This window comes from Nuphar pumila, chromosome 16 (assembly GCF_984573655.1).
Source record: "Nuphar pumila chromosome 16, dmNupPumi1.hap1.1, whole genome shotgun sequence".
Taxonomy (NCBI): Eukaryota; Viridiplantae; Streptophyta; class Magnoliopsida; order Nymphaeales; family Nymphaeaceae; genus Nuphar; species Nuphar pumila.
This window is the reverse complement of record NC_143264.1, coordinates 63,814,914-63,874,578: the sequence shown is the minus strand read 5'-3', so window position 1 is coordinate 63,874,578 and position 59,665 is coordinate 63,814,914. Positions and strand designations below refer to the sequence as shown.

Genomic DNA, 59,665 nt, shown 5'->3' with positions numbered 1-59,665 from the left:
AGCAGTATTGAGAGTAAATTCAGGGATGCTGGTGGTTGCAAGTGATGTGGTAGTTGAGACAGACAAAGGAAATGAGTTGATGAGAGAGATGATGGTGGTTATTGAAACAGACAAAGGAAATGAGTTTTTTCTTTCTCGGAAAACCGCCCAACGATCAGGACAGTGGTGTTGGCTCTGCCTGATGTAATTATGGTCACTATCCTCACAGCGTAAAATTCAGAGGAGTCGCCATGCTTCAGCTTGCACAAGAAGGGACACTCATGGGATTTGAACCTAGACCCACCCAACAAGCGGCTTAGGACCCATCCCATTGCGCCAAACCTCTTGGGGCTGACAAGGAGAGAGAGAGAGAGAGAGAGATTTGGTTTTTCTGTCTCAAGGGTAAAATTATCAATATGGCATAAATTTAACAATCAGTTGAACAGTTTAGGCCATTGGAGCTTTTTAATTAACCAAGCAAATTGTTAGGTGTTTTTATGGTTATCATCCAAAAGTTAGGTGCGTTTTTGAAAATTTCCTGCATTAAAAGGACGAATGAAAAAAGGCAAAAAGAAAAAACGAGTAATAAAAAAAGCAGCAAACAAAGTAAACGAGTTTAGTTCGGCTTTAATTTCATAAAACAGTAAAAAATGAACATACGTACGCCCTTTTTTTAAAAAAACCAAGTTACTGTATATGAACTATAAGATTAAAATTCATAAATCAGTGTGTGATTACATAATTGAGTCTGTTTCGACAGTATTTTTCATAAGTGTAATTTTTGGTGATCTAATCTCAGAATAACAAGCCTTCAGATGATTTTTTGAAGCGGACGAAGTTTCATTTTTTTTTTAAGTTTGACTGAAAATGACGAGTTTTAAATGGAGTTTTGCCAACTATGGTTTGACCCAAGTTCTAACTAAAAAAACCCTGACCTAGTACTATGGTTTTTCTAACTATAAAAATTAAAGATTTTACGGAGTCTGGTTTCACTGTTTAAACCAGAACCCAAATCTGATGCTTATTCCAGGCCCAGTTGGACCAAGACCCTGACCTAGTACTGGCGTCTCAAAGTGAATGCGGTTCTGGATTTATCCCGATCCATCTCATGCCTGAGCCATTGACAGCACTACTTAGGATCTAAATTTCATTGGAAATGTGCTGCCCAATCGGATGTAGGCAAATAAAATCTTATAGCTAGTCTCACTATCTGATACCACTTATCCACGGGAGGTGGGATCTTCTATCATAAATGATAATGCGATTTCCCAGCTTCAATGTTGTCAGTATCTGTGTGTATCGGCCTGTGCATATCGTATCGGCAGAAAATCGATAAGCATCACCCCAGAATCAGCTATTATTTATTAATGAATGTTAAAAAATACTAAAAATTAATTTTTAATCTTTTTAAATATTATTTTTCCACGTCACGTTTTGATTGACTCGTAATATTTTTTTTTGCTGATACAGAACGATTCACTTGAGTATAGTATCAGCCGAATCGTTGGCCAAACGATTCAGGGGCTATACCGATACTGACAACATTGCCCACCTTTATCCCGTTTACCTGGATAAGTGGGTGCACCCAAACAGCCCCCTTAAAGGAGAGTGGTGCAGAAGCTATAATTAAGAAAATCAACGCATCGGCTGTCCACATAATGGCATTCCAGACACACACATCTCCGTATTTCTGCATGAAATTACAGCCCCTACATATCAATGTTATCAGTTTTCAAATTTGCAGATCCAAACACGGGTGGAAAGGAAGACAAATGAGTGGAGTCATCCAATCACTCTTTAACAGTATATTACAAAGGCCAACTACAGCATAGATGACTGCACAAAGGGTAACTATAGCATAGATGACTAACAGCCTGAGGTCCGGTTCCCCTGTGCGCTATATATACAGCACACAATAGCAACTTTCTTTCTTTCTGTGTCCCTAATCGACTTGGAAGCTGTCACATGGATATTTCATTTTGGCCATCGTATCGTGTCCCCTTATATGCTAGTCATATTGAAAACTTCATAAAGATGGTCGTCTCCCTGTATCCACAACTGCATCCATGCGACATAGCTTGGAAGAAACAATGCCGTCCACAAAAGGAAAACACAGAAGCTTCTTAAATTCAACATGAATCATGCAATTCTGCATATAAAACCGCATGGTTGAGGGCACAGACAGACCTCAAGTATACAGCTTAGCAGAAAAAATTATTATCAGCACACTGATCAGATTGAGATGTGGCAGATACACTCCTCGTCATTGAAATGTCTTGTCTATGAAAGACTTACATATGCAAAAGTGAAGGTATTTCTATAATCACAGAAACTACACACCACACTGCCAGTCAAACACAGTTGGTAGTCAACTATATACCTCACAGTTTTTATCAGAACTCTCAAAGCATCCAAGGAGCAGAATACAGAGCCAACAAGTTTGGTTAATATTACGACAAACTCACATTGTTGAATGACGTAATCACAATGTGCATTGCTGAGAACACTGAGGCGGTAGTTCCCTACATCACTTCTGGTGCCTGCATGTAAAAAAACTGGAAAAAAGAGAAGGCACAATTACAATTTCCCCCAAAAGTTCCAGAAGTATCCAGTTTTCAATTTTAATCTAATAATAGTTTACCTCAAACGGCTTGCCACATCTTTCAAATTCTAGCATGCTGAGTGCAACTTCACAGCTCTGGGAAACAATAGGTTCAGGATCCCTGGTGAATTCCTCAAGAAGTGAAATGCTTTCATGATCTACAATTCAATCAAGAACACACATTAAAATGTTTTCTGCTGGAACCGGATATCCTGTTGACCAGTGAAACTTCTCCAAGGTCTTCAGAGACATGCATTAATGGCTCGCATGGCGCATATGTTCAATCTGGTATTTATACTGATCAGAAAATTCATGATATTTGGGGAAAAAAAAGCACGACACTAATTATTTTAGGAGCAATCCACTTGCAGTCATTAGAAGTCTCACATACCCATTACCTCATAGTTGTTCTACGATCACACAAAGGCACTGATCATGAAAATCTCCAATGGCATGGATATAGCATCATCTGGAGACCCCTGGGATTCGAGTTTATGAGACTCCGACCTAATTAAAGTAACTGAAAAGGCTAAAGTTATTTTCTGTTTTGTTATCTACATCTCCAAAGTGGACATACTGGAGCAGCAACTAGAAGCTCAGCACATAACCTTGACTTTGCTGTAGAGCAGATACTTGTTTTGTAAAAAGTCTTATATGTAATTGTACAAGGGAATTATCCATTTTAATGTCCTATAATTTCTAGAATCAAACACAGCCCACCTAAACTGGCATATGGGAATTTTGTACTTCCAATCTAGTAATGGCTTCTCTAACTTCCCGCACCTCATACTTCTAGTCTCTTTTACATTCGTTAGAAAAAGGTTTCTCAAGGTATCTTTAACACCTTTGATTGATAGATGTTAAAGCATGTAACGTGCATTTTAGTAGTGTGTGTATGTTACCCCCATTAAGGTGTACATATGTTCATTGTAGAGGGGTATTTCTATAACAACCTTAGGTAATATAGTAAATTGTTTTTTTGTCTTCTTGTGTAACCCTAAAGGGATGTCCCCTTTTATGTTGCAGCCCACTGGCGGAGCCAGGGGTGGGCATGCGTGGGCGGTTGCCCACCCCAGAATTAGAAATCGGAAAAAAAAATTTCTTCTGACGATGTTAAAGAAAGAATATGCGTCCATGTGTGTTTTCTTCTGACGATGGTAGTGCTAATCTTTTCCTTTAATTTTTTTTACCTTATTGAACTGTGTAAAAACTGCAGAAGAGACGGGTTATTAGTTCGTGGGAGTTGGAGTTCTCTCTTGTGAATATTCAACTAAGATCTGTGTGTTTTCCCCAGCTTCTTCTTTTGTCATTTGTTCTTTGTGAAACCGTGTAACCTACGGTTATGGGGAACCCGGCTCCACTCATCCCTGTATCATCCTCTGTGGTCATAACTCCCTCTCGGATCTCATTGGTACTAAGTTGTTTTGATCAATCTGGCCCTATCGATGGGTTCAACACAGTTGATTTAATAGAAATCAATCTTTTGATAGTGTTCTTTAATAAAAAAAAACATGATTTTCAATTTATTTTGACAGTGTTCTTTAACAAAAAAAACCATGTTTTTATTAATGGTTATTGATTTTTGAATCAGCAAAAAGTCCTGCACATAAGTCGGATTCTGTCTATTCAAATGCCGATCTTCACTAAACGGATGATGTAGATCACATACACAGGGTCCAATTTGATGAAAACAACTTGCATGGGGGAGGTCCTAATCACAGGAACGGCGATATGGATGACTGGAACCTAAATCTGGTTATGGGTGCCATGCAAAACACTATGCTTGCTTCACTAAATGGAGGAAAAGAGGGATTAAAAGTGTGTTGTAGCCTGACCACAGGCAGGCCGATGCCATGAAGGCCCTCAGAATGATGAAACCAGATGGTACCATCAACTTGATGGCCATCGCCTTCTCCGGCCAGGGAGGCCACTTCTAGAAGAGCATGTCAGATCTATCACGCACAACCAAATTTTCTTCTGACGATGGGTGGTTAAAAAAATTCTGGCTCCGCCACTGGTCCGAATAAATGGATCGTCCTTCAAGACCATAGCATTGTCAAGTCTGCCCACCAAACGAAAACTTCTGGCTCCGCCACTGAATGTAGCCTCTTATTCTTTTGAACAAAATGAAGCTTTTCTATCTTCTTCACATCTCCTAGTTAAAATGTATTGTTTATGTAAAACAATTTTTTTGCATTATACATATGTATATTCAATCAACAAGATTTTTGTAGGTTAATCTCATATATTTTTCAGTTATTTCAGTTATTGTAATAACCGTAATTTTCTTTGTTACTTCTTTGTTACTTAATAGCCTCTTATTCTTTTAAACAAAATGAAGCTTTTCTATCTTCTTTATTGAGCATCTCCTTCTTGCCTCTCTTGTGCATCTTGTTGAACAATGGAATGGTCAAAGTAGCCACCACCATATTCCACAAGTAACAAATCAAGGGACAACATATTAGAAATGCTGGTTGGTCAAAGAATACCTGCAATAGAGCCAAGAGCTTCAGCAGCTTCATGCCTGACCATTGGATGCTCATCAATGTTTTTAAGTACCCTTGATAATGCAACAGAAGCAGCTTTGTCTTGTAGTTGCCCCAGAACGTATGCAACCTGGCAAGTAATTCAAAATTTTAAACCCCATGAAAGCCACAAAATACCACGTTGTGTCAATGAACAGCTGAAACAAAAAGAATTTAAACAATGCTTATTTGATTACAGACTATTAATCTCATGGCATAATAAGTTTGATCAAGCAACATAGCTAATGTGAAATGTACTAGCAAAACCATAGAGAGCAAGGTTGTAAGTAGGGTATAGTTACCCTTATCGATCGAGCCCAAAGTTAGATATGTATCATAGTGTATTGTAAAAAACCCTAAACCTTTAATAAAAAAATTCAAAAATTCCAAAAAAATCAGACAAAATTAGCAAAAATTCTAAAAAAATCATAACACATGAAACAATGATGAATCACACAAAATACAACCATAAAATCACATAGGAAGCATTTATGTCTCTATGAGCTGCATAAGACCAAGGTTGTAAAAAGCGTACCGTAACCCGTATCGGATGGGCCCAAAATAAGATACGTATCGTAACAAATCGTATGTTTTAAATAAAAATTAAAAAAATCCAAAAAATAAGGAAAATCTAAAAAAAAATCATAACACAAAAAACAATGATGAATAACATGAGATAAAACTATAATATCATATATCAAAGCATTTATGTGCAATGAATAGCATGCATAAGACATTGAAGATTCAATAATCAAGATAATATGCTATAAATGGCATGCATATCTCACAAGAAAAATGCAATTGCAAACTATGAAATAATATGCATACTAAATAATGAACCCCAGCAAATAAATCACAACATTCATAATAATGTGTGTTTACATAAACCAAAAAAAATCATAAATTATTTTTTAATACTTAAAAATTTTACAAAGCCAAATTTATTCAAAATTTAAACAAAAATGAAATAGATAACATCGATCATGAGTATCATCATCATCATTGTCTTTTTTTTGCAAAAAATCTTCTTAAATGACTCTTAAGCTCTTTAGGGATGAATATGAACTAGGCCCAAGGGTCTTATATGTTTTTGAAAAAAAAACATTAAAATGAGTGCAGTTAAACTGCATTTATAGCATGTCTTAAGATACGCCCTGTATCCGAGTGTATCATAAAATACAAGGGTATTGTAAGATACACACTCATATTGAGATACAAGTGTGTATCGTATCGAAAAACCCCATAGATACGATATGTATCGTAGCGTATCGTACGATACACTACGATGCATACAATATTGATAGAAAGAACTACTTAACTGCATGATATTTGAAAATTGTTCTTATTTAAAGTGAAACATTGCCAACTCAGAAAACAAACCACGGGAATGATGTTTGCTAATTATATTTGTAACGCCCGTGTAAAATAAAAAACAAAAAAAAACGCGTCCAACTCATGTCAGACATGTGCCCTGCACGTGTCGGGGGTTTGGTTCCCTGTGTCGGGCCTGGATCCGGGTCCGAACCGGACCCAAGCCTGACCCGGACCCGGGTTCTCGAAGCCTCGAGAACCTACGCCTTTTAAAAGACGCAGTCGTCTCGAGCGAGGGATCAAAACCCTCACCCCTTCTCTCTCCTCTTCTCTGTCTCTCTCATGCTGCCGCCAGCGACTGGAGACGCCGGCGAGCAACTCCGTCCGGCCGCCTCCTATCTTAGTCCGGCAAGCCTCCCCGACGACCAGCGATCCTCCCATCTTCGTCCCCTGTGTCGCAGGATGCCGACGATCGGTTCCGACGACGGCCTCTGAGCTCCGACGACCAGCGATTCTCCCCCCTTCAAGCTCCGGTGAGCCCCCAATCTCCTTTTTCTGCTCCCGTCGGCGATCGAAGCCAACAGTAGCCTTCGAGTTTGACCACCTCCTTGCATCTTTGACGATCGGCGACTGTCGTCGTCGATAACCTCGCCACCGACTTTCGAGCTTCGACAACCTCGTTTCCTCGGCGGCCACCTGCGATATCAGTGGCGACCTTATCAGATTCGTTCACAGGAAATAAGGAGAGAGAGAGAGTGAGAAAGAGAGAGAGAAATTCACAATGGCTGGGGCGGCACTGCAATACCCGACCTCCAAAACCCTAAACATTATAAAGTAAAAACATATACATATTATAAGAATGCCATTAATGAGATCCTATTTAACATGTGTTTCATATAATATGCGTATGGATCTGGATCCAGATCCATACGCATATGCAAACTGTATTCTAACACCCTCCCTCAAGTTGTACGCGATTTTGGAGCATGTACAACTTGCTCTTCAATAGCCAAAATTGACGTCCTGTTAATCCCTTGGTAAACAGGTCTGCCACTTGATCTTCTGTTCGAACATGACGTAGTTCTATCTCCTTCATCTCGACTTTCTGCCGTATGAAATGTTGATCAATCTCAATGTGCTTCGTTCTGCTATGCTGGATAGGATTACATGCAATGTTTATTGCGCTTTGATTGTCACATAAAAGAGATAATCGAATAATTGTCTCCCCAAGATCACTCAATAAGTATCTAATCCATGTGGCTTCTACCGTGCCTGCAGTCATCGATCTATATTCAGCCTCTGTACTCTATCGTGCCACTGCCTTTTGTTTTCTGTTGCTCTAGGACACTAAATTGTGCCCAATATAAACACAATATCCAGAGACACATCGTCTATCATCTGGATCCCCTGCCCAATCTACGTCTGTATAAGTGATGAGTGCATGTCCTCTATGCAGATTATCGTTCTTGCGATAAACAAGTCTGTCTCCTATAGTTCCTTTTAAATAGCGTAGAATGCGCTTCACAGCTTCCATATGACCCTCCGTTAGAGCATGCATAAACTGGGATACCTGATTGACAGCATAAACTATATCAGGTCTGGTAAAGGTCAAGTACTATAACATCCCCACGAGACTTCTATACGTTATAGGGTTGACACAAAGATGACCATCTTCAGAGCTCAGCCTTTGATGTAATACATTAGGAGTGCTGACTGGTTTGCAATTCGTCATCTCGGCTCTTTCCAGAAGGTCAAGAGTGTATTTTTGTTGTATGAGTGTCAATGTGTCTTGTTGTCTGTCAACTTCCACACCAAGAAAATACCGCAACTCCCCTAAATCTTTCATCTTGAAAGTTTTCATTAAAAACTGTTTCACGTCTTGCACATGATTATCTGAGCTCCCAGTGATCACAATGTCATCAACATATATAATAAAAAGTATAACAATGTCCGCCTTTTGGTAAATAAAGAGTGAGTGATCCAGAGAGCATCTTCTAAAGCCATAACTCTGAATCTGCATAGAGAAACTTTCAAACCAGGAACGGGACGCCTGTTTCAACCCATACAAAGATTTCCTTAGTTTGCACACCCAGGCAATAGGATCCTTCTCGGCATAACCAGGTGGTTGCTCTATATACACTTCTTTAAAGTTCCATGCAAAAATGCATTTTTAACATCCATCTGGGTAAGGCTCCAACCTTGATCGACTGCTAGGGATATGATGATACGAATAGTACCCATTTTGACTACGGGACTAAAAGTTTCGTCGTAGTCTTCACCATATTGTTGTGTGAATCCTCGAGCAACAAGTCGCGCCTTATATCTGTCAATACTTCCTTCAGGCTTATATTTTATTTTATAAACCCATTTTGAGCCAACTACATTCTTTCCTTCTGGCCGAGGGACTATTTTCCAAGTCTGGCATTCATGAAGAGCTTTCATTTCTTCATTCATAGCTTCAGTCCAATGATGGGATTGAAGAGCTTGATTAAAACAAGTGGGTTCATCCTGTTTTGTGAGCTGAGACATAAACAACTGGAAATCAAGGGAGAAGGTCTCATAACTCACCCATCGTTGAATAGGATGCTTAATGTGTGACGGCCTTTGAGCCAAATCATTGGCGATGCTTTCCTCCACATTCCTCGGCTCTGTATTTTTGTCCCGTCTAGTGTATATTTGTCCAGAGAAACGTTCTACTGGGGGTGGCTCAACTGGAGATAATTCACCATGCATTTGTGAGTCATTCAACTCCCTACTCAAGCCGAAGGAAGGACAATTTGTTTGACATGTTTCTCCTGTATTAGCAAAAAGATCTGCGCTCATCCATGGATCATATACTTCTAATTCTCGAGGTGGCAACACTGCAGAGTCATTGACCTAAAAATTTTGTTCATCAAAAACAACATTTCTGGAGGTCCTAATACGTTTTGTAGTAGGGTCATAGCATCGATAACCTTTGTATTCATCTGCATACCCAACAAATCTGCACTTGACAACCTTGTCCTGAAACTTATTTCACAGGGACGAATCAATATGTACATAACATACACAACCAAAAACATGCACTTCATCGTAAGAGGGATGTTGCCCAAATAAAGTATAATAGGGAGATTTCTGATACAAGAGTGCCATAGGAAGGCGATTTATGATATGAACAGATGTGTGAAAAACTTCTGTCCAGAGACTAACGGGCACATTGCTATCATGTAACATGCCAATCAACACAGACGATGGAATGAAGAAGATAAACAAATGCCAATGAACGAGAATAATAAAAATGGGTAACAGAAAAGAAAAGGCCAGATGAGCACGCTGAAAGGAAAAAGGGACCACCTTTCAGAAGATGAGATTTCAGATTCAGAAGATGAGATTTGAGATAAAGAGAAGATGATCACGCTGAAACAGTCCACGCTGGGTGTTGTTCACGCTGAAGAATCACGATCTCGGGTTGTTGTTCACGCTGAAGAATCACGATTTGGGTTGTTGTTCACGCTGAAGAATCACGATATGGGGTTGTTGTTCACGCTGAAGAATCACGATCTGGGTTGTTGTTCACGCTGAGGTTGCTGTTCACGCTGAAGAATCACGATCTGGGGTTGTTCACGCTGAAGAATCACAAATCTGTTGTCCACGCTGGAACTGTTACTGTCCACGATCTGGGTTGCTGTTCACGCACAGAATTAACCTAAGCTCTGATACCATATCAGATTCGTTCACAGGAAATAAGGAGAGAGAGAGTGAGAAAGAGAGAGAAATTCACAATGGCTGGGGCGGCACTGCAATACCCGACCTCCAAAACCCTAAACATTATAAAGTAAAAACATATACATATTATAAGAATGCCATTAATGAGATCCTATTTAACATGTGTTTCATATAATATGCGTATGGATCTGGATCCAGATCCATACGCATATGCAAACTGTATTCTAACAGACCTCTTGTCTGGCGATCGGCTGCGCCAGAGCCCCCAACGTCGAAGCTTTCAACCCACTGCCGACCTCCCCATCGCTGGCAGTCACAGTCGTCGGCCATCTCCCCTTCGTCGGTGTGAGGCCCTGTCACTCTCTCCTTGTGTCTGCTAGCACCCACCTCGGCAGACACCCCCCCTTCGTTGGAGGTTGATGCTGGTAACCCCGAGGCCAGCCGCTCCTCGGTCCCTTTTTCGCCTTTCGAGCGAGGGTTCGTCGCCATCGGCCACCCTTCTCTTTCCCCTCTTCTCTGCTGCGATCGGTGATCGTGCTGGCGACCTCGAACCCCTCCGACGACCCCGTTGCGGCGATCTTCCGAGGTAAAACCCTCCCCTCCTTTTCTTCTCCTTTGTGAGGAGTTGGTCGACAGGGGGCTGAGCCCCCTGTCGTCACCTCTTGTCGGCAAGGGGTTACCCCCCTTGCCTTTTTGCAGTTGGTCGACAGGGGGGCTGAGCCCCCTATCGTCGCCTCTTATCGGCAGGGGGCTCCACCCCCTATTGCTTTATTGTTTTTCGGCAGGGGTTTCGCCCCCTACCTCTTGGGGTCCTCTGTCAGGGGGCTTTGCCTCCCTACCCTATCCTGTGTTCGGTAGGGGACAAGCCCCAGGGGGGCGAGGCCCCCCCTGTCGTTGCTCTTGTTTTTCGGCAGGGGGCTTCGCCCCCCCTGCCTTATGTTGTTGTCCCGGCAGGGGGCGGAGCCCCCCTGCTCTCCTGTTGTTTCTCGGTAGGGGGTGAGGTCCCCCTGCCTTTGTGTTGCTTCTCAACAGGGGCCTTCGCCCCCCTGGCTTCTTTTGTTTGTCGGCAGGGGGCAAGGCCCCCCTGCCTTCAATGGTTTTCTCTGCAGGGGGCGAAGCCCACCCTGCACCCTTTGTTGCTCCTCGGCAGGGGGTTCTGTCCCCCTGCCTCCTGCGTTTTGCCGGCAGGGGGTGAATCCCCCCTGCTTTCCTGTCTTCGAGCAGGGGCTTGCCCCCTGCATTTCATTTGTTCTCCGGCAAGGGGCTTTGCCCCCTTGCCTTGTTCTTGCTGCCGGCATCCCCTGCCTGGTTCGTTCCCAGCAGGGCGGTGCCCCTGTCCGAGATCCTGTTCTGACAGGGGGCGTTTCCCCCGTCTTGTTGTGGCATGTCTTGTTATGGCAGGTGTGGCACGAAGCCTCTGCTCCCTCCCCTGCCTTTCTCTGTTCTGGCAGACAGGGAGCTCCTGCTCCCTGCCTCTGGCACCCTTGTCTGCAGGATGCAGGGTTCCTACCTCTGCCTCCTGCAGGTAGGAGACCTTGCTGCCTTTGTTGCTTCTCGTTTATACTACGACGGATACTAACGTTCTAAGCTTTCCAGGTTGAACGGTGGATCTAGCTCGCCCTCTGTGGCTCGAGCTCTTGTTTGCTTACGCCGCTGGCGTACAAGGACCTGCAACCCCTCAAGGTAGGGGATTCTTGCGTGAAAGGACAATAAACGGATAAATGCTAAAATAAGGAAAGATAACTAAAAGAGGATGATATATGTATATGTATAATATATACGTATAATATATATACGTATGTCTTTACCTTCAAGGATGCAGTTTCGCGATCCTTGTCCTCTTTACTTTCTCGCACTTTCCTTTTTGTTGTCGTCGCGCTATATGTGCTCAGGTTTTTCATTTTTGCCTTTACATTTCATGTCTTTTAACTCAAGGACGCGGTTTCGCGATCCTTGTCCTCTCTACTTTTCCATACTTTACTTTCCTGCTGCCCCGCGCCTTGCGCCATGGCATTTACTTGTATATGTTTGCCTTTTTACTCTAGGACATCCTGGTCCTCTTTTACGTTCCTGCACTTTGCTTTCTGTATTTACTTGTTGCCCCGCGCTTTATGCGCCATGGCCTTGCTACTTGCTTTACCCTTCGTACTTTACTTTCCTGTGCTGTCATGCTTGCTCTTGCACTTACCTTTCGTATGTGTTCGTCTTTACCTTGTTGCCGCACTTCGTGCATATGCTTTGCTCGTGCATGTATTCTTATCTCTATCGTATGCTCCTTTACTTGCTTACGCTTATCGTTTAATCGAGGTGCAACCCCATGCCTCGTGAGTCGTCTTTTACACTTGTTAGTCAGTATAGGATCTCATATCTCGTGAGTTGCTTACGTAGTTGTCTGCTTGTGTGTTTCGATGGTCGCGGTATGATTCCATACCTCGTGTGTAGCTCTAGAGTTCTACCCTCGCGGTGCAGCTTCGCCCATCGAGTCTTGCCTCTCAATTTATCATTGTATTAGTATGTGCACGGGTTTGCCCCTTGTCAGCTTGCACTCCTTGAGTGCAGTTTCGAGTGTATAGTGTATATCGTTTCACTTGTCTTAAAAGCCACGACACACACTTATGCACTTCGGTTCTCCAAAAATGGTAGTCTTAGGTGCAAACCTATTTTCAAGGATATATAGCTTTGTAAAGGAGAGATAGCGGATGGGTCTCCCAAATCGATGTATTTGGGAGAAGTGTGTTGCAACCTCAGTTCGCCTATTCGATACGACTCAAATAACCTTGTTTAGGAGCCTGTGCACGAGTAGGGCGGGGATCCTAGCGAGGTACTTGCGCCATCGCTAGATCGGCGTTACATCACTTCTGATACGAGACCTAGTTTCTAGGCTTTCTTGTTCAACCAAGATAGTAGTGCCTTCCTTCCTTCGTGAAGGTATTATTGGATTTCTTACAAGGAATCCATGTTCCTCCTCTTGTAGTTGCACTCTTAATCATGTACGATATGTTTGGGCTACGAAGAGCAGGACGAAAGGTCTGTAGTAACCTCTAAGCGTGTATTGACACATTAAGCTAATCCTGTTATGTTGTTTTCGCCTAATAGGCAGAATGTTTGCAATTGTCTAAAGGACCCGAGCACGATAAGTTGGAACTTAAATGAGTTCATTGTGGGCTTTTGTAAAGTAGAAGTGTTGGGATTTCCTGCGAGAGATCCTTACCCTTCATCGTGGTTGTACTTTTGAACAGGTACGTTGCCTACTGCGGTGAGTAGGATGAGAGGTGTATGGTTGCCTCGAATGCGCAATAGCGTGTATAATTCACATAAATGATAATCATGCGCCTTCACAGGCAAGATGCTCGATTGGGTTGAAAGACCAGAGCATGTAGAATGAGACGACGGTTAAGAAACCCCCCGTCGTGCTCATTCGGGACGGTTCATCAAGAGAGAGGATGGATGGTACAAAACTTCGATGGACAGTCATTAATGGCAATCTCGGGCAAAGATCCGACTTCCCCAGTCATCGTAGGTTAGGGAAAATCCTTCAGGCCACTTCTGCAGAAGTTCGGATGCGCATCCATTGGGCCTTTGTTTGCCTTTGGGAATTTACTTTTTTGGTCACTGGCCGTCCCCTTAGGAGCGGACTCAGTCAGTCATTCGGGGTATAATAAAATACATAGCATAATGGACCCCTGAATCGAGCTCGGCTGTTTCTACGTTTTGCCTTGTGCGTACCCACAAAGGCCTGCTCATAATGAGACAAGATATAACTCACACATGATTATGAGATATGCGTGTTGCGACATGCACTGCTTGCTTGCTTGTTAGCTCGGTAGTTCGGTACACTACTCGTTGAGCTATGCATGCTTATCGAGGCGTTACTCTAGTTGGTTAAATTGCTTGTGCAGTTCTCTGTTAGATAATAACTAGCTTCTCATACTAATCAATTACTTATACTATTAACATTATGCTAGTTTTTACCTTTTGTGATATAACTGCTACTGTATGATTGCTTATCATGTGTAGCTTATGAATTGCTTGTGATGCAATAGCTTGTGCCTTACGATTTACGTAGTCACTTGTCGATAGATTGAACCATCTAAGGGTAATTGTATGTATAGCGAGCATTGTCATGAATGCTTATCTTATTCAGTCACTTTGTTTGACTGGTGGATAGAGTTAGTTACTCTTCACCTATAGTATATGTTGGATTGCTATAGTTGCTTGTTTAGTACTATAGTTCTCACTGCCCTTGTATGTAGTTGTTTGCTTTACTAGAGCTTTGCTAACTCCACAGTACTTTTGTTAGATCTGCTAGTCTTGTTTTTCCTGCTTGATCTAGCGATTATCTTGCTTATTGCAGCTTTTGTTTTTTCTTGTCTTTTGCACCCCTACTAGTCTATTGTGAGACTGACCCATTCCATGAGCAGGTGGTGAACATGTTATACAGCCTACGATGGCACGATGACGTGATGCGTTCAAGGCAAGGCCCTTTCCTGACGTTGCGCTCCTGGGGATACTTTTGATAGATGTGGTATAAAGTTTCTTGAAAGCATCTCTTCTGATTAGAACTCTGGATTTCTAAAACTGTATTACCAAAACGTGGTTCTTATTTTCATTTCAATAAAATATATACTTGAGTTGCAAATCAGTTTATAAGGGGTGTTTGTTTTTGTGTTGTAATGCGCCCAAGGTCTAGGGACTTGCTGTTTTGAACCTGATCTTCGGCTGAACTTCTGTTTCAAACTCTGATAAATGATTGATTTCAAAGCTTTCAACCTTTTTCATAAAAGGTTTCAAGTCCACGATTTTGGGGCGTTACAATATCAGTAGGCAGGATGTAAACCAAAACTGATGCTACAATAAAAGGCATTCAAGATACAAGAGACCAATCAATTCAAGTTTGGAAGGATTAGCTTAAATTGGGTAAGCAAAACATGACCGTTCCATGTAAAAAGGAAAAATATGATTAGGGCTGCAAATGGGTTGAATATGGGTCTCGTTGGATTGAGTCCATATCCACATCCACATAAGCTAAGTGGATATGGATCAGAGTTACCAGTCGAGGAAGCGGGAGCGGGAAGCGATACGGGAAGCGAGGCACTTTCAAAAATTTAGGAAGCGGGGAAGCGTGGGACCACTTAGAAGAAAATTCCGAACCGTCTCGGAAACGACCTAGGAAGCGAACCGGAAGCGAGGGGGAAGCAAAAAAAATGAAAAAATGGGGAAGCGAGGGGGAAGCGTGGGGGAAACGTGGGGGAAGCGTGGGGGAAGCGCGCTTCCCATTTATGGGAAGCGCGTTTCCCATAAAAGGGGGACGCGCTTCCCCTCACGCTTCGGAAGCACGACGTTTCGCGCTTCCGAAGCGCGCTTCGGGGAAGCGCGCTTCCCCTTTTGCCTAGGCGCTTCCGGTAACTCTGATATGGATATGATTTGGCAATAGAAAAGTACAACTAGGCTAACCCATATCCAGTTCCCAACTTGACTAATCCAAATCCAAACCATTAATATTTTATAGATACGCAAGTGCACACACACCCAGTGAGGGTGTGTATGAGTGCATGCAAGTTGGATATGGTTGGATAGGGATCTGGATAGGATTTTGACTAGAAATTTTGAAAAGCACATCCCTATCCATATCAAGTTGTAACTGTATGGAATCCATCACGTACACATTTTTTGTGTGGATAATTTTAGTACCATGATTTACATGTTAAAAAAAGACATGATTTGGATGGGTAACTAACCCATACCTTATGTAACGCCCCAAAATTTCAAACTTTCGAACCTTTCAGGAAACAGGCAAGAGAATAGAAAAAATTTGTTTTCTTCATAGTTTGTTTATGAAATCAGCGAAAGACTATCCTTTTGTTAAATTTAGAAAGGCTAGCTGACCACTTTGAGCACGTTAGCTAAAAGAACCAAAACTCACAATCCATGCTCTTTGCAAAACACTTGGAAAAGCCACTTTCATTAAAAGAAATTTTCAAATAGTACAAAATTTGGATATCCCAAAGAAAATCTGTTACAAAACCCCAAAAACGTCCAAGACACGAGCTAAGAGTAGGAAGAAGAAATCTTGAAGTCATCTTGCCATCGCGTCATTGTTAGTGGTGTACATAATCATCAGTTGTACCCATAGAATGGGTTAGTTTTGCGAAAAACTAGTAGGTGCACAAGAGAGACTACAAGAAACTGAATTAAGTACATTTAATTCAGTATGTTAAGCAATTTAAAGCAGATATGCAGTTAAACGGGTAAGCAGTTCAAAGCAGATAGGCAGTTCAAAGCAAGTAAGCAGTGCAACTATCAAACGCAGCAGGACGATTCATTTGATCGTAAGTTGTGAACTACTACGCAATAAGAAAGTCTCATGACCCATCAACCAGTGTGAACAGACTTTATGTTCCGATATTACTGGCCTACGGGTACGCGCAGACAAAACATAGAAACAACTGACACTAGTTTGGGCGTCTGTTATTGTATGTATTTTCAATAACCTGAATAGCTAGTTGAGTCCGCTCCTAAGGGGACGGCTTTAGTCGAGAGAGGATTCCCCAAAAGCAGGTACTTGGCAACGGATGCATCCAACTTATACAGAGTCCATAGGATCTACCACCTAGGATAATGTCTGATAGTCCCTTCCCCCAACTCCAATGACTGGGAAGGCCGGATCTTTGCCCGTGGGGTGATTGTTAACAACCTATCCATTGGAGTTTTATACTGCCCCGTCTTCTCCCTTGACAGACAACAAGTGAATGGGTGCGTTAGGTGTTGCTTAACTAACGACCCATTCTATGTTGTGGTCTCTCAACCACTCAAGCATCTAGCCTGTGAAAGCGACCAGTCACCATTTTATGTGATTACAGCATTGTGCATTTAGCACTATTCAAGGTCGCACCACCGTCTCATCCGTTCATCGCAGCACTAACGTGTAGTGCACGACTACAAGTACTCTAGGATAAAAGGGGTATAGCTCCTCAATAGGAGCCTCAACAAAAGTGTTTCACAAAGATGTAATGTCTCTCAAACTTTACTTTTGACATTCTTTATCTTTTGAAACAACCAACATCTTGTGCCACATTTCGCATGCGATTTTCTAGAATCTCATCTGCTATCGGGGTATCTACATGTCTCGCATGACTCGATACCAGCCTTGATAGACGGGATACGGGTTTCTCAACAGAACCTCCACTAAGAAGTTCGCTCAAGTCAACTTTGCAGGACTGCTCGCTCGAAAAGCCAGGATCTCTGCTAGGGATCCCTCTCCTTAGACGAGGATGTATCGCTAAGCTCCTGACTCAACTCTTGTCGCAAGAGGGAGAGCGGTAAATGCCTCTTGCATCCTCCACGAGGATGCCTTTATGGCACATGAAATGAGCGAAAACCTGAGCGTCATCTGCAATGGCAAGGCAGTAATGAAACATTTGCAAAAGCAAGAGCCTGGGCGCAAAACGTGATGGCAAAGTAAAGACCGAAAGAATGAGAGCAAACGCAAAGACGGTGAACTCCTGTGAGGATATATATATATATATATAAAGATTGTTATTTGGTCCTTTATGCTTAAACTTATTATAGGTTATGCGTGTGAATCCTAATGGGTTATGATTTATGAGATTGCCCCCATTCATTATTATGTGCATTAAATATGCTTTAATTACATGTTGAATATATATATATGTGTGTGTGTGTGTGTTTGTGTGTGTGTTTCATATTGATTATCTTATTCACATTGTTATATACATAAATAACTCCTCTTTTCTTGAGAGATCTTTTAAATTGTTAAATTTTATATGCATGTTGTCATGCTTGCTTGGTAAAAATTGATGTTTTACTTGAAGTGTTTTTTTTTAAACTTTGGGATATTATTAATACATGATTGTTTATTTCTTCTTGATAATTGATATGTTCTTTAGTGATTAAATTCCTATATGATCAATATTTATGTTTTCTTGAAAAACATGTTGATTTTGGGTTTATGATTGTCTAAATTTGATTTCATAAAAAATTCTCTTTAAGGTATGCTCATCTTATCTTTTTTAATGATTGTCTAATGCTTCTAAAAATTATTGTTTGAAAAAATCTACTTGAGTGTTATTCTTATTTTGAAACTTCATAACTATTTAGTTATAATAGCTTCTTTTGTGTAATTGGGACTTTTGTTTTGTTCTCTCAATAGGTTCTTAAAGATGTGATGGAATGAGAAAGGAATATCTTCAATGCATCATGAAGATGGAGAAAATTATCGAAGGCGTTTGGAGATGATCAATAAAGACATTTGAAGACTTATATTTGCAAAATTCTCTAATATTTCATAAAGATGGAGATTTTCATTGAAGACACTTGAAGACTTGGATCCTTTCCATTGACTTTTTTTTGTATTTCTAAACTTTCGATATATCACACTGTAAGATTGAGTGGGATGTTAAGACGTGTGTGTGTGTATATATATATATATATATATATATATATATATATATATATAGAGAGAGAGAGAGAGAGAGAGAGAGAGAGATAATGATGTAATAGGTAAATGCCCCCTAAAGATATTTTTGTCATTTTACTCATGTAATAGGGACTGTTCATTAGGAACAAATTTTCTTTTTTTTATTATTATTTTTTCTTTTTGTGTATTTTCCCATCTAGAGCATGGGCCCTATGGTCTTTTGACCATAGAGTCTTTCGGGGCTCCTCAACGGTCATAAATATGACCATTGGGAGCTCCCATATGGTTTCCCTCTCTTGTATGTGTATAAATAGGGACTTTGTCCCCTTTCATTCCTTAATGCTTTTCTTAAGCATTCATACAACAACAACAACAACAACTACGCCTTCATCCCAAAACAATTGGGGGTCAAATAGGGGGTTTTGAACCAGGGACTGTCCCCAAAGAGGCAACAAAACTCTCACTACATTATATTCTATTTCATTTTCTTAAGCATTCATACTCAATAAAATATATATTTTATATGTTCGTGTTCTTTTAAAGTCTTTGATGTCTTGAATGCACTTAGTGCTTGTGTAGTGCCTTTGTGCTCTTGTATTGTCCCTAAGTAGGACTGGTGTATGTGCATGTGCACTTTGTGTTTATGATCTTGTTAGCCCTTAGAGGCCCTTGTTTTGTATTTCTGCATTTTTCATTACACTCCATTTCCAATGCATTCCCACAAACGCCATTCTCTGAACACAACTACAACATAGACAGCAGTTCTTATGGTTGACTGGAAACAGTTTGCATTGATTAATGTCAGAACAAAAAAATTTATCTGCGCCTGAAAAAATTTAATGCCATACAAAGACCACATCAGGTCCTTATTCTACAGAAACATCAATGCACACTATCATTGGCCCAAAGAATAGTGAAGGTTCAATACACGTGTTCAAGTATGACAATATCTGTGAATATGATATCAGAATACAGGATAGCATGCACACAATAAGGTTGAAGAGAGGATAAAGTTGGACAAACCTCATGTCGCAGAAGAGCACTTCTAGCACCCAAAGAAGCGATAATAGCATTAACAGCTTCTTCCCCTCCATGATTTCGAAGAGCAAAGAGAGCAGCATACCGTTCATACATGTCGTCCTCTTCATTCAAAAGAACATTCCTGAGATACAAGAAAACCAAAGATTAATAGTGAACAGAAACAAAACTATGCACTAAGAAAGAGAATGTGAAACATTTCCTAAGGCAATACCTCAGCTGGTCTACAGAACAACTGTGAGATGTTGGTAGAGCAGGATCAACTGACAGAAATGGTGATGCAACTTCTGAAGATGTCTCAAAACTTCTACCAATGCTTGCTTTCTCTTCTATACGTCTTAGAGACAATTCACATGTTTCACGAACTTCCTCTGCAGGGTCAGAAACTAAACTTCTTTTCAAAATTGGGACGTTACTCACCAACCCAATTGCACCAAGAGCTTCAGCTGCCTGCGCCATTAAAATATCCATGAAGCCAAATTCTTCTTCTTAAAGCACAAAGCTAAATAACAGTTTAATTGGACAGGTACATAACCTTGCTTTTCTGTACACACACAGCAATGGCCTTTAAAGAAAGGGTACCTCATGGCGTACAATAGGGTGAAGAGATAGATCTTCAAGAACATTCTCTAAAGCAGGAACAGCTTCCACATCTTGCATCTGACCCAACGCAAATGCAGACTCATGTGCAAGAAGATTTGATGAATCCCTGGTTGCTGTCAATCCAAAAAAACAAGAAATTTCACCATTTGTTAACATAAAGGTTGACAAATACAAAAAGTTCACGCATTGAAAATGTCAAAAACTACATTGACTTTTTGTTATCTAATATTTTGAATTTGAAAGAAAAAAAAAAGACAGAGAGAGAGAGAGAAATAAAAGATGGTACTACCTTTGTAAGGTACATCTGATGCATGGTAATAAATGTCAACATTATACTAGTGCAATATTCCTCAATGCAAAAAAAGGTACACAAGCAGATATTGAGGACATTTTCCCAGTAGAAATTGATTGTTTGAATGAAAAATCCTTGATTAGATAAACAATACAGCTAGTCAGTTAGACAACTATTCCTCTACTATCCATATTGGCTACTGAATGGTTAATGCAGTTAATTATGAAGATAGACAATTCATCAAACTTGACAGTTGACATACAAAATCTGACACATTCAATTTGTGTCCCACTTATGTTTCGGCTGCTTTTCTTCTACATTTAAATTATTTAAACCTTATGATATATGTTCCTTACATTTTACAGTAGTTTTGACCATTTCCCTCCTTCAATATTCCAGTTTCAAGTTATTAACAGCATTTACTGCCTTATACCTTGGAATGCCACCAAGCGTTCACCTCGGTCATGGTCAACTAAAAGATGAATGCCTCGTGATGAAGCAGGGCCTAAAAGATTCAAGGTGCCAAAAAAGTAGACCAAAAGAGCCTCATGTTCCTCACCTATGTCACAAACACTCCACTGTAACGGGCATGTCTCTTAATGAATTTAAGGCTTGTGCTTCTTAAACACAGGCATGAAGATCATATAGAAGCTAAGGGAGCTTATGGAACATGATGATGGTGGAGGAGGAAGATGAAGATCATGAATAATGACTTATAGAAACTTGGTGATGGTACCATAGTTACCAGGACGCAAAATGGATACGCTAAGCAGAAGTGGAGATGTGAATGTTAAAAAGTATTGTGAAGCGAGAAGCATGATTCATTTTGGAAGCGATTGTGGAAGCGTATGAGAAACGAAAAAGGAAACGAGGGGAAGTGAAAAAAAAAATTATATTAACAAGAAAAATACAAAAAACAAGGGGGAAGCAAATACGAAACAAAAGGAAAACTATTTGAGAAGCGTGTTTCCCACAAATGGGAAGTGCACTTCTCATAAATGGGAAGCGAGTTTTCCCCACGCTTCCCCCTTTTGGGGGGAGTGTGGCACTTCCCGCTTCGGAAGTGCACTTCCCCACCTATAGGGGTGCTTCCAGTAACTATGGATGGTACTACGGATTGGGCAGTCAAATGAGCCAGTATATCATGTTACTTGCAATTTTCATGATGATGCAAAACTTCAAATATTATACATATGAGGTGTCCCTGTTTATGATATGTGGCCACTCGTGAAGAGATGTAACTAAGAAATCATAGTGAATATCAAGGGCACATTCACAAAGCTATGAAACACTTTCTCAACTGGGAAAGTAGGCCATCTTTTCCCAGGCAAGAAAGATTTTCATAATTTTGCAAACATATTTTCTCATGGCAAAATGACCCTAACCTCACAATGGGAAAACAATTCTTGGCTACTTTCTCAGGTGTACGACAGTTGTAAACATCCCATGAGATAAATGCTACTTACTCCCTTTTAAGCTCCCATTCACTGAATCGAGTTGCCATCTGATGTGATCAACGGAAAAATATTTTGGAGCATTTACGACCGTCCATCTTAGAATCACTGCAAAAACCTACTCACATCCAAATCAGGCGTCCCCATTAAACGAACCATGTAGGTCACGTCAAAGCTCTCTCTCTCTCTCTCTCTTCACATATATATAGAATCTTATGATGTATTAAACATGATAAAATCTTCTAATATACTAAATAAATCATGCTAAACACATTTATAAGGTTAGATTTACCATTTGGTGGCTAGATCTATGCAAACAAGAGTGTTTACCAGCATATGGTATATATATAGGGTAATGTTTTAGTAATGGCGACATTACCTAAAAACGAGTTTTGATCTCCTATGCACAAGTTGTTAAGTTGTTTTGATCCAAACCTATGTCACATGGGTGCGGGTGCGGGTGCGGGTGCGGGTGCGACACGGGTGCGGCGCAATTTCAAAAATTTTGGACACGGGGACTCGGCTATATATATATTAAAAAAAAAAAAATATATATATATATATATATATATATATATATATATATATATATATATATATAAGACTCGGTCAAAGTTGTGCCCATTAGGGGACAGGTGATGAGTTGTGAAGGCATTCTGTACACTTTCTTCATACAGGAATAATTCACTTTTGGGCACTTTCTTCATACACTGTAATAATTCACTTTCTTCATACAGGAAAAAACCACAAAAACTTGAGTTGTGCCCATTCTGTACTTAAAACTTGAAAGTGTACAGGTTTTTTAGTTGTGATGGGTTTTTTTCCTTACAGCTGTAGCCCAGAAAATTTTAAAAAAAAAAATCAAAAAAAAAAAATCCAAAAAATGGACCAAAATGACCCTGGGTGCATTGACCACACCCAGGGTCGGGTTGACCGAGTCCGAGCCGCACCCGTGTCCGCACCCGTGTCGACGCGGGTGCGGCGACCTTGGAGCCGAGTCCGTGTGACATAGATCCAAACCAACTTCATGGATGGATTCAACATGTTCAGAATAGTGGGAACCAGCTTTTGGATCATGTTTTTCGATGAAAAAGTATGATTTTATGACCCATGAAACTATTGCAGATTGTAGACAGTTGATTTTTAAAGCCTTATAAAATCCTATCTCCATGTCATAATTGGATGATTCAAAAGCCGATTGCCACTAAGTGAAACATGTACATCACTTCTGTAAGTTTGGTTTCATGAAAAACAACAAAAAAATGAAAACAAAGGGCTGTTTGTAGGCAATGGCAACAGTAGCTAATAAAGCCCTATATATATATATATATATATATATATATATATATATATAAATGAAAACCTACCCAATAGAAAATCTCCCAAACCTACACACTAAGAAACATTTATCGGATTTTCGTTTTTTTTTTTTAATTCTGACCTTACAGATGTGATATATGCACTTGTTTTCATAGGAATCAATTCTTGGAGCATTTGATTTCGATGCATGGATATGTTTTTATAAGGTTTCAAAAATCACTACAATTTCATAAATTTTTTAGGCTCCAAATACCATTTTTTCCATTCAAAAAGCATGATTCAAGTGTCGATTTCTAGTAAATCAATCATGTTGAATACATCTGTAAGGTCAGAATTTCGAAAAACACCAAAAATCCAATAAATGTTTCTTGGTGGGCAGGTTTGGGAGGTTTTCTATTGGGTAGGTTTCCATTCTCCTATATATATATATATTGTAATGAAATGCTAATGAAAAGAAATAATGTCACTAAGTCACTAAAAGATGCACCAAGCATACAAGCAATAGGCCACTAATGGGCAAAAATACAATAGGGCACAAAGTGGCAATTGGCTAACACCCACAATATGAGAGAGAGAGAGAGCTAAAAAATCTGTAAACCTTTATTGAGAAAAGCTTTTACAAGCTTACCATATTGTAGGGCAAAGCCCCTTATTTATACACAAAAAGGAAACAAAGACGGGCTCCACAAAGAGTCGTTGGAGGGGTCCAATGACTCTATGGTAGACCCCTCATTACAAAAGGAAAAAGAAAGAAAAAAAGAAAAGATAAAGAAAATAAAAATAAAGAAATTAAAAAAACATATCCATAATGGATATGCGTATATACATGTGAATAGACTATTTTACCCCTAGTGGGTATTACAATATATATATATATATATATATATATATATATATATATATATATATATATATATATATATATATATATAAAATATATATGTATATATGTCTCTCTCTCTCTCTCTCTCTCTCTCTCTCTCTCTCTATATATATATATATATATATATATATATATATATATATATAATGCCAATATATTTTAACACCAGTGAGATCACCGAGAGTTTGCTAAGGAGAAAGTATAAGCGAGGCGATGGCAAGGCTTTGGTGAAGAAGTCCGCCAGCTGGCATTCTGAAGTCACATAAGGTAGTTGAATGGTCCCTCGTAAAAATTCATTTCGAACATAGTGGAAATCCATTTCTATATGCTTTATTCGTTCATGAAAGGTGTGGTTGCTAGCAATCTAGATAGCACTCTTATTGTAGCATCACAACTTCGAAGGAGTAGAAAGAAAGATGCCCATATCTTTGAGAAGACTTCTCAACCAGACAAGTTTAGTGGTGATGGTGGTCATTGCCCAATACTCAGCTTCTATGGAAGAAAGAAATTGTAAAGTCCACTTAAAAAAAAAAAAAACGAGTCGGACACGTATCCGACACGCGCTAGGCACGTGTCGGACACGTGCCTCGGTTGATCCGCCGCTTCGGACCCAGGCTGGACCCTGATCTGCGCCCGAGCTGGACCCGGATCCACGCGCAGCCCAGGACTCGGCTTCTCGAACGATCGAGAAGCCTGTGCCTTTTAAAAAGGCGCAGGCGCCTTGGGCGAGGGGCTGACGCCCTCGCCAGTTCTCTCTCTTCTCTGCGTTTACGCCCCCTCCTTCCTCTCGTTCCTTGTGGCCACAGTTGTCGGCGAGCGTAGCCGACGGCTGTCTCACCCTCGGCACAAGCGACGACAACCGTATCCGCCGACCACTTGTTCTCCTTTGCTGCGTGGGTGCCAGCGACGCACCGCCTTACCTTGCGGCTCCTGCGACTTCAGTCGACGCCTCCGGCGCCTCCACACCCCCTTTCTTTCTTTGTGTCTGTCGGCGACACCGAAGTCTTCGACGGTAGTCCCCAGGTATGTAAACCTCTCTCGCTCGTCTCGCTGCGTCGACAGGGGGCTTCGTCCCCCTGTCCCTTTTGTTTGGCGGCAGGGGGCGGAGCCCCCTTGCCACCTCTCGTGTTCGACAGGGGGATTCATCCCCCTGTCCCTTTGTTTACCGACAGAGGGGGGCGGAGCCCCCTTGCCGCCTTTTCGTTTTGACAGGGGGCTTCGCCCCCCTCCCCCTGTCTCTCTATGTTGCCGGCAGGGGGGCGGAGCCCCCTTGCCGCCTTTTCGTTTTGACAGGGGGCTCCGTCCCCCTATCCCTGTGTTTGTCGGCAGGGGGCGGAGCCCCCTTGGAATCTCGTTTTGACAGGGGGCTTCGTCCCCCTGTCCTTGTGTTTGTCGGCAGGGGGGCGGAGCCCCCTGCCATCTCGTTTTGACAGGGGGCTCCGTCCCCCTGTCCTTATGTTTGTCTGCAGGCGGCGGAGCCCAACTGCCATCTCGCTTCGACAGGGGGCTCCGTCCCCTTGTCCCTGTGTTTGTTGGTAGGGGGGTGGCAGAGCCGCTTGCCATCTCGTTTTGACAGGGGGCTCTGTCCCCCTGTCCCTGTGTTTATCGGCAAGGGGCGGAGCCCCATGCCACCTCTCTGGGTCGAGAGGAGGCTTTGTCCCCCTGTCTCTTCTGTGTTGCCGGCAGGGAGGCGGAGCCCCGTGCCATCTGCCTGGTCGACAGGGGGCTCCGCTCCCCCTGTCTTTCGTTGTGTTTGCCGACAGGGGGCTGCCATCTGTTTTGTTTTTCTTCAGGGACTCTATTCCCCTGTCCCTCTTTAGTGGCCAGGCCCATGTCTCATCTTTGTCTTGCACGCTAACTTTTTACGCTTGCAGGTTGCATGACGGAGCGCACACGTGTCTCATGGCCAGAGACCGTTCGTACTTACGCCCACAGGCGTTTGGAAACCCGCAACCCCCCAAGGTAGGGGAAAGTTGCGTGAAAGGACTTTGAATGAACAAAACTAAAACTAAAGAAAAGATAATCAAACAAGAGGACGATTATATATGTATACAGATAAGTTATATATGTACGTTCTTTAACTCAAGGACACAGTTTCGACATCCTTGTCCTTTTTATCTTTTCAGCACTTTACTTTCTTTTGCCGCCGCGCTTTATGTGCCTAGGCTTTACTTTTTGGCTTTTAACTCAATTATGTTGTTTCGCGATCCTTGTCCTCTTTATTTTTTCAACACTTTACTTTCTCTTGCCGCCGCGCTTTATGTGCCTAGGCTTTACTTTTGTCTTTTAACTCAAGGACGTGGTTTCACGATCCTTATCCTGTTTACTTTCCAACACTTTATTTTTTGTCTTTTAACTCAAGGATGCGGTTTCGCGATCCTTGTCCTGTTTACCTTCCAACACTTTACTTTTTGTCGCCCCGCGCTTTATGCGCCTTGGCTATTTACGTTTCAGCACTTTACTTTTTGTTGCCCCGCGCTTTACGCGCCTTGGCCTTGTGCTTGACCAACTGGTTTATGCTCTTACTGCCTTACGTTTTGCTTGCGCCATATAAATTGCGATCATGCTATTGTTTCTATTTCTCAGGTATCTCTAGAGATTGTTGACAGCTTTTGAGTTTGTTTTGAGTGCCTCCTTGTGGCATGTGGCTATGAGCCTAGTCGCATCTCTTGGCGGTGATATGTGATGCTACGATGAGTAGCATGAGGTGGATATACCTCATGGTATGCGAAAAGCATAATTGTGGACATCTCACTAATTGATAATCATGCGCCTTCACAGGCAAGATGCTCGAGTGGGTCGAATAGACCAGGCATGTAGAGCAAGGCGATGATGAAGAAAAACCCCTCATTATACTTGTTTGGGGTGGTTCATCAAGGGAGAGGATGGATGGTATAAAACCTCTGATGGACAGGCCATTCATGGCTATTACAGGCAAAGGTCCGGCTTTCCCAGTCATCGGAGGTAGGGAAAATGACATTATCATAAGTATCCTAGGTGGTAGTCGCCCGGCACTTCTGTAGAAGTTAGATGCGTCATTGGGCCCTGTTTTGCCTTTGGGGACTTACTCTCTTGGCCACTGGTCGTTCCCTTAGGAGCGGACTCAGTCAATCGTTTGGAGTATAATAAAATACATAGCATAGTGGATCCCCGAATGGATCTTGGTTGTTTCTACGTTTTTTACATTGTGTGTACCCACAATGGCCAGTTAATAATCAGCTCACATTATGGCATGCTCACAGTTGTTCTTTGTTCTTGCTTTGGACTGCCTGCTTTACATTGCTAGTGGTTTGCTACTTTTGATAGTTAGAAGGTATGCATGATAAGTCTTGTTGTGACTGCTTACAGTTAGATTATTATCACTGTAATACTAGCTTGCTTGAGCTCACGATGATATTCAAGTTAGCTTTGCTATTTACCTGCATGTTGCATCAGTTTATATCTGCTTAGATATGAGCATGCTTTAGATTAGTTGGTGTTCTTATTCTTTTGCACACCTACCAGTTTTCAGGACTAACCTCATTTTTTATGATTGTAGGTGACAGGTAGGCTCTCCTTACAGGTGGCGGTGCAATGCTACATGATCAAAGTCTCACCTCTCTCGTCGGTGTTCTGACTACTTTACTTTGGGTTTTGTACTTTTGTTGTTAGGGGTGGATGACTCCCCCTGTTCTGTACGGACTAAACCTTTTTATAGATAAACTCTTTTCTATCTTTTGCTCACTGTTTGGCTTAGTTAGGAAATGGGTTTGTGCTGGGTCTTTTTGCTAATGTGGTCAGAAGAATCGACTTGTGCTTTTATCTAAAACCTTTGGTATCTTTAAAAATCTTTGTTGCAAGCTCTGACTTTCGAAGGTAATTTTATTCAAATCTTCTTGTCTCAAGTTGAACTTCTGGGGCGTTACAACTTTTTGTATCAAAATCAGAACGAGAAAGGTTGAGCTTCGATCATCGAGCGTTCCACCGCACTATAAGTAGACCTTTGTTATCTTTTAATTTTTGAATTTGATTAATTAATGTATTCTTTTACTTTGATCAGTGTTGTGTGATGGACCCGTCAGCTGGTCCTAGTGGCTGTCACAGCAGAGGTGCACGTAGAATGCGCGCTCGTTCGTTAAGAGGTAGGGGCCTTTTTATAGAAAGGGGAGGATGTAGAGTGTCTTGGGAGGATTATTGGGCTAGCCGCCCACCACCACCGACCTTCACGGACGAGACGGGTAGTCCGCTACCGCCAGACTTTCAGACACTGTTGGCAGCAACATGGTCTTCGGTATATGCTCGGATGGGTGGGTATATACCAACGCAAGTTCAGGTGAATCGACAGGCCACGCTAGAAGCATCCGAGAGTGATAGTCCTATCGAGGTCCCAGTGGAGTGTGTCTTCTGTGGAGTTTTAGTGTAAAACCTGCATTTTTTCTACATTCCATTTGTTCTTCTGCAGAAGTTAGGGATGCATCCTTTTTTTGTTTTTGGCCTTTGGGAGATTCTCTCAGTCACTGGCCGCTCCCTTGGGATTTTAGTCTCAGTTAGAATGTTCGGATTAATAAAACAACCTTGAATAATATACCCCCGAACGTTCTCTTCTGTGATGGTTACCTCGGCCCGTGTAGAACAGTTAGGTATCATAGTGAGTAGAGTTACTAGATAGACAATTTCATAATCTTTCAGCATGTTTTATATTTTGAGCTGGTAATGAAACGAAATCCAGAAATGTGTAGATATGAAATAATTGGATTCATAATGTGATTGTTACATGAATGTTATGCATGTTATTGTTGTTGCAGAATATGCCTTATTTGTTGAATGCCTTACCGGCTACATTATTGTTGTTGTTGTATAACTGCTTACTTGCTCATGTACATGACTATTGCTATTGTTGCATAACTGTTTACTTGCTCATGTACATGACTATTGCTATTGTTGCATAATCTGCTTACTTGCTTATGTATATGCTAAAAATCACACAAGATACCCACATCACATACTAGATTCATGATATACCTGCATTAAAAGATATAGATTTCCTACTTAGACAGTTATAGTCTAATTCCTTTAATTTACAAATTTCAGGTGAAGAGTAAAGCTATGAGCGACGTGGCATGAGGCGTTGACCAAGACTTGATCTACTTGTTATCTGGCGGTCCTACTTTCTTTCATATTGGAATCTTTGTTTTGAGACTCATATTGTGGAAACTCTAATGTTTGATTCTATTATTACTGAAATAAAAATAAATGGTGTTGTTTGCTTTTACCTTCCTGTATCATTCCAGAATGCTTAACCTTGGAATTATTATTTGTTTCCGCTGTCAAAAAAAAATCCTCAAAAATCTGGGTTAAAATTTCGGGGTGTTACATTTAGGGCACACCCTTGACTCCTGCTTCTTAAGGTGGAGCACGATGAGGCTCTTGTGGCTCAGGTTTCCGCTGAAGCTACTATCCCAGACCTAAATGCGCCTGATCTACCTTTGGCGGTCCTCGAGCAACCTTTGCTCCTGGTAATCCCGGAGGGCCTAGTGCTCCCAATTCCTGTTGTTGATTCTCCGATCAACATTTCAGATTCGACCATGAGCGGTTCAATCGCACTTGACTACACACCTTCGACGCCGATGTACGAAGTGGAGGTTCCCTCCGATGAGCCACTCTCTTTCATCCCTCGACGCAGGTTTAGGCGCACGGGCGATAAGAGGGAGTACCTTCGACAATTCGATCGTCCCTAGAGAGAGAAATTGCTTGCATAATTTTGTTAAAATTTTATAAGGGAGTCAGCGAACTCCCTTGTGGATAAGTTCTTTTTGGCTTGTATACCAGCATCGCTGGGATTTTGTATATGTAATGACTTACGGATTTATAAAGTATTCTGTTTTTCTTATTAATCTTGGTGCATTCTAACTTTTACCTTATGTTTTTTGTTAAGGATGGCGCGACAGTCGAACGAGGATTTGACTGAGGATGGGCTCGAGTGCAGGGGATTCATTATGGATTCCCTTAATGCATTGGCCGAGGCAATCCAGAATCAGGGTACTGCGAAGAGGGATCAGGCTCCTTCTGAGCAGAGGGTCACTTTTGAGAAATTCTTAAAGTTGGACCCACCGATTTTCTCCAGTGGAGTGGACCCAGACGCAGTAGAGTATTGAGTCAGCGAGATTGAACGAGTCTTCGAGGTCCTTTCAGTCCCCGATGAGAAGAAGACCTTGTTTGGGTCTTTTCGGCTGAAGGACGAGGCGCGTGTTTGGTGGGATACTACTCGGAAGATGCGTTTCTTAAGCATGGGTGTGGTCCCTTGGGAGACCTTCAAGAAGGCGTTCCTCAACAATTATTTTCCCCCTCATGTGAGGGAGAAAAAGAAGATTGAGTTCTTTGAATTGTGCCAGGGCAACCTATTGTTGAGCGAGTACGTGGCGAGATTTCAGCAACTGGAGCGTCACTGCCCTAACCTTTTTTAAGATGAACGTGAGCGGGCAAGGAAGTTCATTAGGGATCTGAAGGAAGGGCTCAAACCTAAGGTTCTCACGAGTATGCCTGCAACCTTCTCTGCGGCTGTTGAGACAGTTGCCTTTCTCAATGAGGACTGGGAGCATACGAAGAGCGCTCAGGACAGGAGGCCACCTGCGGTAGGTGGTGATCGGAAGAAGGTTCAGCCTTGCGTCCAGTCTAAGCAATCGTTTGTGCCCGTCAAGATCAAGGTGTGGAGGATCGCATGTTGGACAACCCTGTCCCCGCGAGACAGGTGGTTGTTTATATTGTGGCAAGATGGGCCACTACATCCGAGATTGTCGCAAGAAGGCGGCGGATGACCTTAGGCAAGCCCGTGATGCATCCCAGCCTCCCCAGCTGCAGCAGCAGACACCGCAGCTGACGCAACCGGAGCAACCGCAGACTAGCGGTGCAAAGAGAGCACCTGGATGAGTCTATGTTGCCACCATTGAGCAGCTGACGAAGGAGGATCTTGTGCAAGGTACGATCTTAGTTGTTGATCGTGCAACTTTCATTCTTTTTTATTGTGGTGCCACTGATATGTTTATTTCTACAAGTTTTGCTGCACAATTACAATTACCCGTATCTCGGTTAAACTCTGCCTTAGACGTATACAATCTCATTGGAAAGAATATGGTTTGTGCCACCTACTTGCCAGAATTAGACGTAATCGTGGCAGAGCAACACTTGCCTGCTTGTGCCATTTTACTCAAGATGTCTGAGTTCGACGTTGTCCTGGGCATGGATTGGTTGTACAAATACCATGCCAAGGTCATGTGCCGCGAAGGCAAGATTGTTTTGTCTCCTCCAGGTTTTCCAAAGGTGGAATTTCGGATTCCGCGATCGGTGCGCGAGACCAAGATGATTTCAGCACTAAAGGCGTAGAGTTTCTTACGAAAGGGGTGCTCTACTTTTCTAGTAAGTCTTATTCAATCAATTGCGGCACCGACTCCCCTTGGCGAGTTGGACGTAGTACGTGACTACTCAGATGTTTTTCCCCAGGAGTTGCCTGGTCTTCCTCCACCTCGTATAGTGGAATTTTGTATTGATCTGTTACCTAGTACTGCACCTATCTCAAAGGCCCCATATCGTATGGCGCCGGCAGAACTCGAATAACTCAAGAAGCAACTCCAGGAGCTCTTGGTTCAGGGGTTTATTCGCCCTAGTGTGTCACCTTGGAGAGCCCCTATCTTATTTGTCAAGAAAAAAGATGGATCTTTGAGGTTGTGCATCGACTACCGGATGCTCAACCATGTTACGATCAAGAATAAATATCCGCTACCACGTATTGAGGATCTATTTGAACAACTGCAGAAATCTAGGGTCTTCTCAAAGATCGATCTTAGATCCGGATATCATCAGCTCCGGATCAAGGAGGGCGACGTTTCGAAAACGGCTTTTCGTACTCGGTACGGGCATTATGAGTTCACTATTATGCCTTTTGGACTCACTAATGCCCCAGCGGCTTTTATAGACCTTATGAACAGGGTGTTCAGACCTTTCTTAGACACTTTTGTGATAATGTTTATTGACGACATCCTGGTATACTCGGAGACTTGGGAGCAGCATCGGGAGCATCTGAGCATTGTCTTACAGACCTTGCGAAGGGAGCACTTGTTTGCTAAGTTCTCCAAATGCGAGTTTTGGCTCGAGGAAGTGATGTTTCTAGGGCACGTCATTTCAAAGGAAAGGGTGTCCGTAGATCCTGCGAAGGTTGATGCTGTGTTGAACTGGCAACAACCGAAAAATATGCGCGACATTCGAAGTTTTCTTGGGTTACTTGGATATTACCGAAGGTTTATCCAGGATTTCTCCAAGATTGCTCAGCCTATGACCAAGTTGTTAAAGAAAGAGACCAAGTTCGTTTGGGATAATAGTTGCGAGGCAAGTTTTTGGTCTTTGAAGGAACGGCTTACTACTGCTCCTATCTTGGCCTTGCCTTCTGGTCAGGAATGATTGGATTGGTGATTTACACTGATGCCTCAGGTACGGGCCTCGGTAGTGTCCTGATACAGAATGGTCGGGTGATAGCGTATGTCTCTCGTCAACTCAAACCGCACGAGAGGAATTATTCGACACACGATTTAGAGTTAGCTGTCGTAGTCTTTGCATTGAAGGTATGGCGACATCATTTGTACGGAGTGCAGTTCGAGGCCTTTACTGACCACCAGAGTCTCAAATACCTTTTTCCCAAAAGGAACTAAATATGCATCAGCGACGATGGCTCGAGTTCCTTAAAGACTACGATTTCTCTCTTTCTTACCACCCAGGAAAGGCGAATATTGTGGCAGATGCCCTCAGTCACAAATCTTCTGGGGCCTTGGTTAGTGCGTTGGTTGTTGTATGGCAGATGATCGAGGTCTTTGTCTCGTGGGAAACCTTTCGTTTCCTCAGCAAGCTTGTTACGTTTGTCAAATCTCGTGGTTCTTCCAGATTTGTCTGCTGGGATTATTGTCGAACAGAGGGTTGATTGACTCTACGAAGGGTTAAGGGCAAGAGTGACTCGGGATGATACTCCTTTCCGTTTGAGGGAAGATGGTAGTATATGGTACAAAGATCATCTTTGGGTCCCTAACGACCCTGTTTTGAAGAATGAAATCTTGACCGAAGTACACGGGTCCAGATATACCATACATCCTGGGGGTACAAAGACGTTCAAGGATTTGCAGCGGTATTACTGGTGGAGCGGCATGAAGCATGAGGTAGCGGAGTTCGTTTCCAGGTGCTTGACTTGCCAGCGGGTCAAGATCGAGCACCAACGACCGGATGGAGTCATGCAGCAGATCGAGATCCCGCTATGGAAGTGAGAAGATATTATTATGGATTTTGTTGTCGGTTTGCCTAGGAACAGGAGAAAGCACGACACGATTTGGGTGATTGTCGATTGACTCACCAAATCGACTCATTTTTTGCCTTTTCGTCTAGGTCAGTCGGTGAACAGCCTAGCAGATTTGTACATTCGTGAGATCATGCGATTGCACGGTGTGCCGACCTCTATCATATCCGATCGTGATCCAAGGTTCACCTGAAGATTTTGGGGACAACTTCAGCAAGCGTTGGGCACTAAGCTAAAGTTTAGCACTGGCTTTCATCCTCAGACTGATGGATAATCTGAGCGCACGATCCAGACTCTAGAAGACATGATGCAAGCTTGTATGATAGACTGGAAGGGGGAATGGGATTCCGACGTCAGTTTAGCGGAATTTGCGTACAACAATAGCTACCATGCTAGCATCAGTATGGCTCCTTACGGAGCCTTGTATGGAAGGCCTTGTCGAGCGCCAGTATGCTGGGATGAGGTGGGTGAGCGAAGGCTTGATTCACCCATCGTGCTTCAGCACTATACACAATAGATACACCGGATTCGGGAACGGCTTCGCACAGCGCAGAGTCAGCAGAAGAGTTATCCCGATCGTCATCGTCACAAACTTTCTTTCGCTGTTGGAGATACGGTGTTTGTTAAAGTATCTCCGACAAAAAGTGTTTTTTGATTCGGAAATAAGGGTAAGTTAAGTCCCAGATATGTTGGGCCTTTTGAGATTTTAGGACGGGTTGGTGAGGCAGCCTATTGTGTGGCGTTACCTCCTCAATATGCACAGATTCACAACGTTTTTCATGTATCCATGCCGAGGAAGTACGTCCATGATCCATCCCACATCATTTGTTTTAACGACGTGGATATTCGCGATGACCTGACCTTTGAGGAAAAGCCGATAGAGATTGTTGATCGTTGCAAGCGAGTGACGAGATCAAGGACGATACATTTTGTTAAGGTTTGATGGCAGCACCAGGGCATTGACGAATGTACTTGGGAACCCGAGGCTGATATCAGGGAGAAATACCCTGAATTGTATTCCTAGCTTCAATTGCAATAAAATTTCAAGGACAAAATTATTTTAAGGAGGGGAGGATGTAAAGTCCACTTAAAAAAAAAAAATGAGTCGGCCACGTATCCGACACGCGCTAGGCATGTGTCCAACACGTGCCTCGGTTGATCCGTCGCTTCGAACCCAGGATGGACCCTGATCTGCGCCCGAGCTGGACCCGGATCCACGCGCAACCCAGGACTCAGCTTCTCGAACGATCGAGAAGCCTGTGCCTTTTAAAAAGGCACAGGCGCCTCGGGCGAGGGGCTGACGCCCTCGCCAGTTCTCTCTCTTCTCTGTGTTTACGCCCCCTCCTTCCTCTCGTTCCTTCTGGCCACAGTTGCCGGCGAGCGTAGCCGACGACTGTCTCACCCTCGGCACAAGCGCCGACGGCCGTATCCACCGACCACCTGTTCTCCTTTGTTGCGTGGGTGCCAGCGACCCACCGCCTTCCCTTGCGGCTCCGGCGACTTCAGTCGACGCCTCCACAACCCCTTTGTTTCTCTGTGTCTGTCGACAACACCGGAGTCTTCGCCGGTAGTCCCCAGGTATGTAAACCTCTATCTCCCGTCTCGTTGTGTCGACAGGGGGCTCCGTCCCCCTGTCCCTGTGTTTGTCGGCAGGGGCGGAGCCCCCCTGCCATCTCGTTTTGAAAGGGGGCTTCGTCCCCTGTCCTTGTGTTTGTCGGCAGGCGGGTAGAGCCCCCTGCCATCTCGTTTTGACAGGGGGTTTTGTCCCCCTATCCTTATGTTTGTCTGCAGGGGGCGGAGCCCCCCTGCCATCTCGCTTCGACAGGGGGCTCCGTCCCCCTGTCCCTGTGTTTGTCGGCAAGGGGCGGAGCCCCCTGCCACCTCTCTAGGTCGACAGGGGGCTCCGTCCCCCTGTCCCTTCTGTGTTGCCGGCAGCCCCCTGCCACCTTGTTCAGTTGATAGGGGGGCTCTGATCCCCCTGTCCTTTGTTGTTTCCGACAGGGGGACGAAGCCCCCTGCCATCTGCCTGGTCGACAGGGGGCTCCGCTCCCCTTGTCTTTCGTCGTGTTTGCCGATAGGGGGCGGAGCCCCCTGCCATCTGTTTTGTTTTTCGACAGAGACTGTGTTTCCCTGTCCCTCTTTAGTGGCAAGCCTATGTCTCATCTTTGTCTTGCATGCTAACTTTTTACGCTTGCAGGTTGCACGACGGAGCACACACGTGTCCCGTGGCCCGAGACCATTCGTACTTACGCCCGCAGGCGTTTGGGAATCCGCAACCCCCAAAGGTAGGGGAAAGTTACATGAAAGGACTTTGAATGAACAAAACTAAAACTAAAGAAAAGATAATCAAACAAGAGGACGATTATATACGTATACATATAAGTTATATATGTATGTTCTTTAACTCAAGGACGCGGTTTCACGATCCTTGTCCTCTTTATCTTTTCAGTACTTTACTTTCTATTGCCGCCGCGCTTTATGTGCCTAGGCTTTACTTTTTGGCTTTTAACTCAATTACGTTGTTTCGCGATCCTTGACCTCTTTATCTTTTCAGCATTTTACTTTCTCTTGCCGCCGCGCTTTATGTGCCTAGGCTTTACTTTTTGTCTTTTAACTCAAGGACGCAGTTTTGCGATCCTTGTCCTGTTTACTTTCCAGCACTTTATTTTTTGTCTTTTAACTCAATGACGCAGTTTCGCGATCCTTGTCCTGTTTATTTTCTATCACTTTACTTTCTGTCGCCCCACGCTTTATGCGCCTTGGCTATTTACGTTTCAGCACTTTACTTTTTGTTGCCCCGCGCTTTACGCGCCTTGGCCTTGTGCTTGACCAACTGGTTTATGCTCTTACTGCCTTACGTTTTGCTTGCGCCATATAAATTGCGATCATGCTATTGTTTCTATTTCTCAGGTATCTCTAGAGATTGTTGACAGCTTTTGAGTTTGTTTTGAGTGCCTCCTTGTGGCATGTGGCTATGAGCCTAGTCGCATCTCTTGGCGGTGATATGTGATGCTACGATGAGTAGCACGAGGTGGATATACCTCATGGTATGCGAAAAAGCATAATTGTGGACATCTCACTAATTGATAATCATGTGCCTTCACAGGCAAGATGCTCGAGTGGGTCGAATAGACCAGGCAAGTAGAGCAAGGCGATGATGAAGAAAAACCTCTCATTATACTTGTTCGGGATGGTTCATCAAGAGAGAGGATAGATGGTACAAAACCTCCGATGGACAGACCATTAATGGCTATTACGGGCAAAGGTCCGGCTTCCTCAGTCATCGGAGGTAAGGGAAATGGCGTTACCATAAATATCCTAGGTGGTAGTCGCCCAACACTTCTGCAGAAGTTGGATGCATCCTTGGGCCCTGTTTTGCCTTTGAAGACTTACTCTCTTGGCCACTGGTCGTTCCCTTAGGAGCGGACTCAGTCAGTCCTTTGGGGTATAATAAAATATATAGCATAATGGACCCACGAATGGATCTTGGTTGTTTCTACATTTTATACATTGTGTGTACCCACAATGGCCAGTTAATAATCAGATCACATTATGGCATGCTCACAGTTGTTCTTTGTTCTTGCTTTGGACTGCCTGCTTTACCTTGCTACTAGTTTGTTACTTGCGATAGTTAGAAGGTATGCATGATAAGTCTTGTTGTGACTGCTTACAGTTAGATTGTTATCACTGTAATACTAGCTTACTTGAGCTCATGATGATATTCGGGTTAGCTTTGTTATTCACCTGCATACTGCCCGTTGTATCAGTTTATATCTGCTTAGATATGAGCATGATTTAGATTAGTTGTTGTTCTTCTTATTCTTTTGCGCACCTACCAGTTTTCAGGACTAACCCCATTTTTTATGATTGTAGGTGACAGGTAGGCTCTCCTTACAAGCGGCGGTGCAATGATACATGATCAAAGCCTCACCTGTCTCGTCGGCGTTCTGGCTACTTTACTTTGGGTTTTGTACTTCTGTTGTTAGGGGTGGATGACTCCCCATGTTCTGTACGGACTAAACCTTTTTATAGATAAACTTTTTTTATCTTTTGCTCACTGTTTGGCTTAGATAGGAAATGGGTTTGTGCTGGGTCTTTTTGCTAACGTGCTCAGAAGAGTCAACTTGTGCTTTTATCTAAAACCTTTGGTATCTTTAAAAATCTTTGCTGCAAACTCTGACTTTCGAAGGTAATTTCATTCAAATCTTCTTATCTCAAGTTGAACTTCTGGGGCGTTACAGAAACACCTTTTGTTGTTTCTTACATCTCCAAGAGATTAAAGATTCTCCAAGAAAAACACAATATCCTGTTGTAGAAATACGATCATTGGGGTTACCCTCCAATCAAAGTTATTATAAGCAATTAAATTAGGAGATGAAGAGGAACATAAAAATAATCCATTGGTTATAGTTTCCTTTAAATATCTGATAATTCTCATGTCAGCAATCAAAGTCAGTACATGCAATTAAATTAGGATATGAAGAGGAAGATAAGAATAGTCATTTTGTTATAATTTTCTTTAAATATCTAATCATTCTCATGATAGGAGATATGTAAATAGAAGTAGGAGCATTTTGAAATTGGCTTGCACTGTGAACAACATGAGTAATATCTGGCCTGGTAATAGACAAATATGTTAGTGATCCTATCAGTTGAGGATAAGGAGTAGGATCTTTTAAAGGAATTCCATCATTGGCTCTCATGTTAGCCTTGATTATTTTTAGAGTCTCCACTTTCTTTTCGTCAGTTAATCTAGACTTAACAATAATGTCTGGTGCAAGCTGTTAAATTGTAATTTATAAGACAATGCATTTTCTATATATATTTTATATATATAAAAGAAGATACATATACATATATATATTTCATATATGTATATGTATTCATCTACTTGTATATATAAAATATATATTTCTTTAAAGTATTAGTTGTAGGGGTATTTTAGTCATTTCTACATTTTATGCATATTCATGTTTTTGAATGTGATTGTAATTTCTCCTTTTTATTTTTGTTTTTTTGTAATTTTTTTCATTTCTTATTTTTGTTTTTTTCGTTTTTGCTGACTGTGTACAGTGTACAACAGTCAGCCATTGACTGTGTACACAGTTTTAAAAATATAGACGTTGGGCTGATTTCCAACGTCTCTAATAAGAGCTGTTGGGAATAGCCCAACGTCTCTTAAGTTTGCTTATAAATAAGGGCTATGTGAGCCCATTGTATGTATGTATTAGAGTAAGGAGTTGTCTCCTTAAGCTTATAAATATTGTGCATTCATTGAACTTTCTTTGGTGTAAAGCTTATAAACAGTGTGCATTTATTGCACTTCTTTTGTGGTGTAAAGCTTATAAACACTGTGCATTTATTTTGTGTATTGAGTATTTGAAGTATCAAGTTATTTAAAAACTTGATTGTTTGCGAGGATTCTTCACATGGTATCAGAGCAAGGCTGGAGAAAAAAAAGGATCGTGTGGATTCTCACTTTTTCAGGTGCCTCGAAAAGCGTGCCCTCGATTTTTTTGGTGATTGAAGTGGATTCACTTGTTCATCCAATATTTTAGAAGACTCTTCTATCAAGAAAGGTTTAAAAATCCTTTGTGGTACATATTTTTTTCATCATCTTTCCTCTCTAATGGGTGAAAAAGACTCATTTTTCTCTCGGCTTCAAACTCAATGGGTCCAACTATCACGTCTGGGCCAGAAACATGGAGGCTCATATTAAAGGAAAAGGGCTTTGGGGTTATGTTTAAAGCTCGATTCCCGAACCGGAGCCAAAGATAACCTTGATGGAGAAAGGAGAAATAAAAATCCTTGAAGGCGAAGAAAGAGCCAAGGCTCTTGAAGACTACACCAAAAAGCATGAAGAATGGGAGATGAGGAATTTTAAAATCCTCTCATGGATTTTCTCATCTGTAGAAACAAGAATTAACGCCAATATTATCAAGTTTAAAAAGGCTTCTCAAGCGTGGGAGTACCTTGAGAAGATGTACACCTCTAGGGACCTGTCTCATAAATATTACCTCCAAAAGAGAGCTCTAACTCTTCATCAAGGAGAGATGACTATAAGGGAGTATTTTGTCGAACTCTCTTCTATTTGGGATGAGCTTGCTATGCTCGAACCCAAGTGGAGTGGAGAAGCCATAGAGCTTCGTTATAAACAATTGGAAGAAGATAGATTTTTTAATTTTTTGAATGGACTTAGGCCTGAATTCGAACAAATCCGATCTTCTCTTTTATCCGCCTTCACTTCCCCCTCTCTTGAAGATGTAATTACTAAACTAAGTGAGGAAGAGACTCGTATGGGTATAAGCAAGAACAACCCAAGTGTTCTAGCTACACCTTCCTATAATGAAGAAAATGAAGGAGTTAATGCCGCCTCAAGACCGAGGAGCAACTTAAGGACCTACAAGCCTCCTCACTTCAAGAATCAAAACTCAAGTGGTCAAAGAGGGAAGAAGGATTATAGCAAGATTTTATGTCATTTTTGTAAGGAACCAGGGCATATCAAGCCTATTTGCCCAAAGTGGAAAAAGTTACTTGCCATGGCTACTACATTCCAACCTCAAAAGGAAGAGTGCTCGCCATCTTCAAATGGAGCTCTTTCATTGCAACAAATCGTGGATGCACTTCAACCTCTTTTAAAATGGGCTATTTCCGGAGCCGCCATGTCAACCTCTTCTCCTCCCGGTAAGACCTCTTGGCTTTTAGATTCGGGTGCTTCTTTTCACATGACCCCAAGTTTTAGTTCTTTTTCCAAATACTCAAAAAATCTCTCTCCATCTTTTGTTTCAACTGCGGATGGAACATCTCTTGAAGTAAAAGGAATAAGAAATTTTGAAAAACAAGGGTTCTTTATTCCAAAAATTAGATTTATACCCAAATTAAACTTAAATTTGTTTTCTGTTTCTCAACTCTCGGATCATGGGTGTGATATAAAGTTCTCATCTAACAAATGTTGGATACAAGATCGCCGGTCCGGGAGATTGATTGGGGAAGGCTCTAGGAAGGGCAATCTATACTATGTCGATTCCCTTCAAATTCCAAAGAACCTGTTTTGTAATGTTGTCAAACAAAAGGATATTAATGTGTGGCACAAGAGACTTGGACATCCAAATATTGCAAAAATTTCTCATTTACCTTTTGTTAAAAGTCTATGTAAAAGTGATTTAACTTGTAATGGTTGTATTCTTGGGAAAATGAAAAAATTGCCTTTTTGTGAAAGATCTATGTTTACAACAAGACCTTTTGAAATTATCCATTCGGATGTATGGGGACCGACACCCGTCCTATCAAAAGGAGGCTTTGCATATTATGTCATTTTTGTTGACGATTACACGAGATATTGTTGGATTTATTTTCTTAAACACAAATATGAAGTTTTCTCAATTTTTAAAACCTATCATATGATGATTAAAAATCAATTTAATGAGAATCTAAAAATTTTTAGAACTGACTCTGGTGGAGAATATCTTTCAAGTGAATTCAAAAATTATCTTGAAAGTCATGGTATTCTTCACCAAAGATCTTGTCCCAAAACCCCTCAACAAAATGGATTAGCCGAAAGGAAGCATAGACATATAATAGAGACAACTCGAACATTACTTGTTTCTCAAAACATCCAAAAGGTTTTTGGGCTGAAGCGGCTTTAGCATCTGTCTATCTGATAAATCGGCTACCTTCTAAAAACCTGAACAATATTTCGCCTTTTGAAAATTTGTATACCAAAGAACCCGACTATAGTCGGTTGAGAATTTTTGGTTGCAAATGTTTCGTTCTTACTGACAAGAATGACAAGCTTTCGCCAAAAGCCATTGCCTGTGCTTTTCTTGGATATTCTGAAACCCAAAAAGGGTTTCGTTATGATATTGAGAATGACAAGCTATATGTTTCTAGAAATGTGAGTTTTCTGAAAAATGTTAATGGTTTTGAAAGGAGTGAACCCTTTGAAGAAAACATGGATTACTCCTTTTTATTTGAAATGTTAGCACATGATGATGATAGTGATGATAGTGATGACGATTTCATTCATAATGACGTCAATGATAAAGAAGATGGCTCTTCCTATCCACCTATCTCCCAACATAGAAGTGAAGGAGCATTGAGAGATCCTATAACATATACCCATAGAGATAAAAACAATTTTAAGAGTGCAATTGAAAAATTCAGTGAACCTAGTGGGTCCAATTCAACAAATGATGAAAACCTACGAAGAACTGAGAGAAGTAGAAAGATGCCTTCTAAGTTTATTTCATATGATTCATTTACTCCTAAACATAGAGGATGCCTTAGCGCCATTCATTCCTATATAGAACCCAAAAACTTCGAGGAAGCCAAAAAGAATGATGAATGGCTGAAAGCAATGGAATGTGAGCTTTTAGTTCTCAACAGGGCAAAGACTTGAGAGTTCCAAGATCTTCCTAAGGGTAAGAAAGCAATAGGGTATAGATGGGTATTTAAGGTAAAAACTAAGAGCGATGGATCTCTTGAGAGATATAAGGCTCGATTAGTTGCAAAGGGATATAGTCAAGAATACGGGATTGACTATGAAGAAACTTTTGCCCCTGTGACCTGAATGGTCACAGTCTGATGTCTCATTACCGTTGCCTCAATCAACAAATGGAACATCTATCAAATGGATGTTAAAAATGCCTTCTTAAATGGTGATATGAATGAAGAGGTATATATGGATGCTCCACCAGGAATGGAGACTCCCAAAGGGAAAGTGCTTCGTCTTCGAAAAACACTTTATGGTTTAAAACAAGCCCCTAAGGCTTGGTATGATAGATTTAACTCCGTAATGTTAGAAAATGGTTTTTCTTCCTGTTTCACTGACACTGCCTTATTTGTTAGAAAAACCAATGCAGGGATTGTCATTCTGCTCTTATATGTGGATGATATGCTTATAACCGGAAGTGATTCTAAAGGGGTTAAAAGCATAAAATCAATTTTGAATGATAGGTTTGAAATGTCTGATTTGGGAATTCTAACTTATTTTTGGGGTATTGAAGTAGCTTACTCTCATAGAGGGTATTTTTTATCTCAAACTAAGCTTGCCTCTGAGATTATTGACCGGTCAGGTATTACAGATGATAAGGTTTGTGAAACTCCTGCTATAGTAGGAGCCAAAATGAAGATTGATGATGGTATTCCTCTCTCCGATCCCACCCCCTACAGACAGCTTGTGGGATCTTTAATGTATCTGAGTATTACTAGACCAGATATCTCTCATGCAGTTCATACTGCAAGTCAGTTCCAACATGCACCAACATCAGTTCACATGAGTGTCATCTTGCGGATTGTGAGATACATAAAAGGCACACTAAACAAGGGAGTATTTTTATCCTCTTCTTTTGAATTAAAATTAATTGTTTATACTGACTCTGACTGGGGAGGTGACCCAAATAACTATCACTCCACCACTGGTTTTTGTGTATTTTTAGAAGACTCGTTGATTTCATGGAGATGTAAGAAGCAGCAAAAAGTGTCTCTATCCTCAATAGAAGCTGAATATCGTGCCATGACGACTACTACCATGAAAATTGTATAGATTCATCAGCTATTAGAAGACATGGGGATCTCAATAGAAGGGACCATCAAGTTATGTTGTGATGACAAGAGTGCAATATACATTGCCAAAAATCATATTTTTCATGAGCGGACTAAACACATTGAGATGGACTGTCACTATGTTCGGGAAGCGTATCTGAAAAGAGTTATAGATCTTCCATATGTAACTTCAGAATATCAGTTGGCAGATTTCTTCACCAAAGCTTTGTGTGCTTCGCGATTCAATTTCCTCCTTGGCAAACTTTCAGTCATCTTGCCCTAAGTTTGAGGGGGGGTGTTAAATTGTAATTTATAAGACAATGTATTTTCTATATACATTTTATATATATTAAACAAGATACATATACATATATATATTTCATATATGTATATGTATTCATCTACTTGTATATATAAAATATAGATTTCTTTATTGTATTGGCTGTAGGGGTATTTTAGTCATTTCTACATTTTACGCATATTCATGTTTTTGAATATGATTGTAATTTCTCCTTTTTATTTTTTTATTTTTGTAATTTTTTTCATTTCTTGTTTTTGTTTTTGTACACAGTCAGTGGCTGACTGTGTACAGTGTACAACAGACAGCCATTGACTGTGTACACAGTTTTAAAAATATAGACGTTGGGTTGATTCCCAACGTCTCTAATAAGAGTTGTTGGGAATAGCTCAACGTCTCTTAAGTTTGCTTATAAATAAGGGCTATGTGAGCCCATTGTATGTATGTATTAGAGTAAGAAGTTGTCTCCTTAAGCTTATAAATACTGTGCATTTATTGCACTTTCTTTGGTGTAAAGCTTATAAACAATGTGCATTTATTGCACTTCTTTTGTGGTGTAAAGCTTATAAACACTGCGCATTTATTTTGTGTATTGAGTATTTGAAGTATCAAGTTATTTGAAAACTTGATTGTTTGCAAGGATTCTTCACACAAGCATCATCTGAGATAGAATATACCTCCGAGTAGAATATGCAACTTTGATCCCTAAAAAATACCTTAGAAATCCAAGGTCAAACATATCAAAATTACCTTTAAGAATATTTTTAATAAGCTCAAGGCCCTTTTTATCATTCTCAATGATGATCATGTCAACAACATATAATAATAAAATAGTTATGTAATCTCCTGTAGACTTAACAAATAGAACAATATCAGTATAACAAGAGGTAAAACCATTAGCAAGAACAACTTTACTAAAAAGATCAAAACAAGCTTTTGGAGCTTGTTCGAGGCCTTAAAGAACTTTGTTAAGTTTAAGAATTTTTCCTTTATCAATCTCAAGACCCAGTGGAGGGTCTATAAATACTTATTCATAAAGATTCTCATTTAAAAAGGCATTCTTAACATCTAATTGATAGATATGGTAGTGTTTAATAGATGCTAAAGCGATTAAGGTTCTTACACTGGTCATCCTAGCAACTGGGGCAAAGGTTTCTTCATAATCTATCTGATATTCTTGTGTGTATCTTTTAGCAACTAACCTAGCTTTATATTTTTCTAATGTCCCATCACTCTTAGTTTTGACTTTATAAACCCATCTATATCCAATAGTTTTTTTTCCTAATGGTTGACTTACAATGATCCAAGTATTAGCCATGTTGAGTGCTTTTAGTTTAAGTCTCATAGCATCAACCCAATGTGGGTGTTGCTTAGCTTCTTTAAAATTGGAAGGCTCATTAGACAAGTTCTATAATTTGGAGAAAAGAAATCACACGATACAAATTTTTGAGGAGGTCTACTATTCTTAGAGGATTGCCTAGGTTGGGTTTCATCAACTTGATCTTCTAAAGAGATGTTTTGAGAGTATATATCAAAAGCACTTTGATGTTCATTGCCCTCACGCCAATTATACACATGCATATTATTAGGATTCTCATTATGAGAATCATTAATTTGATGTAATAAAGCATCATTTTGATAAAAATTGTCATCACAAATATTGCACAGATTAAATCATTTTTAGACTTATTTTTAGGTAATAAGTCAAAAAGGAAAGAAAAGTCAATTTATTTTTTAGATTTTTGAATTTTAAAACCATTTTGCTCTTCAAGAAAGGTCACATTTCTTGAAACATAAAGTTTGTTGTTTTGAATATCATAACATCTATAACCTTTTTTATTTTCACCATATCCAATAAAAGCACATTCAAGAGCTTTTGGTGAAAATTTATCTTGTTCTTGAAAAAGAACAAAGCACTTACAACCAAAAATCCTTAATCTTTTAAAATCCAAAGATATTTTAAACAAATTTTCAAAGGGATAAATATTTTTTAAGCAAGAGGAAGGCATTTGATTTATGAGATAAGTTACGGTAAGAGTGGCTTCAGCCCAAAAGTTCTTTGGAACATTTTTAGAAACAAGAAGAGTCTTTGTTGTTTCAATGAAATGCCTATATTTTCTTTCGGCAAGACCATTTTGTTGAGGAGTTTTTGGGCAAGATATTTGATGTAGAGTACCATTGAGTTTAAGATAGTTTTGAAATTCTTTTGACATGTATTCTCCTCCGAAATCGGATCTAAAAATGGCTATGTTGTGTTGAAATTGATTTTTAATAAGGACATGAAATTCCTTAAAGATGGAAAAGACATCGGATTTGTTTTTTATAAAGTAAACCCATGTATATCTAGTAAAATCATCAATAAATACAATATAATGTGAATATCCTCCTTTAAACATAACGGGTGCCGGTCCCCGTACATCCGAATGCACTAGTTCAAATGGTCTTTTGGAAATAAAATTGCTATGTGAATACAGAAGAAAATGTATTCTTTCAAGGATACAATCATTGCAAGTAAATGTCTTTTTCTTACAAAATTTTTCCAAAAAAGAAAAAAGATGCAACTTGAAAATACTAGGGTGACTAAGCCTTTTGTGTCAAGTCCCAAGATCTTTAGATTGAACGAGATTACAAATTGATTTGGATGGCAAAGACAAAAAATCCATGTAATATAGGTCTCCTCTTTTATAGCCTTGCCCAATCCGTTTCTCGGATCGGAGATCTTGTACATAACAATTGATTAGTGAAAAAGAGACACTACATCCAAAATCGGTAATTTAAGAAACGAAAAAAAGGTTTAAATTCAGTTTTGGAATGATTCTAATTTTTGGAACATGAAATTCTTTGTTTTGTCTAATTTTTTTTTAAGACTTCCTATTCTTTCAATATCTAATGATGCTCTATCGACCGTAGAAATGAATGATTTAAAAGTATTGAGACTTGGTTTGGATAAAAGAGATGCATTCAGAGTCATGTGGAAAGAGGCACCCAAATCAAAGATCTAAGAAGACATACCAGGAGTGGATGAGATCGCGACACCTGAAGTAGAAGGTGTGAAAGAATTGATCCTCGTAAATTGTTGGAGAGTTTTGGTAAGTTGAGAAATGGAGTCTTTTATGTCTCCATCTCTCTTTGAATCTTCACTTGAATTGCTTGGACAATCTCCAACGAAAGCTACCTTTCTTTTGAGCTTAGGAGAATCCGGTCGAAGATGGTTCATTAAAATGGTGACAAATAATTTTTCTTCCAAAAAATAAGAAAGTTTATATATCCTCATGTTATTTCCCGGTCTAGATACCGTATGGACCTCATCAATATCTTTCTTAAAGGCCAAGCGAGATTCTTCTTGGCATAAATCAGCTAAGATTTCACTAAGAGGGGTAGAAGCCCTATGAAGAAGGGATCATTTTAGTTGTTCAAATTCGGAACGAATCCCAGGAATAAATTGAAAAAACCTCTCTCTCTTCATTTGTTGGTGTCTCATGGCAATAGCACTTTCCTATTGTGGTTCGAGAAGAGGAAGTTCATCCCACAACGAAGATAAAGTACTATAGTAGTCTCTAACGCTCATATTCCCTTGCTTGGTTCCTCTTATTTTTTCATGCAAAAAGAAATGCCTAACAAGGTCTTTTTTAGTGTACATACCTTTCATAAAGAACCATGCTTCATTTGCTTTCTTGAATTTGGCAAGGTTGGCACAAATTTTGAGCTTCACATTATTCATGAACCATGCCAATATTTTGGCATGCTCACTTTCCCAATCTTCAACTTTAGATTTGTATTATTGAATATCTTTGGCCTTTTCTTCTTAATTCAAGTTTTTTTCTTCATTTCCCTCCAATTTGGTAAGCTTTAATTGTGGTCCCGGAATGGTTTCATATACATATTCCCAAAGTCTTTTACCTTTGAAGTTGTTTTCCATGACGGCCGCCCACATTCTATAGTTGGTTCTATTCAATTTGAATGAAAGATCGATCTTTGTATCTTTGTCGACCATGGAAGAAGTTGAATGAGAACAAATGTATGATACTTAAAACTTCTCACACGTGAGGAAGAGTGCCCCAATGATGCTTTCACAACCAAGCTATGATACCATGTAATGAATTGCTAATGAAAAGAAATAATATCACCAAGTGACTAAGAGATGCACAAGCTAATGGGCAAAAATACAATAGGCCACTAAGTGGCAATTGACTAACACCCATAATATGAAAGAGAAAGAGAGAGCTAAAAAATATGTAAACCTTTATTGAGAAAAGCTTTTACAAGCTTACCATATTGTAGACAAAGCCCCTTATTTATACACAAAAAGGAACCAAAGAGGGGCTCCACAAAGAGTCATTTGAGCCCCTCCAACGATCATAGTGAGCCCCTCCAAGGTCATATTTATGACTGTTGGAGGGGTCCAACGACTCTATCGTGGACCCCTTATTACAAAAGGAAAAAGAAAGAAAAGATAAAGAAAATAAAAATAAAGAAATTAAGATAACATATCCATAATAGATATGGATATGCGAATATACATATAAAAGACTATTTTACCCCTAGTGGGTATTACAATATATATATATATATATATATATATATATATATATATATATATATACACTGTGGTTCACACTTGATTTGCATAAATCTAAGGTTTAAAAGCAAAATCTAACCATTGGATCATGTTTAGCATGCTCTATTTATTATGTTGATGTGTTAAAGTTGACTGGAATATGATGTTTTATATCATTTTTAAACCACCCTTATTGTCATGAACATACGAGCCGTTGATTTTCACTGTCTCAAAAATGGAATTTTATGGTGTATGGGACATGACAAAACCTTATAGTATAGTAAATAAACCTGCTAAATACATCTGTGCAGTTAGATTTAGCATTTGGAAGCCAAGAGAAGAACAGATCGAGTTGTTCCTTTCATCATCTATCAAATTAAGCACACACACAATCCTGAACTACCGTCGAAGAAAGAAAAAAAAACGCGAAGGCAAGGATCTTGCACAAACAAGTTCATGTTTTTTCCCCCACAAACTTTCGTGAAATCATCAACGGTATACTTAGAAACGGTGTGCACTCCTATCTGTCCGAAGTGGAGAACAAAAAAACACAAGAAAGCATGAACACAAAGAACAGAAGAAACAAAATCCGATCCAATTCAAACAGAAAATGACGAGAAGTTGAACGGAATGAGGTTAGAAATCTGTGGACCTTGAATGAGAGCATGGAGAACAGCGGGGCCCCTGAGGTTGCGGAGGGAGAAGAGCGCTCTGAACCTCTCCGCGATCGGCTGGCTCGGATCGACAAGTTTGTCGCAGAGGAACTTCTCCGTCTCCGGCGATACCTCGAATCCACGATCAGAAGCCATCGCAGAAGAGAGAGAGAGAGAGTAGGGCAGAGTTTTGACTGTGGAAATTCTGAGGCGGTATCTCTGTTTCGAATGAAAAAAGAGGGGAGATGAAGGCCCAAAGTATTCTTCTGTTCCGATTGTTTTTTTTAAAAGGGGACGGAGAGAGGGAGAGCGTAAGCCACCGACGCTGTCAACGTGTAAAATCCCAGGCGTGGAAGGTATCAACTGTCAACAGGTCGGCTTTGGTTCGGACCCTAGTGAGTTCGAACCGGATCTAACTTTGACGTGCGAGTATCGGATTCGAACACTGGCCCGGTTGGGTTTGCCATAGAAAAAAATAAGGAAAATTTCGGGCCAACCTTTCGCCCTTAATTGTAAATATGAGTCACTGCTTGAAATTTCGAACATGGGCCAATTTTTTTCTGAAAACTGTCAAATTGGAACCTCATAGCTAGGGACCCACAATGAGCCGAGCTAGTTCAGGCTCGACCCATTTAAGCTCGGCTCAAACTCGTTCCAAAAATAAACAAGCCTAGCTTGAACAGAAGTCCAAGCTCAGTGTGGATAAACAAGCCAAGCTTGATCAAGTTGTTGAGCTCGTTAAGGTTCGCATAAATATATATATATATATATAATATATTTGTAAAATAAAATATTAAAGTCGTTGGCGTTGGTCTCTATCCCAAGATGTGCTGACTTTGAATTTCAAGGTCCTAAAAATTTTTCTCTTCCATAATTTATCAGATTTTTACTATATGTAAATTTTCTCAGTCATATTAATCTCATAACAGATTTTGTGGTGATGGTGGGTCAGTTATGTTCTGTTTGGAGTGATTGGGTCAAAACCTACCTTTTTAGGCAAATTTTGTTTTTGACTAACGGTCAAACTCGTCTTAAAACGACAATGATGTTCAAGCTCAGCTCCGAACTCGAGCCGAGCATGAATACATGCATCGAGTTCGAACAGCCCAAGCTCGGGTCTTGTGCATCCCTACGTGGCAACATCCATCGTATTGAATAAATGAGTCTTTTTTGGATTTTTTTATTATCCCTTAAAAAACTGAAAAGTACTGGTTTGTACTCATAAAAAAAAGAAAAGGCAACGGTACCAACTTTTAATTATGGACATTCTTGTAATTTACTTTTAATTTAGTTACACAAAAAACCCAAGGCCTGAGAAGTAAGAACCCCTGTAGCATAAATCAACCCTTCAATAGAAAAACTCTCTGTGGCTAGGACCTTCTCCCTTAGGGCCTATGTGAAGGTGGTGCCCACAGGGATTGAACCTTGGGGCTATCCCACTACGCCAACCTTCCTTGGGACTAGGTCACTATGTAATTTGACTTATGATTTAACTTGAGAGTTAAAGGACAATGCTAAATGCAGGCCCTCCTTTGACAGTTTTCAAGAAAAAATTGGCCTATATTTGAAATTTTAAAAATGCCTGTCGATATTTGGAATTAGGGCAAAAGGTTGGCCTAAATGATTTTTTTTAATAAAATGATTACATGAACCAGACCCGATCTATACATAGTAAAATGGTATTTTTTAGACTTTTTATAATGAAAAATTAGGGATGTTAATGGAATATGAAATTTCACAAATCATAAGGGCTCTATATACTAATTGAACCCTTTTATCTGACCCAGTTTCCCATCAGACCTTCTTTATCTCCAAACTCTAATCCTATAGGGTTTGGTGTGAGTCAGGTCTGGGACAAACCCGACCCATTGGCACTCCTAAACATGGTTAGGAGTATTGGTGGACAATGGGCTAGCCCAACCAGTCAATTGACTGGTCAGGCTAAAGGCCCAGATCAAGCTACTCATTGAGAAAACTCCAGCAGCCCACGGCCTGGCGATTAGGCATGTGGGCCTAAACGGGCTAGGTCAAGCTGAATATATATATATATATATATATATATATATATATATATATATATATATAAGACAAAAGTAATGTATTTTTTGAAAAAATTCTATAATTTTTTTAAATATGCATGATATCCAAAATCGCAAATGTTTGGCATTAAAAAATTCATTTCAACATTCACCTTACTGAATTTCTACCCGATATGCGAATTTTCTTTCAAATATGTGCCCAAGTATTGCATCCAAGATCTATGTCAAAAATTGTCACTAATTTTTTACCCAAAAAATAAAGGATTATGAAAAAACACAAGAAAGATCAAAGAAACTAGACAAAAATACATTTCTAACGACACTTGATTCATTGAAAAATGATGAACGAGCACTAAGATAGACCCCAACAATGTTTCTAAAATAAGAAACGAATAGGCATGGTTGTGCCGATCCCGATTATTCTATACTATTTTTGGTCACTTGCACTAAAAATCTAAAAAAATAATAAAATTAACAAAGATAGTTCAGGGTGTTAGCTTTTCAATGACACTAAGGTTACCTTGATTTGATGAACGATTGGGAAGAAACATCTTTCGAGAGATAGACTGTTTGGTTGTTTTAGTCTGCAGTGCATTTTTTTTTTAATCTTGAAACTCATAAACAAAAACCCTAGATGAGTTTTCGATTCTGACTCAAAATAATAAAGTTACAAGTATCTGTCTCAACTTTCCAATGATTGTAAAAATGTAGGTTTTGGATGTCAGATTGAAAGATAGAAATTTGAGAACAATGATTATTCTACTGAAAATATGTGAATACGTAGATTTTTTCATATATATGTGAAGTTTCTCTTATATATATATGTGTGTGTGTGTGTGTGTGTGGATTTTCTCTTAAACAAGTGAATTTTCTCATATATATATATATATATATATATATATATATGGATTTTCTCTTAGCTATATATTAAGTTCCTCTCATATATGTGAATTTTTTCTTAAATATATGTGAAGTTTCTCTTATATATGCAGATTTTTTTTAAACATACAAATTTCTTTCTAAAATATATGAATATTGAATTTTATCTTAAACATGTGAATTTTCTCATATATATATATATATATATGAATTTTCTCTTAAATATATGCAAAGTTCTTTCTATATATGCAAATTTTCTCCTAAACATGCAAAAATTATCATATATATATATATGAGGATTTTCTCGTAAATATATGTAAAGTTTCTCCTATATATGTGAATTTTTTCCTAAACATGAGAATTTTCTTCTAAAATATGAGAATATATATGTGAATTTCCTCGTATATATGCACATTTTCTCTTAAACAAGCAAAATTTCTCCTTTATATGCATATTTTCTCCTAAACATATGAGAAAAATCACATATATATGAGAAAATTCACATGTTTAGAAGGAAATCACCATATATATCAGAAAATTCGCATATATATGATAAAATTTATATATTCGCATATTTTCTGCAAAATAATCTATATTCTCAGAAGTTTATCTCTGGTTTATGATAAAAAACTTATGTTTTTATAGTCATTGGAAAGCTGAGACATAAGCTTGTAACTTTATGTTTTGAGTTAAACCCAAAAAACCCTCTAGGGTTTTCATTTATGAGTTCCAAGACCAGAACAAAAATATGTTATGCAGACTGTAATAATTGAATAGTCTATTTTTTAGATGATGTTTATTCTTAATCGCTTATCAGATCAAGGTGGTCTTGGTGGTGTTGAAAAGTTAATGCCTCAATCTATCTTTATTATTTTTATTATTTTTATTATTTTTTTGATATTCTGATGCTGGTAACCAAAAAATAGCATAAAACAATCAGGATAGGCAAAACCGTGCTTGTTAATCTCCTATTTTATGAATGCATTTAGGATTGTATTTCAATGCTCTTTTATTATTTTTCAATGAATTAGGTGTCATTGAAAAGATATTTCTATCTAATTTCTTTTTTTTGTATTTTTTTAGAATCCTTCATTTTCTAAGCAAAAAATGAGTGACAAAGTTTATCACAAATCTTGGATACAATACTTGGGCACATATTTGAGAGAAAATTCATATGTCTAGATGAAATTCACTCATGCAAAAGTTAAAATAGTCTTTAATGCCGAACATTTGCACTTTTGAACATAAGGTGAATTTTTAAAAATTATAAGGTTTTCAAAAAATACATCATTTATTTTGTATAGTTTTCGAAACTCAACCTGATAAGTCTCAAGTCTTGCATGAATTGTGACAAGAGTCTGGGTGGGCTTTCAACCGCCTAATCTAGGTTGAACTTGCCCCTAACCAAACCCAGACGTGACAACGCAAGCCCTACCTAATGTCCATCCCTAATCATGTTAAATAAGTTAAGAGATTTGGTCAAATTTGAGGCTGCTCATACTTCCAAGTAATTTTGTTTTTTATGATGAAGAACCCTTCGTTGAAGCTACGACCTCTACCCCCGGGCATGGCACTGTACTTGCAAGTAATTAATATTGATTTTTCTGAGTAACCATAACCAAGATTATACATGTGATAAAGATAGGGGGAAATGTTATATGAATCATGATATGCACAACCAACCATGAGCTGTTAAACGAGCCAGATTAAATGAAAAAGAGAGCCGCGCTCGAGCTCATAGCTTCCCCAAGTCAAACAAGCTGAGCTCAAGCTGATTTATTTGCAACAAAAAAAGTTTTTAATTAAAATTAATAAAATTTAAACTTTAAACATGAGAAGCCAAACTAAAACTATCATTTACAAAATAAATACATTGTTTCAAAGCTGATGTGAACTCTAAACTTATTACTTGCAAGCCAAACACTTGAACCATTTATAGAAGTTTGTAAAAGTTTCCCATTATTATGTATATCTGTAACGCCCCGAAAACTTAACCCAAATTATGAGGATTATATATATATACAGCGGAACCATTGTATATTTCGAGGTTAAGGATTCGAAACAGTATAGGAAAGCAAAGACCAAACAACTACACTTTATGTATTTCATTTATGAACATCAAAGTTTTCATGTGAATGTTTCTATTTACAAGTCAAGTAAAGAAGATCAACAACAAAATATCCCGGGAACCAGTAGACCAAGTCGATAGTCGACGCCTCTCTTGTAGCCACTTGTGATGACTACTCGTATCCTGAAAAACAGTAGAAATATAGGAATTAGATTACAACTGTCTAAGTAGGAATTCTGTAGCTTTTAATAAAGGTATTTCATGAATCTAACATGTGATGTGGGTGTCATGGGTGATTTTCAGCGTATACATAAGCCAGCAGGTTATGCAACAGTAGCAACCGTCATATACATGAGCAGGTAAGCAATTATGCAATAACAAGAATTAAGCAGGTAAGGCACATTATGCAACAACAAAAAGCAAGTGATGCATATTTTGTAACAGCAATAACAATAACATGCATAACTTTCATGTAACAGTCCAGGTATTCTGTATCTACACATTGCAGAATTTACATCTTATCACAAACTCAAAATATAAAGCCTATTAAAAGGATATGAAAACTGTCTCTCCCGTAACTCCACATACTGTGATACCTAACTGTTCTAATTTGTTTTTAAATTATCTTATCCCGCGGGTACACACGGGCTCGGGCAACCATCACAGAAGAGAACGTTCGGGGGTATATTATTCAAGGGTATTTTATTAACCCAAACATTCTAACTGAGACTGAATCCCCAAGAGAGTGACCAGTGGCCGAGAGAATCTCCCAAGGACTCAACACAAATAGGATGTATCCCTAACTTTTGCAGAAGACGTGGAGCTACCACTTAGGACACATTGGTAGTCCAGGTCCCTAACTCCGAGAATGGGGAACCAACGAGCCGCTTTAAGTTCGAAACCAAAATACAAGTCTTCGAAGTTTTATACCACCTACCCTCTCCAAGATAAGCCTCAGACTGAGTGGGTTAATCTTTACATTTAATTAATTTTTTCTGAGGTACCAGGACATTTTTCTAATTACCTTCTACTACCATAGTAGTAGATTCCCAACCTTAGTCAATTTACCAAGGTTAAATTTCTCTTTGGGTTTTTTTCCATTGTGCACCATTTATCAACTCCCAATACTCGAAATCGGGTCTCTAACCCATTTTGCCATTAGGCAAGGCACAAGTCCCAATGCCATAGAATGTACCAGTATTATATGCTGAGTGAGTTTGAGGCACACTAGAGTATAAACTAGTTTGTGTATGTTTTGATCATTAGTTTATGATTCCCCTGACTCTACTTATGTACGAATCTTGCGCTAGCATAGAAATTATAAAGTAATAGCACTTGTGGTTTTTATGTGGAGTCCAAAATGAAACTAACAGAAATTGTGAACTCACTCTGCCCCATTTCAGCTATACAAACGCAAGAAATTCAGTGCACGAGAGGAGTGACAACTAAGTATTATTCAGCTAGCATACTGAAATTCTTAAAATCCAACATGAATCACTCAGCCACTCCACTGTAACCCACAGATTAATCAAGGGACGTATAGCGTGTTGTGTTACACAAAATAAAATAAAGAACCATATTTCATTCAACCACATGAACTAAACACTCCTATTTTTCAGTTCAGCTACCATACACCATATTGATATAGTTAACACTTAGTAACAGATTATAGATTAACATAATGGTATTAACACCTGGTGATGTAATGTTATTAACACATAGTAGCAGATTACAGATTAATACAAATGTTATTAACACACAGTAACATGATATTATTATCACATAAAGATGTAATTATCACATAATGTTATCAACACATAATATAGACTCCAGATTTTCAAGAACCACATAACAATATTATTAGGTCTGCGTCTACCGATCATAGGGATGGAAATAGGTATACCATTTTTAGAATTGAATCCAAGACACCCGAATCCGAGAGGCCCCAAATCAGTAAATCTAGGATTTTTTTTTCTGAGATACTACACCCCCGGAAAGAACCATGACCCAGAAGATTCAAGATTTGAATCTTTTCTGGGTAGTGTCTGGACAAAACCCCCAAAACGAAACTGGGTTATTAAACGTCAAGACTCAGAAATCAAAAAAAAGAAGTTATGGTTTATTAAATAGCAAGAATCAGAATCCCAAACATTCTGGTTTATTAAACAACAAGAATCAGAATCCCAAACATTCTGGTTTATTAAACAACAAGAATCAAAGTCCCAAACAATCTGGTTTATTAAATAGCAAGAATCAAAATCCCAGTAGATCATGTTTTCCGAACCCCCAAATCGATTGGAGTTAGGATTCCCGATTTAGGGTTAGGCAAAGAAACTCCCACTCCAAGTCACTGCTACCGGGAAAACCCTGACTCACAGAGTTGGGTTTTTCAGCATCCAAGAAAGGCATTGACAGGCTTGTAAAACCAAGATCGGGATTCCCCATGACCGACCCGATCCCAGGCGGGTTCAATCTATATTCCACTAAAAAAAAACACAGAAACCTACATTTTTTTGGCAAAAGAATGGTTGCAGACGACGAGAGGTGGCTAGCAACAGCAGCAGTTGGTAGTCGGGGAGCTCCCCAACGCCGGTGACCTAACCGACGTGCGCAAAATCGAAGGAGAGGGAGAGGTACAGGAGGTCGAACGATAAAGAAGAGAGAGAGTATAATGAAGAGGGTGAAACCCCTCTCCATCCACCTTATATTGAACTGACCCCCCCTCCCCCCCTCTACGATCTTTGCAAGAATCGCGCCCTAGGCACGATTCTTGTTTACGAGTTTTAAAAGAATTGCCACCAGGGTCTGGGTCCGACGACCTGTAACACTGAATACACTACGAACGTGGATCCAGGTCAAAAATGGATGGTGGATCCATAATATGCGTGGTTTTGGGTTGGCTAATTTGTGATGGGTCCACAATTGGATCCAATTGGGTCCAACTGTGGATCAAACCCTAAAAACTTTAGTTTTGTTTATCCCCTTTTTGCTTTTAAATTAACTTTATTTATTTCTTTTAGTTTTATTAATATATATTAATAATATTCCTATATACAATTCTTATGGATTCGAGAAACAGATCCTAGGCCCAAACTAAAAAAAATTGCATAAAATTTTTGGTTATTACATCCCTTCCCCCTAAAAAGAATTTCGTCCTCGAAATTTACCTGGAAGAGCTTACTCGAAAAGATTGGGGTACTTCTCCCACATATTAGCCTCAGGGTCCCATGTGCTTTCATCTATGTCATGATGTTGTCATCTCACCTTGACAAAAGGAATAGCCTTAGACCGCACGACACGCTCACTTCGCTCCAAAATTTCCACAGGCTTTTTCTCCATTGTCAAATCTTCTTTTATATCCACATCCTCATATTGAATGACATGAGACGGGTCTTGCAGATATTTTCTCAGCATTGAAACGTGAAACACGTTATGTATCTGAGCATACTCGATTTTGGGGACCATAAAGCTACTCGATATACTGTTTCTCTAATCTATTCTAGAATCTCTAATGGTCCCACGTATCTAGGGCTTATCTTTCCCTTCTTACCAAATCGAACACACTTTTAGTGGGTGATACCTTCACAAAAACTCGATCCCCCACACCAAAAGTGAGTTCTCTGCACCTCAGGTCTGCATAGCTCTTCTGACGACTCTGTGTTGATAGCAATCTGTCTCTGATCATCTTGACCTGCTGAGTGTAATGTTGTAATACGATTGGTGATTCTAAAGCGTGCTCACCAACCGCATCCCAATAAATTGATGATCTGCAAGGTCTTCCGTAAAGAGCCTCAAAAGGAGCCCTACCAATGCTTGCATGATAACTATTATTATAAGCATACTCTGCTAAAACCACATCTTATCCCATTCGCCCTTCCAATCCAGCATACATGCTCGCAACATATCTTCAAGCATTTGAATAATCTTCTCTGATTAGCCATGGGTTTGGGGATAAAAGGCAATACTCAACTTCATTTTTGTACCCAAGGCATGTTGCAACTGACCCCAAAATCGAGAAGTGAACCGTGGGTCTTGATCCGATATAATTGAGACAGGTATTCCATACAGACGAACAACCTCTCAAATATATAGGTTTGCTATACTCTTAAGATATTGGGCTATCCGAATGGGTGGGAAATGAGCTGATTTTGTGAATCGATCAACTATTACCCAAATAGCATTATGCTGTTTTCGCGTTTTGGGCAAACCTATCACAAAGTCCATGGTAATTTTCTCCCATTTTCACTGAGGAATCTTCATTTGTTGCATCATTCCTCCAGGTTTTTGATGTTCCATCTTGACTTGCTGACAAGTCAAACACTTTGAAACATAACTTGCAACCTCACATTTCATGCCATTCCACCAATATCCTCATTCTAAATCCTTAAACATTTTTTTACTCCCTGAGTGTATGGTGTACTTGGTTTTATGTGCTTCTCCTAACAACTCTTCTTTCAACTTGGGGTTGCTAGGGATCCAAAGTCGCCTTTGCATCCAGATACTGCCATCTTCTTTCAGTGTGAAGTGTGAGTTTTCTTGCTGAGCTAATAATTTAAACTTCTCGTACTGTGGATCCTTCTTCTAACCATCAATAATCCTAGTAAGGATCTCAGAATGAGCCAATAGGTTAGATAATCTGATGTTTCCTTTGTCAACTTCGTACGACTTTCAGTTAATAAATGCTTTCATTAAATTCCATCTTTTTGTCACTATACTGGACAATGTGCCACCAGTCTTGCGACTGAGGGAGTCAGCTACTACGTTTGCTTTTCTGGGGTGATAGAAAATAGCAAAGTCATAATCTTTTATGAATTTTAACCAGCGTCGTTGTCGCATATTCAACTCTTTCTGAGAAAAGAGGTATTTAAGACTTTTATGATTTGTGAATACCTCAAACGTCTCCCCATATAAGTGATGTCGCCACATCTTTAAGGCGAAAACCACCGCTGCTAGCTCAAGATAATGAGTTGGATAATTATGCTCATGGATTTTAAGTTGGCGTGAAGCATACGCTATCACCTTACCATTTTGCATCAATACACATCCCAATCTAGTACCTGATGTATCTGAATAAACTACAAAGCCACCAAGACCGGATGGCAAGGCCAACACCGGTGTAGTAGTAAGTTTCTTCTTTAATATCTGGAAACTCTCCTCGCATTTATCCGTCCACTCGAATTTGATTCCTTTCCTTAGTAGCTTGGTCATAAGCATAGCGATCCATGAAAAATCCTGAATGAACCTTCTATAATAGCCAGCCAGTCCGAAAAAACTCCTTATCTCGCTAATATTATTTGGTTGACCCCAGTTTAATACGACTTTAACCTTAGTCAGATCCACCGATACTCCATCACGCGATATAATGTGGCCTAAGAACATAACCTTCTCAAGCCAAAATTCGCACTTTGAAAACTTTGCGAATAACTGATGTTTCTTTAGAGTCTCCAACACAATTCTGAGATGATCTCGATGTTGCTCTTCACTTTCAGAATATTTAAGAATGTCATCAATGAAGACAATCACGAAAATATCTAGGTATGCTCGGAATACCCGATTCATCATATCCATAAATGTTGCAGAGGCATTCGTCAATCCAAAAGGCATTACTACAAACTCGTAGTGTCCATACCTTGTTCTAAAGACCGTCTTTGGAATATCGTCATCTTTGATCCGTAGTTGGTGATATCCAGGCCTTAAATTGATCTTAGAGAACACTTTAGTTTTCTGTAATTGGTCAAACAAGTCTTCGATACGCGGTAATGGATATTTGTTCTTAACCGTTGCTTGATTAAGCATCCGATAATCTATGCATAATCTCATAGAACCATCTTTCTTTTTCACAAAAAGTACTGGCGCACTCCAAGGTGATATGATAGGTCTGATGAAGCCTTGTTCCATCAACTCCTGGAGTTGTCTCTTTAATTCTTCCAATTCTGTCAGGGCCATGCGATATGGTGCTTTCGAAATAGGTGTTGTCCCGGACACCAACTCGATTTGAAAATTCACCTCACGCAGTAGTGGTAGTCCAGCCAACTCATCCTGAAATACTTCCGGAAACTCCCGCACCACATCAATTTCTTCCAAAGGAATGACCTTCGATTCACACAAAACCACATTAACCAGGAATGCTCTACACCCTTGCCGCAAGTGCCTTTGAACCTTTAGTAC

The 59,665-nt window shown here is 40.1% G+C and overlaps 1 protein-coding gene across 1 annotated transcript; it reads right to left on the bottom strand.

Annotated features, from left to right (window-relative positions):
• Nucleotides 1-2,089: 2,089 nt before the first annotated feature.
• LOC149813365 (deoxyhypusine hydroxylase-B-like) lies at nucleotides 2,090-48,796 on the bottom strand. The gene is made up of 7 exons (XM_089991869.1): nucleotides 48,511-48,796; nucleotides 20,180-20,313; nucleotides 19,812-20,047; nucleotides 19,583-19,721; nucleotides 5,071-5,197; nucleotides 2,621-2,739; nucleotides 2,090-2,534 (listed from the first exon to the last, which is right to left on the bottom strand). The coding sequence occupies exons 1-7, from the start codon at nucleotides 48,665-48,667 to the stop codon at nucleotides 2,502-2,504; spliced, it is 945 nt and encodes a 314-aa protein (XP_089847995.1). The 5' UTR covers nucleotides 48,668-48,796; the 3' UTR covers nucleotides 2,090-2,501.
• Nucleotides 48,797-59,665: the final 10,869 nt, after the last annotated feature.

Excerpts from the sequence above, each read along its gene's own strand:
- LOC149813365 (XM_089991869.1), bottom strand. The coding sequence starts at position 48,667 with ATGGCTTCTGATCGTGGATTCGAGGTATCGCCGGAGACGGAGAAGTTC. Across the intron at positions 19,722-19,811 it reads TGTTCTGTAGACCAGCTGAG|GAATGTTCTTTTGAATGAAG; the intron begins GTATTGCCTTAG and ends CTTGTATCTCAG. Across the intron at positions 5,198-19,582 it reads GTGCTCTTCTGCGACATGAG|GTTGCATACGTTCTGGGGCA; the intron begins GTTTGTCCAACT and ends ATTACTTGCCAG.